The 72089-nt window shown below is 39.7% G+C and overlaps 2 protein-coding genes and 1 long non-coding RNA gene across 5 annotated transcripts; 2 read left to right on the forward strand and 1 right to left on the reverse strand.

The window, feature by feature from the left end:
• The first annotated feature begins 11431 nt into the window (after positions 1–11431).
• On the forward strand, positions 11432–28923 carry LOC121194344. Of its 2 annotated transcripts, XR_005895371.1 has the most exons (5): positions 11432–11550; positions 11712–11827; positions 13774–13995; positions 26645–26726; positions 28854–28923. It is a non-coding gene; the product is annotated as an uncharacterized LOC121194344 (long non-coding RNA). The 2 variants fall into 2 exon arrangements; XR_005895370.1 differs by lacking the exon at positions 28854–28923 and having other exon boundaries at positions 26645–27932.
• gdap2 (ganglioside induced differentiation associated protein 2) lies at positions 13815–41166 on the reverse strand. 2 transcript variants are annotated; one of them, XM_041057180.1, is made up of 14 exons: positions 40934–41166; positions 39471–39689; positions 35762–35901; positions 35086–35239; positions 33712–33800; positions 33184–33260; positions 32572–32731; positions 29599–29749; positions 29063–29139; positions 26435–26511; positions 25828–25967; positions 19554–19608; positions 18319–18462; positions 13815–13964 (listed from the first exon to the last, which is right to left on the reverse strand). In XM_041057180.1, the coding sequence occupies exons 1-14, from the start codon at positions 40993–40995 to the stop codon at positions 13923–13925; spliced, it is 1587 nt and encodes a 528-aa protein (XP_040913114.1). In that variant the 5' UTR covers positions 40996–41166; the 3' UTR covers positions 13815–13922. The 2 variants fall into 2 exon arrangements, with proteins under 2 accessions (XP_040913114.1, XP_040913115.1); XM_041057181.1 differs by having other exon boundaries at positions 39471–39697.
• Positions 41167–42203: 1037 nt separating this feature from the next.
• On the forward strand, positions 42204–51879 carry wdr3 (WD repeat domain 3). Its single transcript, XM_041058077.1, has 27 exons — positions 42204–42251; positions 43292–43496; positions 43648–43857; positions 43986–44104; positions 44512–44590; positions 45027–45122; positions 45426–45527; positions 45833–45934; positions 46780–46880; positions 47020–47124; positions 47320–47550; positions 47668–47761; positions 47900–48001; positions 48119–48201; positions 48305–48443; positions 48569–48625; positions 48891–48991; positions 49551–49662; positions 49798–49932; positions 50028–50078; positions 50240–50305; positions 50451–50543; positions 50829–50879; positions 50967–51010; positions 51105–51233; positions 51317–51410; positions 51540–51879. The coding sequence occupies exons 2-27, from the start codon at positions 43323–43325 to the stop codon at positions 51693–51695; spliced, it is 2826 nt and encodes a 941-aa protein (XP_040914011.1). The 5' UTR covers positions 42204–42251; positions 43292–43322; the 3' UTR covers positions 51696–51879.
• Positions 51880–72089: the final 20210 nt, after the last annotated feature.

The raw sequence follows: 72089 nt of genomic DNA on the forward strand, positions 1-72089 counted from the left end.
ACAAAAAAAGTCAAAATTTCTTTTGACCTCAAAATGTCATAAAAAACGTCATAGTATAGTAAGGCGTTTTTTTCGGACAAAAAAAGTCAAAATTTTTTTGACCTCAAAATTTCATAAAAAACGTCATAGTATAGTAAGGCGTTTTTTTCGGACAAAAAAAGTCAAAAATTTTTTTGACCTCAAAATGTCATAAAAAACGTCATAGTATAGTAAGGCGTCAAAATCGGACCAAAAAAGTCAAAATTTCTTTTGACCTCAAAATGTCATAAAAAACGTCATAGTATAGTAAGGCGTTTTTTTCGGACAAAAAAAGTCAAAATTTTTTTGACCTCAAAATTTCATAAAAAACGTCATAGTATAGTAAGGCGTTTTTTTCGGACAAAAAAAGTCAAAAATTTTTTTGACCTCAAAAAGTCATAAAAAACGTCATAGTATAGTAAGGCGTCAAAATCGGACCAAAAAAGTCAAAATTTCTTTTGACCTCAAAATGTCATAAAAAACGTCATAGTATAGTAAGGCGTTTTTTTCGGACAAAAAAAGTCAAAATTTTTTTGACCTCAAAATGTCATAAAAAACGTCATAGTATAGTAAGGCGTTTTTTTCGGACAAAAAAAGTCAAAAATTTTTTTGACCTCAAAAAGTCATAAAAAACGTCATAGTATAGTAAGGCGTTTTTTTCGGACAAAAAAAGTCAAAAATTTTTTTGACCTCAAAAAGTCATAAAAAACGTCATAGTATAGTAAGGCGTTTTTTTCGGACAAAAAAAGGCAAAAATTTTTTTGACCTCAAAATGTCATAAAAAATGTCATAGTATAGTAAGGCGTTTTTTTTCAGACAAAAAAAGTCAAAAAAATTTTTTGACCTCAAAATGTCATAAAAAACGTCATAGTATAGTAAGGCGTCAAAATCGGACAAAAAAAGTCAAAATTTTTTTTGACCTCAAAAAGTCATAAAAAACGTCATAGTATAGTAAGGCGTTTTTTTCGGACAAAAAAAGTCCAAATTTTTTTTGACCTCAAAAAGTCATAAAAAACGTCATAGTATAGTAAGGCGTTTTTTTCGGACAAAAAAAGTCAAAAATTTTTTTGACCTCAAAAAGTCATAAAAAACGTCATAGTATAGTAAGGCGTTTTTTTCGGACAAAAAAAGTCAAAAATTTTTTTGACCTCAAAATGTCATAAAAAATGTCATAGTATAGTAAGGCGTTTTTTTCGGACAAAAAAAGTCAAAAAAATTTTTTGACCTCAAAATGTCATAAAAACGTCATAGTATAGTAAGGCGTCAAAATTGGACAAAAAAAGTCAAAATTTTTTTTGACCTCAAAAAGTCATAAAAAACGTCATAGTATAGTAAGGCGTCAAAATCGGACAAAAAAAGTCAAAATTTTTTTTGACCTCAAAATGTCATAAAAAACATCATAGTATAGTAAGGCGTTTTTTTCGGACAAAAAAAGTCAAAACATTTTTTTGACCTCAAAAAGTCATAAAAAACGTCATAGTATAGTAAGGCGTCAAAATCGGACATAAAAAGTCAAAAATTTTTTTGACCTCAAAATGTCATAAAAAACGTCATAGTATAGTAAGGCGTCAAAATCGGACAAAAAAAGTCAAAAATTTTTTGACCTCAAAAAGTCATAAAAAACGTCATAGTATAGTAAGGCGTCAAAATCGGACAAAAAAAGTCAAAATTTTTTTTGACCTCAAAAAGTCATAAAAAACGTCATAGTATAGTAAGGCGTCAAAATCGGACAAAAAAAGTCAAAAAATTTTTTGACCTCAAAAAGTCATAAAAAATGTCATAGTATAGTAAGGCGTTTTTTTCGGACAAAAAAAGTCAAAAATTTTTTTGACCTCAAAAAGTCATAAAAAACGTCATAGTATAGTAAGGCGTCAAAATCGGACAAAAAAAGTCAAAAATTTTTTTGACCTCAAAAAGTCATAAAAAACGTCATAGTATAGTAAGGCGTTTTTTTCGGACAAAAAAAGTCAAAAATTTTTTTGACCTCAAAATGTCATAAAAAACGTCATAGTATAGTAAGGCGTCAAAATCGGACAAAAGATGTCAAAATTTTTTTTGACCTCAAAATGTCATAAAAAACGTCATAGTATAGTAAGGCGTTTTTTTCGGACAAAAAAAGTCAAAAAATTTTTTTGACCTCAAAATGTCATAAAAAACGTCATAGTATAGTAAGGCGTCAAAATCGGACAAAAAAAGTCAAAATTTTTTTTGACCTCAAAAAGTCATAAAAAACGTCATAGTATAGTAAGGCGTCAAAATCGGACAAAAAAAGTCAAAAAATTTTTTGACCTCAAAAAGTCATAAAAAACGTCATAGTATAGTAAGGCGTCAAAATCGGACAAAAAAAGTCAAAAATTTTTTTGACCTCAAAAAGTCATAAAAAACGTCATAGTATAGTAAGGCGTCAAAATCGGACAAAAAAAGTCAAAATTTTTTTTTACCTCAAAAAGTCATAAAAAACGTCATAGTATAGTAAGATTCAAGATTCAAGATTCAAGATTCAAAGATTCAAAGGGTTTATTGTCATTTGCACAGTAAGGAAACAGGTTTCCCTGTACAATGAAATTCTTACTTTGCTCTTCACCCAGAATGCCATACAAAACGTTGTAAGTAAATAAAATAGATAATAGTATTTACAAAATATTAATAAGAGCATAAGTGGAAAAAAAAGTTACACAAAATATAAACTGTACTGATATATACAAATCAGCTGTTGTGCAAATTCAGCTGAGAGTGAAGACTGTGCAAAAGAACTGTTATGTGAACAGTGCAGTATGTGTGCAGTTATTAAGGTGCAGAACAGTAATAAATAATAACAGTATGTGCAAAAGTTGCAGCCTGTTGTTACAGACTCCTGTCAGCTGTTGAGGAGTCTGATGGCAGATGGGAAGAAAGAGTTTTTAAGTCTGGTGGTCCTGCACTTCACACTCCTGTACCTCCGGCCTGAAGGGAGGAGAGTGAACAGACCTTGTTGTGGGTGGGTGGGGTCCTTGATGATGGAGGCAGCTCTCCTGTAGACTCTGCGCTGGTAGATGCTCTGCAGAGAGGGCAGAGGAGTCCTGGTGATCTTAGACGCAGTCTTCACCACTCTCTGCAGGCGTTTGCGGTCCATGGCAGTGGAGCTGCCGTACCACACAGTGATGCAGCTGGTCAAGATGGACTCAACAACGCAGCTGTAGAAGTTCCTGAGGATCTTTGGTGACATGCTGAGGATCTTTGGTGACATTAAGGCGTTTTTTTCGGACAAAAAAAGTCAAAAAATTTTTTGACCTCAAAAAGTCATAAAAAACGTCATAGTATAGTAAGGCGTTTTTTTCGGACAAAAAAAGTCAAAAAATTTTTTGACCTCAAAATGTCATAAAAAATGTCATAGTATAGTAAGGCGTTTTTTTCGGACAAAAAAAGTCAAAAAAATTTTTTGACCTCAAAATGTCATAAAAAACGTCATAGTATAGTAAGGCGTCAAAATCGGACAAAAAAAGTCAAAATTTTTTTTGACCTCAAAAAGTCATAAAAAACGTCATAGTATAGTAAGGCGTTTTTTTCGGACAAAATAAGTCAAAAAATTTTTTGACCTCAAAAAGTCATAAAAAACGTCATAGTATAGTAAGGCGTTTTTTTCGGACAAAAAAAGTCAAAAAATTTTTTGACCTCAAAAAGTCATAAAAAACGTCATAGTATAGTAAGGCGTTTTTTTCGGACAAAAAAAGTCAAAAATTTTTTTGACCTCAAAAAGTCATAAAAAACGTCATAGTATAGTAAGGCGTTTTTTTCGGACAAAAAAAGTCAAAAAATTTTTTGACCTCAAAAAGTCATAAAAAACGTCATAGTATAGTAAGGCGTCAAAATCGGACAAAAAAAGTCAAAATTTTTTTTGACCTCAAAAAGTCATAAAAAACGTCATAGTATAGTAAGGCGTTTTTTTCGGACAAAAAAAGTCAAAAAATTTTTTGACCTCAAAAAGTCATAAAAAATGTCATAGTATAGTAAGACGTCAAAATCGGACAAAAAAAGTCAAAATTTTTTTTGACCTCAAAATGTCATAAAAAACGTCATAGTATAGTAAGGCGTTTTTTTCGGACAAAAAAAGTCAAAAAATTTTTTTGACCTCAAAATGTCATAAAAAACTTCATAGTATAGTAAGGCGTCAAAATCGGACAAAAAAAGTCAAAATTTTTTTTGACCTCAAAAAGTCATAAAAAACGTCATAGTATAGTAAGGCGTCAAAATCGGACAAAAAAAGTCAAAATTTTTTTTGACCTCAAAAAGTCATAAAAAACATCATAGTATAGTAAGGCGTCAAAATCGGACAAAAAAAGTCAAAATTTTTTTTGACCTCAAAAAGTCATAAAAAACGTCATAGTATAGTAAGGCGTCAAAATCGGACAAAAAAAGTCAAAAAATTTTTTGACCTCAAAAAGTCATAAAAAACGTCATAGTATAGTAAGGCGTCAAAATCGGACAAAAAAAGTCAAAATTTTTTTTGACCTCAAAAAGTCATAAAAAACGTCATAGTATAGTAAGGCGTTTTTTTCGGACAAAAAAAGTCAAAAAATTTTTTGACCTCAAAAAGTCATAAAAAACGTCATAGTATAGTAAGGCGTTTTTTTCGGACAAAAAAAGTCAAAAATTTTTTGACCTCAAAAAGTCATAAAAAACGTCATAGTATAGTAAGGCGTTTTTTTCGGACAAAAAAAGTCAAAAAAATTTTTGACCTCAAAAAGTCATAAAAAACGTCATAGTATAGTAAGGCGTCAAAATCGAACAAAAAAAGTCAAAAATTTTTTTGACCTCAAAAAGTCATAAAAAACGTCATAGTATAGTAAGGCGTTTTTTTCGGAAAAAAAAAGTCAAAATTTTTTTTGACCTCAAAATGTCATAAAAAACGTCATAGTATAGTAAGGCGTCAAAATCGGACAAAAAAAGTCAAAAAATTTTTTGACCTCAAAAAGTCATAAAAAACGTCATAGTATAGTAAGGCGTTTTTTTCGGACAAAAAAAGTCAAAATTTTTTTTGACCTCAAAATGTCATAAAAAACGTCATAGTATAGTAAGGCGTTTTTTTCGGACAAAAAAAGTCAAAAATTTTTTTGACCTCAAAAAGTCATAAAAAACGTCATAGTATAGTAAGGCGTTTTTTTCGGACAAAAAAAGTCAAAAATTTTTTTGACCTCAAAAAGTCATAAAAAACGTCATAGTATAGTAAGGCGTTTTTTTCGGACAAAAAAAGTCAAAAATTTTTTTGACCTCAAAATGTCATAAAAAACGTCATAGTATAGTAAGGCGTCAAAATCGGACAAAAAAATTCAAAATTTTTTTTGACCTCAAAAAGTCATAAAAAACGTCATAGTATAGTAAGGCGTCAAAATCGGACAAAAAAAGTCAAAAATTTTTTTGACCTCAAAAAGTCATAAAAAACGTCATAGTATAGTAAGGCGTCAAAATCGGACAAAAAAAGTCAAAAAATTTTTTGACCTCAAAAAGTCATAAAAAACGTCATAGTATAGTAAGGCGTCAAAATCGGACAAAAAAAGGCAAAATTTTTTTTGACCTCAAAATGTCATAAAAAACGTCATAGTATAGTAAGGCGTTTTTTTCGGACAAAAAAAGTCAAAATTTTTTTGACCTCAAAATGTCATAAAAAACGTCATAGTATAGTAAGGCGTTTTTTTCGGACAAAAAAAGTCAAAAATTTTTTTGACCTCAAAAAGTCATAAAAAACGTCATAGTATAGTAAGGCGTTTTTTTCGGAAAAAAAAAGTCAAAATTTTTTTTGACCTCAAAAAGTCATAAAAAACGTCATAGTATAGTAAGGCGTTTTTTTCGGACAAAAAAAGTCCAAATTTTTTTTGACCTCAAAAAGTCATAAAAAACGTCATAGTATAGTAAGGCGTCAAAATCGGACAAAAAAAGTCAAAAATTTTTTTGACCTCAAAAAGTCATAAAAAACGTCATAGTATAGTAAGGCGTTTTTTTCGGACAAAAAAAGTCAAAAAATTTTTTGACCTCAAAAAGTCATAAAAAACGTCATAGTATAGTAAGGCGTCAAAATCGGACAAAAAAAGTCAAAATTTTTTTTGACCTCAAAAAGTCATAAAAAACGTCATAGTATAGTAAGGCGTTTTTTTCGGACAAAAAAAGTCAAAAAATTTTTTGACCTCAAAAAGTCATAAAAAATGTCATAGTATAGTAAGGCGTCAAAATCGGACAAAAAAAGTCAAAATTTTTTTTGACCTCAAAATGTCATAAAAAACGTCATAGTATAGTAAGGCGTTTTTTTCGGACAAAAAAAGTCAAAAAATTTTTTTGACCTCAAAATGTCATAAAAAACTTCATAGTATAGTAAGGCGTCAAAATCGGACAAAAAAAGTCAAAATTTTTTTTGACCTCAAAAAGTCATAAAAAACGTCATAGTATAGTAAGGCGTCAAAATCGGACAAAAAAAGTCAAAATTTTTTTTGACCTCAAAAAGTCATAAAAAACGTCATAGTATAGTAAGGCGTCAAAATCGGACAAAAAAAGTCAAAATTTTTTTTGACCTCAAAAAGTCATAAAAAACGTCATAGTATAGTAAGGCGTCAAAATCGGACAAAAAAAGTCAAAAAATTTTTTGACCTCAAAAAGTCATAAAAAACGTCATAGTATAGTAAGGCGTCAAAATCGGACAAAAAAAGTCCAAATTTTTTTTGACCTCAAAAAGTCATAAAAAACGTCATAGTATAGTAAGGCGTTTTTTTCGGACAAAAAAAGTCAAAAAATTTTTTGACCTCAAAAAGTCATAAAAAACGTCATAGTATAGTAAGACGTCAAAATCGGACAAAAAAAGTCAAAATTTTTTTTTACCTCAAAAAGTCATAAAAAACGTCATAGTATAGTAAGGCGTTTTTTTCGGACAAAAAAAAGTCAAAAAATTTTTTGACCTCAAAAAGTCATAAAAAACTTCATAGTATAGTAAGGCGTCAAAATCGGACAAAAAAAGTCCAAATTTTTTTTGACCTCAAAAAGTCATAAAAAACGTCATAGTATAGTAAGGCGTCAAAATCGGACAAAAAAAGTCAAAAAATTTTTTGACCTCAAAAAGTCATAAAAAACGTCATAGTATAGTAAGGCGTCAAAATCGGACAAAAAAAGTCCAAATTTTTTTTGACCTCAAAAAGTCATAAAAAACGTCATAGTATAGTAAGGCGTTTTTTTCGGACAAAAAAAGTCAAAAAATTTTTTGACCTCAAAAAGTCATAAAAAACGTCATAGTATAGTAAGGCGTCAAAATCGGACAAAAAAAGTCAAAATTTTTTTTGACCTCAAAAAGTCATAAAAAACGTCATAGTATAGTAAGGCGTTTTTTTCGGACAAAAAAAGTCAAAAAATTTTTTGACCTCAAAAAGTCATAAAAAATGTCATAGTATAGTAAGGCGTCAAAATCGGACAAAAAAAGTCAAAAATTTTTTTGACCTCAAAAAGTCATAAAAAACGTCATAGTATAGTAAGGCGTCAAAATCGGACAAAAAAAGTCAAAAATTTTTTTGACCTCAAAAAGTCATAAAAAACGTCATAGTATAGTAAGGCGTCAAAATCGGACAAAAAAAGGCAAAATTTTTTTTGACCTCAAAATGTCATAAAAAACGTCATAGTATAGTAAGGCGTTTTTTTCGGACAAAAAAAGTCAAAATTTTTTTGACCTCAAAATGTCATAAAAAACGTCATAGTATAGTAAGGCGTTTTTTTCGGACAAAAAAAGTCAAAAAATTTTTTGACCTCAAAAAGTCATAAAAAATGTCATAGTATAGTAAGGCGTCAAAATCGGACAAAAAAAGTCAAAAATTTTTTTGACCTCAAAAAGTCATAAAAAACGTCATAGTATAGTAAGGCGTCAAAATCGGACAAAAAAAGTCAAAAATTTTTTTGACCTCAAAAAGTCATAAAAAACGTCATAGTATAGTAAGGCGTCAAAATCGGACAAAAAAAGGCAAAATTTTTTTTGACCTCAAAATGTCATAAAAAACGTCATAGTATAGTAAGGCGTTTTTTTCGGACAAAAAAAGTCAAAATTTTTTTGACCTCAAAATGTCATAAAAAACGTCATAGTATAGTAAGGCGTTTTTTTTCGGACAAAAAAAGTCAAAAATTTTTTTGACCTCAAAAAGTCATAAAAAACGTCATAGTATAGTAAGGCGTTTTTTTCGGAAAAAAAAAGTCAAAATTTTTTTTGACCTCAAAAAGTCATAAAAAACGTCATAGTATAGTAAGGCGTTTTTTTCGGACAAAAAAAGTCCAAATTTTTTTTGACCTCAAAAAGTCATAAAAAACGTCATAGTATAGTAAGGCGTCAAAATCGGACAAAAAAAGTCAAAAATTTTTTTGACCTCAAAAAGTCATAAAAAACGTCATAGTATAGTAAGGCGTTTTTTTCGGACAAAAAAAGTCAAAAAATTTTTTGACCTCAAAAAGTCATAAAAAACGTCATAGTATAGTAAGGCGTCAAAATCGGACAAAAAAAGTCAAAATTTTTTTTGACCTCAAAAAGTCATAAAAAACGTCATAGTATAGTAAGGCGTTTTTTTCGGACAAAAAAAGTCAAAAAATTTTTTGACCTCAAAAAGTCATAAAAAATGTCATAGTATAGTAAGGCGTCAAAATCGGACAAAAAAAGTCAAAATTTTTTTTGACCTCAAAATGTCATAAAAAACGTCATAGTATAGTAAGGCGTTTTTTTCGGACAAAAAAAGTCAAAAAATTTTTTTGACCTCAAAATGTCATAAAAAACTTCATAGTATAGTAAGGCGTCAAAATCGGACAAAAAAAGTCAAAAATTTTTTTGACCTCAAAAAGTCATAAAAAACGTCATAGTATAGTAAGGCGTCAAAATCGGACAAAAAAAGTCAAAATTTTTTTTGACCTCAAAAAGTCATAAAAAACGTCATAGTATAGTAAGGCGTCAAAATCGGACAAAAAAAGTCAAAATTTTTTTTGACCTCAAAAAGTCATAAAAAACGTCATAGTATAGTAAGGCGTCAAAATCGGACAAAAAAAGTCAAAAAATTTTTTGACCTCAAAAAGTCATAAAAAACGTCATAGTATAGTAAGGCGTCAAAATCGGACAAAAAAAGTCCAAATTTTTTTTGACCTCAAAAAGTCATAAAAAACGTCATAGTATAGTAAGGCGTTTTTTTCGGACAAAAAAAGTCAAAAAATTTTTTGACCTCAAAAAGTCATAAAAAACGTCATAGTATAGTAAGACGTCAAAATCGGACAAAAAAAGTCAAAATTTTTTTTTACCTCAAAAAGTCATAAAAAACGTCATAGTATAGTAAGGCGTTTTTTTCGGACAAAAAAAAGTAAAAAAATTTTTTGACCTCAAAAAGTCATAAAAAACGTCATAGTATAGTAAGGCGTTTTTTTCGGACAAAAAAAGTCAAAAAATTTTTTGACCTCAAAAAGTCATAAAAAACGTCATAGTATAGTAAGGCGTTTTTTTCGGACAAAAAAAGTCAAAAATTTTTTGACCTCAAAAAGTCATAAAAAATGTCATAGTATAGTAAGGCGTTTTTTTCGGACAAAAAAAGTCAAAAAAATTTTTTGACCTCAAAAAGTCATAAAAAACGTCATAGTATAGTAAGGCGTTTTTTTCGGACAAAAAAAGTCAAAAAATTTTTTGACCTCAAAAAGTCATAAAAAACGTCATAGTGTATAGTAAGGCGTTTTTTTCGGACAAAAAAAGTCAAAAAAATTTTTGACCTCAAAAAGTCATAAAAAACGTCATAGTATAGTAAGGCGTCAAAATCGAACAAAAAAAGTCAAAAATTTTTTTGACCTCAAAAAGTCATAAAAAACGTCATAGTATAGTAAGGCGTTTTTTTCGGACAAAAAAAGTCAAAAAATTTTTTGACCTCAAAAAGTCATAAAAAACGTCATAGTGTATAGTAAGGCGTTTTTTTCGGACAAAAAAAGTCAAAAAAATTTTTGACCTCAAAAAGTCATAAAAAACGTCATAGTATAGTAAGGCGTCAAAATCGAACAAAAAAAGTCAAAAATTTTTTTGACCTCAAAAAGTCATAAAAAACGTCATAGTATAGTAAGGCGTTTTTTTCGGACAAAAAAAGTCCAAATTTTTTTTGACCTCAAAATGTCATAAAAAACGTCATAGTATAGTAAGGCGTCAAAATCGGACAAAAAAAGTCAAAAAATTTTTTGACCTCAAAAAGTCATAAAAAACGTCATAGTATAGTAAGGCGTTTTTTTCGGACAAAAAAAGTCAAAATTTTTTTTGACCTCAAAATGTCATAAAAAACGTCATAGTATAGTAAGGCGTTTTTTTCGGACAAAAAAAGTCAAAAATTTTTTTGACCTCAAAAAGTCATAAAAAACGTCATAGTATAGTAAGGCGTTTTTTTCGGACAAAAAAAGTCAAAAATTTTTTTGACCTCAAAATGTCATAAAAAATGTCATACTATCGTAAAGCGTCAAAATGGGCCAAAAAAAAAGTCATACTTTAGTATGACTTCAAAATAAATAATGTGAACATGTATCATAACGTTAAAATCTAATTGAACGTTTTGTGAATAAGGATGCTTGTGGACTTTTTTTATTCAACAAAATAAGTGTTTCTAACGTCTTGAAATTGAGTCTGTTACGCTTTCCTACATAGACATAATTTTATGACTTCTCATTTGTCTTAGTATTCTCTCTGCTAGGAATTCACCTTTTTCCCATCGCAGTTGCAAACATCACTTCGAATGACCTTCGAAATGGAGCAACATTTAGTGAATATACACTTTATTGTCTTAGTATTTATCTTCAATTTTTGACCATAAATTTGCGACATCGACCTTTTCGGCAGCACATCCAAGTCTTTAGACAATCAGAGCTTTATGTCATCAAACAGGAACTGAAAAGCACTTGTACAAAATCATTTTAATCAAAGTTTAAAAAAAAAAAACAACAAAAAAAAAAAACCCAGCAGTACAGGACATGTGAACACCAGTGAAGTAATTTCCTGTGAATCGTTTGCAATCATCACTTTGAAATCATTAAAAAAAAAAGGAAATCAAAATTTGGCTCATCATTTACATACATTCTGACATAATCACAGTTCTGACGTGACGTTTATCTTAACGACATCACTGATCTGACGCCGTTTCCTGGGTGTTTTTTCATAATGGAGGCAACTGAACGGTGACAGCAGATTTACTCAAAATCTCCACAGTTACATTTATAACGTTCAGTTTTTAAATCTTTACAGAGCATGAGGAGCATTTTGTCCATGGAGGTAAGAAAATTCAACATTTTTCAGCGCAGTTCTACTTGGAATAAATCTCCGTCCACCTCATTTATTTTTAGAAAAATAACATTTAAAGACATTTAACAGTTGATTAAAGTTCCTCTACCTATGTTTGACTGTCTGTATTTTCTTAATAGAGTGATGAACTGTATATTGATTTAAAACGGAGCACAACAGTTACCAAAATGTCCTGGAGCGACTGACATGGCACACCCCCCCGGGTCGCTGGACAAGTCTACGAAATCTAACAACAGGTAAGCTACAGTTTTCAAGCTGGACTCTATATGATAGTGTCACATGACTGTTCTGACCATGCAGACACATGCTTCTGGACTGTTTTTTTGGTTGTTTTTGTTTATCATCTGTTAGTGAGTACCTCTGAGGAGAAGAGCTTTACGAGTTTGTTTCTTGCCAGCAGATCTGAAGTCACTTAAACATGCCGATGGAGATTTCTGACGTCTCGGCGGTGTGTGGAAATCGCGACAGGACAGGACTCGGTGAAGACGGAACAACACACAAGAAGGCAAGAAGGTGAAATCAGTCCCAACAATGACAGATGTTAATCAAACTGAATCTACATTCATGGTGATAGTGTTACCTCTTGGGGTACCAGACAGATGGTGCTCGCTACATAATGACTGCTGGAAAGTTCAGTACATTTGATTTGCAATTGCCCTGATAAAGTAAACCCACCAGTCTGGTAGTCCAAGTTAAATCAACGTGTGGATTGTGAAAACACCAAGTAAAGCAGAGCTAACTGTGCACATAGAGAGAAATTAGTGAGTGAGGAACATACAGACAGACAGGCACAGAAGACTTCAAGCTCCATTAGCAATGGCAAGGATCTACCTTCATCATGTGAGAGTGAGAGTGGCTATAAAACAGAAATTTTCGTCTGTAAGACAATTTGGAAGCAAATACATGAAACGATTAGCTGGTGTAGTAAGAGAGGACTGCTGCTAGTCCCCTAGGTCGCCTCCTGACCACCAGGTTGTGAACTGACAGCAAGAACCTTCAGCTTGATTAGTAGACGGATTTAACAAAGACTAGTTACTGCATCTTTACACAGGCACCACTATAGAAGAAGTTTCTGACACACACGCCTTGTAATTTTTTGTTTTATCTATAAGGTTTCAAGAAATAGTGAAAATTGCCCAGAGCCTAAAAGTGAGGTCCTAAATTCATAACAATATAAACCAGAAAAAGAGCAGCAACTGCTAACAACTGAGAAACTGGAACCAGTGAATGTTTGGCATTTTTCTGCTTAATGAATAACAATTAATCATTTATTTAAAAAAAAACAAAACAAAAACAAACTGTTAATCAATTATCTGTCGATTTACTGATAAGTTGTTTCAGAGCTATGTTTAACAAGGATAGTGAGCTGTGGGTAGAAGCACATTTATGTCCTGCGGCCTTACAGACACACCATAGAGTGAGGAATCCAAACTTCCTGGTAAGAAAATACAAGAGAAAAGCCAGTGGAGTTTGGTCCAAAGTGGGAATTTGAGAAGGTTTTTGTGACGCAGATATCAGCAGGTCTTTTCTTATATGCTCTCCTGTCTTTAGATGAGAAGTAGGATAACACTCTCACTTCTGTGCAGTAAATATGAAGCTAAAAGTAGTCTGACTCTGCTCAAAGCTAAAAAAAAAAAAAAAAAAAAAAAAACGCCAGCACCTTTAAAGCTCATAAACTAACACAGTATATTTTGTTTGTGTAATCCGTACTAAAACTGAAGTGTAAAAACGATAGGTTGTGGAGTTAGCTGTTTCCCCTTGCTTTCAGTCTTCATGCTAAATGTACCTGCAGCTTCATATTTAATGCACAGGTATGAAAGTGGCGTCCCTCTTCTCGTCTAACTCGCAGCAAGAAATCAAATAAGCCTATTTCACAAAGTGTCAAACTGTTCCTTTAAGCTGCTAAATGGAAAAACATAACTCTGTTATGTAAATTTAATGTTCTAAGCTACGTAAATCTCCCAGGCGTAAGTGTCTCTCCCCTGTCTGGGGTTTTCCGAGCGCCGCCCGCAGGAGCACACAGAGGTTGTTATTACACCATCGTACCGGGTGGGAATTTCCAGCTTCCGACTGAGTGAAACGCGGCATTAGTCTTTACTTCATCCAGAGCTTTTGCAGTCCAGGGTGGCACGGCACAGAATGAAACAGGGAGGAAATCCAGACAGACGTCATCCTCTACGGTCCAGCGTTCGAAAAGTCTGACAGTATTCTGAGACATGGGCGAGGACACATGATACGACCGCACGATGGAAAAGACTCTGAGCAACTGTCAGGCTTGACATGACACTTCATATTTAGGGATGTTTGAGGAAACTGCTGATTAAGATCTCTTGGTGTAAGTCATAATCCAAAAGCCATACCAGATCCACAAATAGTCTGTGGCGAGTGCGAATGACTGCTCACCGGGCCAGAAGCTGCTGAATGTGGACTGTGACTGTTAATTTTGTCCTTTTTGGCAGGGACAGAACAAAAGGAGAGTTTCCCCGACCACGCTTCTGAGCTTTAAAGAGGAGGTTAGGAGGTCAGACCACACGGGCAACACGATGTCCATAAATGGCTTCCATTCGTCCGGCCGTCACCCTGGCAGAGAGGTCTGATTGGTTGCCCGTCACAGACTGGAGGACTGGGCGGGATGGTAGGGTCCATTCACCTGAGTTGGAGAAGACAGAAATCATCACGTGGTCAGTTTCAAACTAAATAATTAAACAACAGACTAGACATTGTGAAATATTATGAAATTCCAAATAATTGGGGCTTTGCCAGCATGAACAAAGGTCAGCTGTTAAAAACATTGCACACTTTAATGTACATCTCTACAGTTTAATTTCCATCATCACAACAACAGGCCTATGACATAGTCACCAATTTTCTGCTTTGGGTCTGTTTTTATTCACCAATTCAAATCATTTCTGCTCTCGTTTTTATTCCCCGAGCAGAGTGATTTAATTATTGTCAGTACAATTGAGTTTTTCTTGCAAATGTGCTGGAAAGGTTTGAATGTGAAACGGCGATGCCGGAGGAGTTTCAGTGACTGGAAATTCATTCGAAAATATGGCAAAATGGACACAACTGGCATCAATTACGTGAGAAAACAAAACAAAACAGTATTTTGGTTAGAGAAAGAAATAGCAGCAGAGTGGACGCTATGACATGACACTACTTTGCTGTGCTGAGAATTAGCGCTGTTCAAACAAAAGGTTAAAACGTTTGACGAACAGAAAACAGCATCTACAACAAACTCAAGCTGAACCATCTCACTAAAGCTGTAATTATAAACAAGGCAAATTAAAAATAAAGGCCTGTCTCAGTTTATTAGGTGTAACTAGCTTCATGAAGGTTATAATGATAGAGGTACTGATTCAGCTTTCATCAGCAAAAACCGAACATCATAACCTTCATGAAGGGAAGATTTATTGCAGGACTGTTGTATTAGACTGCAAAAGTTTTATTTTGGTCTGGCTAATAAACTGGCAACTGAACATGAAAGCCTGTTATCAATAACATCCTGGCACTCAGTACCTGTGTTGAATAAAGGCCACTATAAGGCGAATTTACTGCATCAATCAACAGCAAACATGTTGTCCCCCCCCCTTGGTCCTGCGTCCCCCTCTGGGCCAATCAGAATCAAAAATGTCACAGCAGTGACATCATTCATTTCCCATGGGTTGATAATTTATTTGTGGCGGTCGACCCTGAGAAAGGCGAGGGGCTCGGCATTGTGAATCGACTGCACTTAATTTCCAAGTCAGCCCAGGACTGGACATGAATCCATCGTTCTGGCAGACGTGTAACTATATTTCCACACAGCTTTTTGGATGAAGAAATAATAAATACAAAAAAACCAAAAAACATTTGTTTGGATAGGAGAGTGTCTGGGTGGGCTGAGTCAAACATGAGAAACACTTCTCCCTGCTCTGGCTCACACTTACAGTTATAATAGTAACTGGTCCCCTGTGAGGCGAAGAGGTGTGCTTTGACAAACGCCTCATTGCAGTGTCAGGTGGAGCCAGTGATTTTATCTCTTCAGTGCACTTTCCAGGAAAGCTACAATTAGCTGAACTCATGAGAGGTAACTCAAGCTCACCTGTTACTTTCTCACACAGTGTTATAGGTGATGTATTATATCATAGGGATATATGGGACAGAGGCGGGGCTGGTGTAAGCTCTGGAACTTTCAAGCCCTAAACATACAGTTTACCCTTTTTCGCCTTAAGAAGCTTAAAACCTGCAACAACTAATTTTTTTTTGGCCACTTGGGGACAGTAGAAACAAACTTTGAACACAACACTGGCCTAATCTTTTAAGCTGATGTGGAAAAACTTATTAGAAGACAGTTCTTTATGTAAACATCCAGCAGTTACAGAGCAACAATATCAATATGTGGCCACCTGGTGAATCTAAGTCCAAGTCAATCTTCTCTCGCTATTTTAGCTCTGTTGTTGGTCTCCACCACTTCCTGAGTTAAATATCTGGCTCTTCAATTGCAAAATGTTCCTGTTCCTGCTTTTCGGTGCTTAACAGACAGAATTTTAGAGCTTAAACTGACGCTATGAGAGCAGTAAGACTGAACCAAAACAATAATGTTGGGGCCTGGACGACTAAACAATGAACTGAAACTCAACATGAAGCTTTGTAAAGCTGAGGGGAGCTGCAGATTCAGGTAATAATTCACTGTAGGTTCATCACTATAAGAAATGCCTCTAACTTAAAAACTGTTCAGTCACTAATGCATCCATGATGACACAAGCTCTAACAGACAATGTCAAAAAAAAAATCAGTTGGACTGATGCACAGTTCAAGCCAAACCCCCCCCCTCAAACATTTTTTCCTCTGGTGCTCTTTCGAAAGCCACAAACGATTTTAGGGCAACACGTATTGCCATCGTAGAAAACCTGCAGGTCTACCTTCGCCCTGAGGCTAGCTCACAATGCCAACAATAAAATGGATCCAATATGGGGATTTGCACATTGGTATTCAAAAATATTGTTTCCATTTGCTCGCGTGCAGTCCAAAGGACTAAACCTGATTCATTTCAAGAGGCTGGTACAGGACTGTGGTACGAGGTTTTTCCTGTATGAATAAACTGCAACAGACAACTAAAGCCCAACTTCCTTGATGGTGTATTTAGTTCCAGCAGTGTAGCTTTCACTACTTTTGACATCTTAATTCATGCATTCATGTGTCACTTCGGAGCGAAATTATGTTAAAGTCATTTCACGGAACCTCGTATGAATCCAAACTGAAGAATCCAAAACAAGCTAAAGCTTACTGCTCAGCTGGGCCGAATACCTTACAATCTTCCAACATTCAACGAAGGAAAAAACATATTTATACCTTTTTATCAGCCAACGCAAACTACAAACCACCACAAAGTGAAAATACAGTCACATGGCAGCCAATCGCAGATCACGAAGAACCCAAACAAGATCACTGGATCTTTTTTATGCATCTAAGGAGGAGGACACGAAAAGCAGCGTTTCTGATGTCTCACTTTGACACATTTCTTTTTTAAAAAGCTGGATTACACTCAGAACAGTCACAGGCCCACATCTGGTGGTCTAAACAGTCCCTTTTCATCTGAAGGAACCTGCAACACTTTCTCACAGGTGAGTGCACACGAATAAAGCTGGTAGAGTCTGCATTAACATCAATGGCTGGATGAAAGCCGCTGATAGCCATAACTCAGATCCCAAATTTCAAAGAGAAATCAACACAGAACCTCCTGAACACTGTCATTTTAATTGACTTTGTAGGCTAACTGATTAATTGATGTCATTTCTATAAATGCACACTCACATACACACAACAAACAAGTCATTAGCTGATTGTTACCCTTTCTCTGGTTTACATCACTAAAACAAGAAACATCAAATGGAAATAAATAGACTTAGTGATTTCTCTCATTTCATCTCCGCTCTGCTTTTCCTCTTTCAAAATGAGCTGGGGAACAGGGCTCAGAATAAAACACAAGAGTGTAAACACATTTAAGTGTTTATATTTGGCATGTGAGGAAACAGAGAGATCAGCGGGAGGTTAGGATTCCATTAAAACACAATAAGCCAGAAAGCAGATGTGAAGCTATACAGTATGTAACTCGAAGTGAAGGCTTCTCTCTCTCTCTCTGTGTCTCACCACCGTAAATAATAAGAAGGGGAGGTGCAGACACATACTGACTGTAAGTTTTAGAATTCAGAGCTCGTCAAAAAGACGGTGTGCATCTTTTTTTAAGTTAAAAACGTGTGGTAACTTGGATCGTTTGTCTCAAATTTCAGATGTTCTTCAGACATCAGTGGAATATTTTGGCAAGGCAAACCAGAACCTGAGCTAAACCTTATGCTTCACCACCTGTTGTATGGAGAAAGGCCCTGACCAACACCCTGAAAGTGGGACCCACGTTCAGGTGCCTAAGTGAGAATTTCCAGAACCATTTATAGATAAAAAGTCAAGGGTCAACTGAGCTTATCAACTCTTTTTATCTATGCCAGCATGTTTTTCTGACGGTTGCACATTGCACAACAGTGACGCCAAACTCAAACGTCTCCGCTGGTTGTAGTTTAAAGAAAGGGTGGAAACACCAGCAATATGCTGAAACCTCTCTCTAGGCAAATATGGGCTTAGATTCCAGTGTAAATACTCTCATTTCATCCTTTTCCTCTCTGTTTCTTCACGTTCAGACTCAGAGATAATATAACAGCTTATCAACTCCCATCCCTACAGATCTGCTTGTTTTAGTAAATCAGCCACACCTAAAAACCACCTTAGATTCGCCCTACTGATCACAGAAGCATGTAAGCTCTGAAGGTGAGAGAAAAACCAAAACGAGGAAATGTAAAGAGGCTGGAGAGTTAAACCACCTTCCAGGTAACGTGATACCAGTACATTGCTGCTGTCACGTCAGCAGCTTGCCTAACCAAAATGAAAACTTGGATTTCAGGAATCACTTGATGGGGTTTTGAAGTCATAGATCACGTGCCAGCGGCACCTCTGTGTGTGATGGTGCTTACCCGTCCGTCATACTCCAGGACAAACGGAGGGATGTCGATCTGTTCGGGTTTGATGCAGGTGAAGAGCTGCTGCAGGCTGTCCAGGTAGCGGACTTTGTCCTTCATCCCCGACACACTGAAGGTGGTGAAGAACCACGTGGAGACCTGGATCGGGTTGTGAATAATGAAGAGCGAGAGAGCTTCATCAGTTATAGATGGTTTTTGATCTTCACTTTATGTTAACAAGATATTAATCTTGCCATAACCAACAAAGGCAAAACTGAACACAACTTTCTAAAGCAACAGAAACAAGATTATGTCTAATGGAAGTTTAATGATCCCCAAGGGGAAGTTTGGCCATTGCAGCAAAAAGTACTAAACAATAAAGAAACAGATATAAACCAGAAAGCACTTAGAGAGTGCATATCACCGCCAAGGCTGCACAGTTCTCTAGATTTGTTATTTTCATAACAGAGAAATATTTAGAAGTTTTGATTTTGCGTCTGGATCAGGATTAGCATCTAAATACACAACGTGATGGACAATCATTCTGATTTCTGGATAATACCTCATCCTGGGAAGGTTAGGCCTTCGTCCAAGGACAGGATTGTTCAAAATTCCAAGCGAGTGAGACTCATGATTACGGTGCCATTTAAAATGACAATGTTGCTGCAGCAGGCGAATTGTGCAGGGCTGGTGTGTGTGTGTGTGTGAATTAAATTTTGCTGCAATTGCACAATGTATTTTGAGAGTCATGGCAGGCTGTGTGAAGTCAGACACAGTTCGAAAAAATTGCCAGGCAAGTATAATAAAACAGTACGAGATCTAAAAAAAAAAAAGATATTTGCAAATATTTGCAAGTTTTTCAGGAAGTTTCTCAGAAGTCTTTTTGAAATGGTGAGAGATCTCTCAGTGGAAATCAGTGTGGCCTACACTAAGAGATTTGTGTTTAGCCCAGAAGTCTATGATATTAATTTTGCTTTTATGTCTCAAACTGCAGGAGTTATGAGCCAAAACATACCGTGACAAATTCAGTAGAAAGGGTTGAATACAAATACGCAATCAACCAGTAAATAAACAATAACCCTTCTAAAACTAACTACAACTAACACTTCTACAACAGTAATTACAATTCAAATTGCTAGTATTTGTTAAGAGAAATGTACACACTGATATGATCCTTTAAACCTGGTTATACACTGGGCTCTGAGGACACTGCAAATATCAGTTTAGTACATGACAGGACATGACCTTACCTTGGAGCGAAATGTCGGATGTACGAAGTAGAAGGCCTTTAAATTCTTTTTAAATCTGCAACACATAAAACAGAAGACTTCAGCAAGAAGCACTTACAGCTAGGTTATGACAATGACTCACGATTTCTTAAACACAACAGAGAAGAAAAACAGATGTGCGAAAACGAGGACTACGACAAAGATAAAGTGAAAGGGATTAATCCTCTGAAACAGATGACAGTGTGTGTGTGTGTGCGTGCGTGCGTGTGTGTGTGTGTGTGTGCGTGTGTGTGTGAAGTCACTGCAGTTGTGTTTCCAAAGGTGCGAGGTGCTGTCCCAAAACACACAGACAATCAGCTGCAGCTCCTCCATCAGAATGGAAACATTTACCACACAGACACACACACACACAAACATCCTACCCCCCCCCTGCCCTCCCAACTTACTCATGCAACATGCCAACCTTTGCACACGTGCAGTGTGTGGAAACTGCTAAAGGCCAATGTACTTATCAATCAACTCACAACTGTCTTTGCACAGTGGATCCTTGTTTAATAGCCTGAAGAATGTTTACACAGACAGGCATAGATAGCAAGAGGAGTTTAGTATGATGTCTAGTATGTCAGTTCCACTGAAAACACCAACACCAACAATGAACTGATCCTTGACGGGTTTTGTAGCCAAACCCTAATACAGAGCATCTTATTCCTCTGTGACACAGAGCTTCATTTTTGTCCAAAAACTACTAAGAAAACATTTGTGTTACTATGAACCTGGGAACTTCTTAGTCAATCCCATGTACACTGTCCCCGCTGCACTAAATAGGCACTGGAACAACAAATGTAGATTAATCGGCAGCTGAAAATAGTTCCCCCAAAATGCACTACTTCCATGCTCAGCTGTTTTAGGAAATTATTTAGCTTTATAACAGGATTGAATCCCCAGGTGCTGCTCTGTAGCTGAGAGAAAGAAAAAAGATTTGGATTCAAACATCACTTATTACTGGATTTGATCAAAAAGTTCATTCTGCCTATGTTCAGTTATTAAACAGGAAAACTCTGCACTTGGGGATCTAATGCAACACGTCAGTGTATCCAACAATTACTTCACAGTGCGATTATTCATCTCCCAGTAGATCACTCTGTTAACTGGACAGGCTATTTTTAACAGTGCACTTTGGGATGGGACAATGTCTTTGGTCTGTTTGTGGTTTTATCCAGTTCAGAGTTAAAAATCTCGGGAAGAATTAAATGGACTGCCATGAAAATTGTTTACGAAATGAATGGTGCCCAGATGATTTGCACTAATCGTGTGAGGTTTTCCTCGTGTGACTTTTCCTCCAGTGCCACCATGACGTCACGACTGCCAGCATTTGTCCAACATTTTAGTTCTTGACAAGACACCGTAAGCGGTACGTGACAGCAGGACTTCCTCCAACAGCACCCACCGGTCATATTGTCAATTATGTGCACAAGATATCTTAAAATATCAACTATTCAGTTCAGCTGGGGACCTGAACCTGTCCCTAATGAGACAGCCTGCAAAGGAAACTCATTCTTGTCACTTGTCTCCATGATCTCATACCCTGAGCTCTGGACCAGAGGTGAAAATTGGAGTCTACTTGTAAATTGAGAGCTGCCCCTTCAGACAAATCGCCTCTCACCGTGTGTGGCTCAGTGTAGCCGAAATCACAGAGGGTGCTTCCGTCTGTCAGTGTCATGACTTGTTCACTTGTGGCCGCAACTCAGTCCCACCCAGCAGGTCACAGTCCAATGAGGCAATAAAACCATATCATTGGCAAAAAAGCACAGATGCAATCCTGAGGTCCCCAAACCAGTATAAACTAGTTAAGCTGATGATTCCACAATAACTGGAGAAAACCCTCCGCCCCTCTGTTCTGAAGATAACATGCACCGACCCTTTCTGACTCTCGACAGCCCAGCACACTCCCTGATTTCTGTGGGTGCAGTGAGCCTGTGGGTGAATCTCTGACACCAGCAAACCTGAAGTAACCTAAGCTGCAAATACAAACTACAAATACCAGCAGTTATATTCAGATTTCAGTGTCTGAATAGCACTTAAGACAAACTAACTCAGAGGGGAGTCAGGGGTACCAAGCCATGACGTGAGACTTCTGTTCTGGTCCAGCGCTGGGCCCAGAGGGGGCAAAAGATAATAATCAGCCTCACTCAAAGCTCAACTGTCTCCTGGTGAAAGTAATCAATCTCCCTACGCAGCCAAACAGTTTTGGAAACTTTTTGCGTTCATGTTTGGCTTTAGTCTGCCGGTTAACTTGTCTGGAGCCAAAATGCATCTGCAGCCAATCAATGACTCGATGGGTTGAACACGCTGGACATGCCAGGCTAGGGTTAGTGGTTCCATTGCCTGTGTAGATCAACAGTGCCTCGCTAAACCAAAAGACCAGCAACGGCTAGAGAAGTGCTTGAGAAGTGAACCTGAGAGAAAATGCTTCACAATTAATCACACATCCTGACAAAAGAGCTGGGGCATAAATAGAAAGTGTAAGGCCTGAATAACATTTACAGATGAAAGTTGTGTTTATGTGAAATGTAATCCCTAAACATGAAACACAGAAGCAGAAGTGTGGGCTGCTTGCTTTGCACAGTAGAATAAGCAAGAACAGCAAGTACCAGAAAAAAGGTCTTGATTCTCACTGGGGGGGGGGTGCTCTCCCCATGATAATGCACCACTATACTTAACTGTATATAACCATAGACTGTAAAACCTAATAAACTAGAATTATCGACTTGCGGATGTGTGATTCCCCAATCCAGTTAAGTTGCAGTTTACATCCATGTCTGTCCAAACTCATACAATATATGAAGTGAAGACTCTGAGGGAATTTCTTGCTCTGCTGTTTGTCTACTTTAATAGTTCATAAGTTCATTGAGAGAGAGACAAAAAACAGAGTCAAACTCCTTGTATGTGTTCACATGCTTAGCCAATAAAGCTGATGCTGATAGAACAGAAAGTTGTAGACAGTGCGTCAAATATGGATGTCGCTGTAAAGAAGCTGCAAATTCTAAAACGTAGACGCTTCACATACATCTTCAATCAGGTAGCACAGAGGATCTATACAGTTATAACAGTTTCAAAGTGGGCGTCTAAGATTAGTGTCACCAATTCGGTATCCAAATATGGTGACAGTCGCCCCTGACCTTTTGGATATAAAATGTCATCACTTATTAATTTTATCCTATCTTTGGCCACCAACATCTAACAATCCAGCACAGAGGCATAAAAATGTATCAGGGACTAAAGAAAGAAAGATGACTGCTCACCAGAATGAGAGCTACAAATCTTAGGTCACTGCTAAATGACAAACCTGTTAGAACAAACCGGTTCTGTGTTTTGCCAAGTCAAACTTCCTGACAGGATGCGAAAGTGCAACATATAAGTCAGAAGTGGTACAAATGAAAAAAAAACCCCATCTTTAAAAGATTAAAATGAGCTGGCTGGTGACTGTCAAACCAGTTCCAAACTGCACACTAACCCGTCCATCCTCTCATTTTAAGGATTAATCAGGCAGAACTAAAACTCTGCAGTGAGTTTGAGGAACTTTAAATAACCTTGACATTTTAAGGTAATTTGCATTACGCCCTGAGTTGCAAGTCTCCGTGATGAATCAGCAAAGTGTACTGAGGCAGTCACAGTTGTGTTCATGACTTAATGGGGTTTCCCTATTTCTTTCCTGTGAAGGAGGAAGCTGAATGACGGCGTCCTCATTCATGTTTGAAGCTGACTCTGTGCATGGGGTATTTCTGATTACTGAGTTTTTTGAACTTCTGAATTTTCCAGACAGAACAAGGTGAGGAAACGTATTGTGAAACCAACTGAATGACAAGTCACAGAGAGTAATGAACAGAGTAAAGTTTACCCACTGACACAGGAAGTTTGTTTTCTTGTGGTTACTAAACAGAGACAAGAACTTGAAAAGTAGAGTCTCTCTCTAAGAATGATTTCTTCCAGAGTTACAGCAATATTTTATGTCTTTTGCCTTTGTGTTTATGTTGACGGGTGCCATACAATAATCTTAACTTACTTCAATTGCTTTATTAAAGTTATAGTGTATTATGCTTGAAGCAAATTAAACACTAAAGGATATTTCCTAATAATAATAATTGTTTATTACTACTTGGATTCAATTTTCGTACTTTTGGCCAATTTTCAGATAGATCAGCGACCAGTCAGCTTATAAACAAAACAACAGTTGAACCAGATTATCTAAAAATAACTGTATTTGAAGGTGAAACAGAAAGTGAGGGAAGCTAAAATTTTTACAATGTCTCATTCCACAGGGAAACTGTGTGAACTGTGCATACGTCAAAGTTGAACAAGGAGGTCAGTATGTAAACTCTGATGGATGTTCACGACAGATTGTTTGGGCTGTAACTCACTCTGGTTTTCTCCTCTAAATAACTCTAACCTGCGGGTTTGTTTAAACCAGCCTGATCATCTGACCACTTGTGTTTCTTTTGACATCCTCTAAAACCTAAGATGCCATTTTTCCATGACTGCACCCTTTCATAATTCAAACCACAACACTGAAACTGTCCTACAGCTCATTTTTGACATTGACATTTTTATTTTAGGTCCTAAACTACAATTTAAAGTAGGTTCAAACAATGCTTGGCTGCATGCAGCGTTAAAACAACAGAACCATCAGTGGAGTCTGTCGGTTGAAGAGCGCAAGTATCACTTTAGATAATACAGAACTGTAATGACCGGGTGGAACTGTAAACAACGCTGCTTTTCATTTGGAGGACATGGCTCCTATTTAGCTTGATGAAAAAAATTCATCCGTGGCGAACCTCTGAGCAGACTGTAAACAAAGAAATGCAATGTTAGGCTAGTATTGATCCCGGATACAACATCTGTCTCCATGTGTAGAGCATTTGATGTGATAATGCTGTGTATGTGATAACAGACATCCTCCAGCGTATTCGGAATCTTGAACAAAAAAAAAAAAGGACATCTTTCAAGTTTCACTGATTTAGATCCAGGTCTGACGTCTGGGCTGCATCTGTCGGGTGGTCCGCGACAAATTATCATCCACATGCTGATCTCATAGAGTGGTAGCAATATTTCTAGTTTGTCTTTAATTACATGACAGTGGCTCTGTCCTGTCTTTAACTTAAACACTTTCACTAGTATAACATCTACCAATAGTTTCTAAGTGGTTCCTATGTAAGGCCTAACCAGAGCTAGTTCACAACAAGGATCTGCTTTCAAAACTTTAAACCCTCTGATTAAGGATGAGTCACAGCCAATACATCACCCTGAGAACTCGCTCCAAGTTTGGGTTTCCTGTTCCAAATATGGCCTCCAGATTTCCAAAACCCACAACGAAACAAAAGCGTTTCACAGCTCGTTTTGCTTTTTCCAAAAGTCTAAACACTGTAACCTTGGCTCTGTCACACTCTAGCATGCACGGTGCATCTGAACTTCCGTGCGCTTGCAGAAGTCAGCATGGTCTGAGCGGTATGAAGGGAGAGCCAAGTGAAGGCCAGGCAAGGGTCAAATGGCAGCCAAGCCTCAAAGAAGATGCTTCTAGCTGTACATTTCACACAAGGGAGGCAAGAGGGAATTCTCATTTTGCTCTTTTTCATTTGATTAAAATGCTGCACCTGGCTAGATGTTATGTCTTATTACTATAAACAGAGAAACAGCAAAAAATATCAGGGAGCTGTCAAAGCCTGTCAGGCAGACCCTTGTTCCATTTGGAGGAATTCCCTAAAACCTTTCTGAGCCATCTCTTAGAAGAAAAACCCTCACGCGCTATGTTCGATAATTCTGGCCATTAAAGACCAGAGATGTGGCAGCGGAGTTAGCCAAATGACGTTAATTCTTCTGCAAAACCCAGAACATACAGCACAGAACATTAAAGTCAGTGCCGTTGAGTGGGTGGGAGGTTAAAGCAATAACAGCTCCAGAGTCAATCACTGTGTGTGGCAGAGGGATGAGACAAAGCGGAAAGGCGAAAGACTGAAACAAAGGAAACTGAGCTAATATCTAAGCTAATTAGCCTTCTATTTGACCTCAGAGTAAATACACTGAACACACACGAGATGCTTTGATCCAAAAACCAGGAGTCCAACAACTGGGAAATGTGAAATTATTATTACAAAATGTTGCACATCTGTGAAATGCAACATATCCCAGCATGCATTTGGTGTAAGGTTTAGATTATGTTCATTTGAGTTTATAACCCAGCGAAGCACCCCCCCAAGTTACTGGCTCTGTTTTACAAGTGAGTGCAAAATGTCAGACTGACTTGATGTCGACGATGTCGTAGAGGTTTTTGAGGAAGTCGGAGTCCAGGTGGTTGTGGTCGCCTGTCAGCGTGTGGAAGTAAACCATCACGTACTCCTTCACTGTGATGTGGTCCATCACATGGATAAAGTATAGCAGAGCCTGCACACGCAAACACAGACAAAGTCAGCTTGCATACACATTTACAGCCGTGGATTCTGCACAGTTTTCCATTTATTCTACAAGTTTTACATTTTTATTTGAACTTCAGTTCCCTGTGAATTGATTTTAATAGAAGTCACTTTTTGGTCACCCGTGTTAACACACATTAAGTTTTATTTCGGTTCAAGTTTTAGTATTTTTGGTTCGGGGAGTTAAATTTTAAGGTACAATAACAGGAGTTCTGAACAGGTCTACAGTATTTATGAACAACAGCCACTGAGGAATAAAAACATAATAAATTCTTGTTAATTACTGAAGCTGTGTGTTAAACGTATTTACTCAGATTAATATCTCAGATTAAAATAAATATGAACATGTGCTCTCAGACGCACAGATGATGTCAGGTCTGACCGGCTGTCACATCGTTTGAAGTCTTTTATTTTGAAAGAATCCTTTTATTTTGTTACCTTTTCAATGTCAATAAGGGTCACTGGGATGTTTCGTCCAACTATTACCATCACTGTCCTGCCACACATGTCCACACCTGGGGGGGACAGAGACAATAACAAAGGTCAAACACACTGGTCCAGTCTTAAAACAGAAGGATGAACTGTGACTGATGATCAGCTTGGTAAGTGCCGAGCTTCTCAACAAGCCTTTCTGCTTCTGTGTTTCAGCACTAAAATCCCCTAAGATCATCTGTCAGCTCAGCACAGAGGGTGCGACATCGACATCACTGGAATTCCTGTCTGACTTTCTGTAAGTGTGGCTCTTTTCTTTTCCTGCTCAGCCATGGAGATGCTTATCACTGCTTCCTGTAACCATGTTGTATTATGTCTTCACAAATTTATGTGTTAACTGGTAAATATTTTTCCAAGAAAAGGCCGAGCCATGCTTCAGTGGTGAAATAGTCAGTGAGTCCGAAATTTTGATAATCGTCCATTTAAATCATTTATAAAGGACAAATGCCAAACATTCACTGGTTACTGCTTCTCAGTGGTGAAGGTTTGTTGCTTCTCACCATTTTGTTTGTTTGTCTGTAAATCGTATGTCTTTGAGTTTTGGTCTGTTGGTGAGACAGAAGAAATTTCAACATTTCCTCCTACTTTCTGACATTTTATAGACTAAAGGAATTACCGATTGATCGTAAAAATAACTGACAGTTAAATAGCTGATACTGAAAAGTGGCTGCGTGTTTAGACCAGCAGATGGAAACTCTGATTAATGGAGGTCAAATCCCTGATGTGTTATGGCAAAAATGTTATTTATTATTATTTATCTGAGGATGATGTAAGTGTAAGCTGACTGCATCTGCAACACTGGTCACGTTGCTATGATATAATGACAGAATCACGCAATCTCTCAAATATCACTTTGGCGCATGCCAAAATATTAGCTATGTATTCCAAATTATTAGTAATAGCTGTGCAAACTTAACAACCCTCAAAATTCCTGTGAGGGATTTTATGTGAGAAGCTCTACAACATGACTTCTTGGTTCTGCGGTAAATGAGAAGTTACTGTTTTCTATTCCTTATTCATCCTTTACTCCTGTCATTCCTGTAGCACGACCATGAGAAACAAACCTTTTGGCTGTATATGAAAAAAAAAAAAAAACATGAAAAAATTATTATTGTATTCAGGTCTTCCTGCACCCTTTATATTTAACGTCTTTGTCTTGATGCTTTTACATGTTTTGTTAAACAAGTTCTGCTTTCACCTGCATCTGGCTTGAACTACACAAAAAGTACTAAACCGATTGGCACTAAACCCGGTGGAGGGATGGGGCATGGGCCAAGGGAGAACCCATTAAATTTTGGTAGTGAATCCGGCTAATTCCTGAGGAAATAATGTCTGGATCCTGATGTAAAAACTCAGACATATTTATGGTGTTAAGATCTATGAGTTTGTTCGATTTGGTGTAGAACATGATAAAAACCTGGATCTGGTGGAAGAAAATGCTGAGTCCACATTACACACAAGAGTTGTACTTACTGAGTTTTATGACAAATAAATCATTTATGTTATCAGACTACTTCCTTTTTCCTTTTATTTTTCGATTGTAAGAGCCAGACACACACGTAGGATTGTCTGGCCTTGATGGAGGAATGTGCTCTACTGAGTGCCATTCTAGTTGTCAGTTTTTTTTACTCTGGTTCTAAAGACACATTATTTCATTTCAACTGTTTTTCTTACATTTGAAATAACAGTTAAGCTGAACCTTGAAATCTTCTCCAGACACACATGCTGGTTCAACCAAAAAAATATTTATCATCTCTTATTGCCTGATAGAAGTAGAAAACAAATCATCTGTCCTGTGATGTGGGTTGCTGAAATAAATATTCATAAATTGATTTATTTGTTAAGTGAGGATACAGTGATATACTGGTAAATAAACACTTTGGTCAGCTAAGGCCTCCAGTCATGATCATCATCATAAGACAACCATATGCAAACCATATGCAAAGTAACCATAAGAGGAAACATAAATCAGTTTTCAGGAAAGCACTAATTTCCTTGTGGAAAGCCCCTTTCCTCACACATTAAATACATCGGTTTTATGCTACAGAGTTTAATTTCAAATAAATGTCTTTCAAAGTGAGATCAGATAAGAATGGGATCAGCAAGTTCAGAAGGGTTTACACATTTCCCTGGTCTGAAAAAGCAGGTTGAATGGAGTCATGGAAGTTTTGAAATGCCATTTTAAAAAGGTCAGTAGGTTCAGATAACAACGGGGCTAAACTGAATAACAACGCTGCCTCCTACTGGTCATGAGATTCAACTGCACCTTACAACAGCTGAAAGAGGAGAGAGAGAGAGAGAGAGAGAGAGAAAGAGAGAGAGATGTTGTATTTCTTTTTCTTTTTTTTTTTTAATCCAACCACAGACTGGGAAAGATGGATGACTGTACTCTATCACTGCTGTGTTTAGTGAGAGGAAAGAAAAAAAATCCTCACACACACACACTTCTGTAAGTACCCTTTTGTTTTTTTGTTTTGTTTCACATTTATATTACAGAGGTGAATCACTTATACTGAAAAATACAAGGATTTGATATATGACTTCCCTCTGTCCCTCTCACACACAGACACTTACCAGTTTGATATAAGGCTTTCAGTGCAGCGATGTCTGACAGATCCTCCGCTCTCGCTCGACACAGCCAGCGATTATAACTGCAGGGGAGAAATGCACAGTCTTTTTCATGGTCACATGAAAAAAAGTTCATGGTCACATGGATTCACAGCAAACAGCATATAATAGACTGGACGTGCTTCGGAACTATTATAACTGTTTCCTCAAAAGAAACTTCATTACAGCTTAATTGTCAAGTGACAACGTAAACAAATTTATTTGGCAAAATGTTTTTGTTGGTCAATTTTGTATGTGTGTATGATCACAATACATTCAATGTTTCTAAAAATTCACATTTAGCTGAATACTGTTTTAAAACATATTGTACTTTTTTTTCCATAGCTACTGTTTTGCTAATGCTAATGTTGGTAATGCTAATATATCATCTGACACGGCTCAGCTGACCATAACTGAAAACTGTTACGACGCATTATATCATATAATATTTCACATTTCTAATAATATGTTCCAGTTATTTCAGAGTTGGGGTGAACTCTTACTTCCTCTGGTGTTGTTTCTGCATGGCTGCCTCCGACATCTGGCCCTGCAGGATCAGTTTCCGTTGTTTGTCCACATCACCCTCCATCCGGGCGAAAGCGTGATTCCCCACCTGATCCAGATCTGACTCCAGACTCTCCTCATCATTATCATCTACACAAACAAACAAGAACAGCCGCTGATGACTGGTTATCTACTTTTAATCTCCGTTACTCGACAGACATAGGGAAGACATTGCAGCATATTCAGCTTTGTGGCACATTCATTGAAACACATTAATGTATTAAGCAAACACATGCAAATGAGACCCTGAACACACTCCTTACAGAATGACAATACTAAATAATCCAGGGTCCTGGCTTCATTCTGTTCTTTGAAATGATGATTTTTTTCCCCTACAGTTTTTAAAGTTTTTAAGTCCTAAGTCTGTTAATTAAACATTTGCATGCATGTGCTTTCTTGCCTGCATTTCTTTCACAGATCTGAATTCATCTGCAAGCATGACATTATTTGCATGTGTGTTTGTGAAAAATCTGTGACTGAGGTCATAAACTCAGTCGACAGAATTCGGGCTCAGGTTCAAGTCTGTTTCTCTGCTTCTCTGTTTTTCCACGTGTACTGTCGTATGCATGTCCACACATTTTATCCACGTCCAAATGGGCATGTGTGTCTGTCAGTGTGTGTGTACATCAGGCTATTGTTACTGGGTTTCACTCGCAGGCGGCCTGCTTGCTTTGGATCAACACCCCAAAGCCACATTGCGTCTCTTTGAAGCGTCTCTTTGAAGCGTCACAGACGGGAGGTCAACGGAGTCAACAGGCTCAACACAGAAACCACAAACACTGGCTAACACATGTGCTGGTGTTACTTTCACAATCCTCTTAACCAAAAACTAACATTTAGACAAAGTGCAAGCTGAAGTTTAGGTTGGTAAACGAGAGGTCGCACATGATGTAGTTTATCTGATGGTTTATGGCCTGAAACGGAGTTTGAACTGAAGCTGCCAGTGTTGCTCATTTACTTGCCTGATTTACTTTACATGTAACAGAGCCAGCTATTGTACATACAGTCATGAGTGTTGGGCCTTTTTATAGGCCTTGTTATAGATTATACGAGTCACTGTAACTTTATTTATTTTAATTATTTTTTTAGAGGGTTTAAGTTTTAAGGTGCCGACTGTAACATCTCTGGTTTGCATCTACTGGGGATGTTTTGTTGCATCACTCAGTCCCCTAATCTCCTGTCAGATCTCTACTGTATTACTGTATACTAATTAAAGGGGGAAAAAATGGCAGTAATAAAGTCTGTTATTCAGAGCATCAAGGGAGAGACAAGTGGAGTGATTTTAGAGTCCATAGTAGAGGAATAAATGAGTGACCCCTCCCTAAATCGAACAGAGACTTGATGTGAAGTCTGGGCAGTCTAGCCAAGTTGGCAGCTTTAAAAAAAAAATAAAAACAACAAAACAAAAAAAACAAACAAACAAACGCAACAGTTGCCAGCGCCAATAAAATACTGATTAAAAAGGGTGTCGCCAAGTGCTCTAAAGTAACCTTACATCAGTGGACCACTCAGCACTATTTAACTCTCAGACTGAAAGTCCTTCTTCCCGCCTGATGCGAGACTACAAGTCATCACTGAAACCAGACCAGAGAAATTCTTTTTTTTCATCTTTAGATGGCAGGATAAAGCAGGTTTCACTACACGTTTTACATAATAGTTCCCATAAAACAACACCACATCACAAAAGGAAGCCCTATACATCAGCAACAACAAAGGTCCTATCTTCATCCTGTCACATGAGGAGTGGATGAATAAAAATAACAGTTGACTCTCGATTGATGTCCTTCTAATATAATTACTGCATTGATTCTTATCTTTTAACAAGTACACTGCAAATGAAACTTTCTTCATATGACTTGGCTTAGATGGGAATGACTTCTCTCGTGTCTAAAAACACCATTTAGTCTTTTTTTATGAAACTTATAAAGCACCTTGTGACAAGTCCTTGAACTTAAATTGAACTAATTACACAAATTTCTAGGATATTCCAGGAAAAACTGGAATTTCATTTGGAGACAAATATAAATATGATGTCCTCAAACAACCTGTGAGTTCAGAACAACAACAAGAAAAAAAACAAAAAACAACCCAAACACCTGCTCTGTGTTAGACAGGCCTGCCGGCCACCAGCTGAAGCTCTTTGTAATATGCAGATGATATTCAGTGGAAAATATGACGCCCTCCGAGAAAGACACGGCTCTCTGAGTGAGTGATTGCGTGTGCAAGTACGTGTGCGTGTGTGTGTGTGTGAAGGTACAAGTGTGGGCTGGAGGATCCAGATGCAGATGTTCCACTGACACGGTTACAGAATATTCTGCTAACCCTGCTCGTCCATGTCCACCGACTGACTCACTGACCTGAACACACTGTCCTCATTAAAGTTTAATCTGTGTCCAGACTTTCATCTCTAGGCTACATTTGATGTTTTAGCTGACATTTTGAGTTGCTGAGCGGTTGACTAATTGACTGTGACTCTGGCTGGCTGTGTGTTTTGCTGACTGACATACTGGTCAATCGACAGGCTGTCTGACTAGGGGCTGAATAGGTTGTTATTTTAAAAAAAAAAGTTATTAAAAAAATAATTAGAGGAAGAAAAAACAACAAAGTGTTCCCTTTCCTTAGTGAGAGAGGAGTGAGGATAGAAATGTTGAGCAATAAAATATTAAACTGTGCCTGTGTGTGTTTATTTTGCTGACTTTTACAGCGATAAAGGCACATCAGTTGATCTTGGACTATTTATTACTGACACAAGAAGAGAGTCGGATTCCAAAATAAAATATAAACCACTTGAAAAAATACGATTCCTACACTTACAAGCACATTACTTACACAAAAGTGAAGCACATTACAGAATAATGCTGGGAAACATTTCATCACATCATACAAACAAGATTTGTGTGGAAGTTGTGTACCTTCCAGGCTGCCTGGTTTCTCTGCAATGCGGATCTGTCTCTCTGGGACAACGGGTTCACCCTCAGAGTTGCCAATGTCAGCTGGGAGGAGAGGCAGGCAGGCTTTCTCCTCTTCCTCAGAGCGAGGGTAGTACAGAGGCAGTAACTTCTTGTACACCGGCTGGAAGAACACACAAAAATATTGATATTCATATTAATGCCCCAAAATATATGTACAGGAAGCCCAGTCTTGAATAAGAGGAAGATGTGGGTTTGGTCTTTTCGTGGCACCCAGCGTCTAACTTTCTGAATTGTCCTTGAGCGAGACACTAAATGTGTCAGCTGAAGTACTCGTTGGATGTTCGAACAGTATCTCAAATCTCTCCTGCCACAATTTTTCTGTAACTCAAAAGCGAAAGTCTGACAAGCACGCATTCTTCATAAAGCGACTGGCCACTGTCACTTCTCGTGTGCTCCTGCTCATTCCTCCCGCATCCATCACACTACGTACTACACTTACTGTCTAATATATCCCAGGCCCTGACCTGTGCCGTTGTTATTCATCATCAGTGTTATTCACTTCATGTGTGAGTGGTCAGAATGTTTTGGCTCATTGATGTACACAGTACAGACCTCCTCTGTGTCTGACACTGCGAACACCACCGCCTCGATGCTGTTTCCATGATTCTCCAGGAACCTGCGCACTGTTCCTATAAACACATGAACACACACACACACACACGTTACCTTGCATATTAAGACATGCAATAAACCTAACAAGTGAAGGAACTAGGAAGTCTGAGAACTTTTTGGGGAAGCAGCTCCTACACGTGCAGTGAAAACAGTTTATGTGGTCGATAGATCAGCTTCAGAGGTGGTTTAGGTCACTGGATCTGTGAGGTGTTTGCAGTTGTGCAGTTGAGACATGGATGTTTTTTCGCTGTTTCCGTTATGAAATTATGATCTTATCGCGCGCGCGCGCGCGCGTGTGTGTGTGTGTGTGTATGTACCTACCGAAAAAAGAAAGCGTGAGATCTGACATGATAAGGGGCTACCACTGTGCATTGCATTTTACCACAAGTTGTGTATGTCTGTACCTCATCGATCATCTGTGGGTGTGTCTTTCTTAATGACAACTGTGTGAGTGTGTGTGAGTCTTACTGAAAGCGATGTGTGTAGCGTCCTCCAGTGGGTATCCTCTTTTGGTCGTGCTCACCACACAGAGGCCAACTGATGCCAATGACTGCTCTCTGTGACAACAAGAAAAAAGAAAATCACACATACTTTACACATTTATACTACACATGAGATGGTTTCCTCACACACACACACACACACACACACACACACACACACACACACACACACACACACACACACACACACACACACACACACACAAATTGCAAATGATAAGTACTTTAGTACTTTATTAATTAAGTATTTTAAAAGTAAATAGTTAATTCTGGAACACTATAAGAACTTTGTATATTTTCATATCAATATGTTTCACAGTACATTAGTCTTTGTTTATATTTTCAATTTTATTTTACATGTAAGATTATAAAGTTATTAAACATAACATTTCACATTTATCTATATTTCCTACTTTTACTTTTTCACTCCGGAATTACTGACACTGTAAAACGTGACTAGTTTATTTTTCTGCTTTTTTTTCTACCTTCAACTTAAAACTGGGACATCGTAAAGTCAACGCAGCCAGAAAGGAAATATTGTTCTACAATGTCTTTCATCAACGTCAAAGTGAAAGTGTATCGGATATTTAGAGTAAAACGGTTTTATTATAATAATGTATTTAACTGATTATCCCAATATCTTCTACAGACGTTTGTGTTTAGTTGTTTTTTAGTTATTTAGTTTTACATGCATGAGAACAGATGTATTAAAAGTGGGTTGATTCAGGGCTGCAGTAAGAAACACACAAAGACATGATGTCACAGAAACTTCCACCCCGTCGAGCAAATATCTCTATCACAAGAGAAGCTTTTATGTTGTGGTCTGAGGCAGACGCTGTAAAGTTTAGATTTTTTTCACAGCTGCTTGTTACAACGTAAATGACTTAATATATCTAACTAGATTTCAGGTTTTACTATCAACCCCAAAAACAGATGCAGCTTTTCTCCAAACAGTGTTCTTGAGATGTTTATTCCTGCATTCTTTCTGATGTTTTTTTTTTTTTTTTTCCCCAGAAGAGATGGAGAGCTGTGAGCGGCTTTCATCAAATCACTGATTATTTCCACCTGTCAGGCGCAAATACTGTTTATCAAACAAAATCATATCTGAGGGGAAAATATTAAAGCCTGAAATCTGAACATTTTTGTAACGACAGCTCGGCTCTTCAAGAAATTAATGGGCTTGCTTGTGTAACGTGTCGCTTTGTCAGATGGACACAACATTAGAAGCAGTGAGTGCTGCGTGTTTATACAAGTGATACAAGCTGCTTACATTAAAACTGCCCAGTTCTAGATTGACTGATGGGCTAACTGACTGAATAGTTGATTTGATGGTTCTTACGCGACCAGCTGCATGACGTTCCTGTAGCAGCTGTAGAGTGAGCTCTCAGCCGCCGTCCTGTACTTGGTTTTGTACTTTGGTCCCACTGTGTGGATGATGAACCTCGATGCCAGGCTGAAGCCTTTGGTCAGCTTCGCCTCCCCCGTCCGACATCCTGAACACAAACATGCAAATAAAAGTGATTTACCGTTTAGTATGAAACTCACTGAGGAAAAACATCTTACAATTACAAAATGGTTGTGAATTCAAACTGCACTCATCTCTTCTGTACTTCAGGTGGCTGCAGAAACCTCAGAAACAGACACCTTGGCGAAACAAACCAAGGCTCTATGGAGCCTTTAAAAGGATTTGATTCCTGGATTCCTTTGGTTTGATTTACACTCCTCCACACACCATATGAACGGCTCATGTTTTACTGAACTTGTTTTGGAGATTTCTTTTTTTTTTCCCCCAGAGATTGCTCAAGCTGTGGAACCTTTCTAAAAGATAATTTACTGTATATTACAGTTGCGATGCCAGCTGAGACCCTTTTTATTAAATTCAGCTGAGCATCATGCGCCTGGTCATGTCGATGTAAAACCACCAGTGAATACACGCCCACAGCATCCCTGAGCAGGCAAGCCTGAATCAGACTCTTCATCAGGGCTGCACTCCAACTTTTCCACTTCAGCTCTACCTTTGAGTTTGAGAAGCTCGTCTCGCAGCTCCGGCCCTGCCAATTGATGGATGCTGTCTGACACCGGGTTCTTGTCGTTTAGCGACTCGTTGCTTGTGTTCACAATGGCGGTGCAGTTCAGCAGGGCGATGTCCCCGGTGCTGTCGTGGAAAGAAATAAGAGTTATGTATGTTAAAATTTCAGTATAGGCACGAACATATTTGTTGTGTACATGTTATCTGGCTACGTATAACAACTTCTGATTTTGTTTCACTCAAATCTCAAATTTTTTTTTTTTTGTCATACCACTGAATTTTGTATACGTTCAAAACTATACAATTCACCGTCAGAAACTCTCCATTTGATATATACATATTAATATTTGCAGTATTTACTGCAGTGAATCCCCAGCCAAAGGGTTATTCAAGCTTTATACTACCTCCAAACGGTGAGTGAAACAGTGTGACCACACACATACTCATTAATCAACACATTTATCAAACAACCTTGAAGATACAGCATTTATCTTATTTTACTACTTCAGTAATTTCTTCACTCTGAAGCCCTTCAGTGTTTGTTTGGAAGGAACAATGAGGAACTATTCGACCATGTGTTGAAAACATTTGGTCACAAGACAGGTTCAGCCTCCAGCAACAAGAGGGAAGAGTTTTTTTTTTTTAACATCACTCCTCTTAGTCTAATAAAAGAAGAGTTACAATCCAAAGCCAACCAGTCTAAGTGAGAAACAAACCACACGCCAGCCTCTCAGATCCTGTTTTACTGAGGCTTATATACACCTGTATAAATCCTTAGACTGAAAATATACTTTGCGAAGCAAAATGGCAATGAGTATGTACTTGCCCTGACAAGCAGCTTTATAAACTAGGTTATGTCACAAAAAATATCTACTACTATTGAATTGTTCATTATAATGGTAGCATCCTTTTTAATGTGATAAATTGAGACATGTTGACCTATTTATGTTACGACTACAGCAGCAACAGGGCTTGTCTGAAAGTGAAAGAAACACTGGTGCCAGCTCTGCTGAGAAAGAGCTGGTTCCAGCTCTGGTTTTCCTGTAAAAGGTCAGGATCCAGTTCTTCATTCGTGAAGTTACCCAGATGAGACTGCTGACGGTTTGACACAAGCTCCGATTTCTGTTGGTTCTTCAGAGCTGATTTAAAATTCACCTGGAACTGTTGTGAGAGCAAAAGTTTCTAAAACCCAAACCTGCAAAAGTCCATCTTATTGACAGTCTGCTGGATCAACTGGTGAACTGATTTTCAAATACAAACGGCTCGCTTTCTTAGAGACAGACGGTTGAAATAATTACGATATTAGATGAAAACTGTTACTGAGAAATCCCTGTGATCTGATGGTGCAATTATCACAATTTAATTTTCACAATTAAGAGTTATCAATACCCGCTGTATACATAAGCAATAAGAAGATGTAGGAAACATAACAGCATTCGTTTTCCTTAATTTTCTTAGTTTTTTTCTTACGGGAAAGACTGGATAGTTATATCTCTTCTAAAAATGACTCAAACACAACAATCTGATAAGATTCAAAGGGAAATATACACTTATACACTTGGGACGTTTCATCACTCATGGATCTCTAACAACCTCTAAGAAGAAGAACTTTTATTCATTTGAAGAGGTCACAAGCTGAAAGGCACCACCACTCGAGGGTCCATTCTTCCTGGTCATGTTAGTGCAGCAGGAATGTGCTTGCTCCTGATGACTGAACAGACGAGGGCCGCTACACAACAACAAAGCTTTCTCAGAGAAACTGCTGCAAAGCTGGGCTCCGGACGGTCATGTGTTACTCTGCAAAGAGGATTTATGAGGTGACCTGGACTCCGGACTGATCTGAGTGAGCACGTGGAGAAACATAGACAGCATTTACACTACAGACCCAAAGCTGCTAGTGATGAGAAGGGAGCACGTGTAGAAAAAAAACAACACTGTCACAACCATTTCTGTGTTAATGCTTCTCCTGCTTGTGTCCTTGTCTTCGCCACTCGGGTACTGCAGTGTGAACGGTGCCCGAAGAGTGCGAGGTGCACTGAAAGTGTATAGCGATCTAATCAAATGTGATGTTTGAGTCTAAGAACTGAAACATTAATGCCCGGAGTAAATACAAGAATCTCCTGAAACCATAAACCACTATTTCAGTGACAGAGATCCTGACTCTAAATGGTCTAAAAAGATTTTTGTAATTTAATTAAGTACAGACACACTGAAAAAAACATGAGCAATGCAGCATTGACTTTAAGGCTGTAATAAAAAGAACTTCTGAAAACCTAATGTATTTGTATTTCTGCCTTAAACTCAAAACTACTATGTAACTACCCATAAAACTGGATGAATGAGAATATTCACGTACACGCTGGGCTCTTCAGTATGTGGAAAATCTAATTCTTGACTCAGTATGAAAAGAGGATTTATGGTTTCATCAAAGCAGGACTTTAGCTCAAGGAAAAGATCCCACATCACTGAAACACCATGCTTCGGTCACCACAAGTTCTACAGGCCGCTTTGATCCACAGCAGCTTCCACAATGTATTAAGGCACAATAACCTACAATTACTGTTGTGATGAAGAGTTAGAGCCACAGATTCTTGGGTTTTCCATGAAATTTTAACAAATTAACAAATAAAAACTCTTCTTCACATTCTGTTCAAAAACTGCAAAGCTCTCTGGTCTCGGTGACCGGCCGTGTGGTGAGTGTACATCGATTTTTCCAGTGACTGGGATGTGTGATTAGCTCACTCAAACATTGAATAAATAAAGGGTAAATAAATAAAGGATGGATAATCATCAGCATGGGTTTAACTCTGGTCATATCACTGAAAGGCTTAAGTGCAAACAGGACCACAGTCAGCTGAAGTTTCTTTGAATCATTACACATGATGGAGGGACGGTTTAAACGAAAACATCAGCATGTGGACACAAATGCAACACAACAAATTGAATTACCGATATTTATAATCTCTAAAGTTGGAACAATTATGATAACAAAGGAAAGTACTGGGCAAAAGTCTGAAACAGCATTTAAATTTCAATGCACACAGAAACTTTCCATAAAAGCTCAGAACAATGAAATTCAGTTTTGGTTTGCAGCTTTTCCAGCGGAGTAACCCACCACAGAAGAACTGTGGCAAACATGAGGCCTTTTATTGAAAACATACTTTCATGGTTAAATACATTTATAAAATATGAAAAGAACACTGTTTTCCATAGTTGTGCAGAGGAAAGAATGTCATCATATTAGAGATCTCAAAATTATATTTTTTTAAAAATTAACGCTTCCCATGTTTTGACTTGGTGACATTTCAGCCAAACTAGAACTGAAGAGAGTAGATTAAGATTAAGATAAATAATAAGATAAAATTATTTAGTCTAATCATTTATTAGTCGATCAAAAAACTCTTATTTTCTATTAGTATTTTGATAATTAGTTAATAATTTTAGTCACTTTTTAAGCAAAAATGCCAAACATTCTTTGGTTTAAGCTTCTCAAGTGTGATGATTTGCTTATTTCCTTTGCCATATATAACAGTAAACCACATATGTTTATGTTCTATGGGAGGCAAACTCAAAAAAGCAAGTGAGTAAAAGTAAAACTGACACTGGAATTCCGAACTCATCAGAAGCTGACAATTTGCAGACAAGAGATGAGAAATATGTGAAGAAATATGTGAAGAAATACATGAGTGACTCACAAGAGGATGATCTTGCGGTTGATGTCCGGTCTGAAGGGGAAGGGCGAAGGGAAGGCCTGCTGGCTGAGCAGGCTGTCGCTCTGATCCCGCAGTGTCTTCTCACCATCCTCACCCAGCTGCTGCTGCCACGTGGGGAGAGTCTGGACATCTATAAACTGGGAGCGAGCACCCAGAGGATCCATCCCCTCTGACACTACAGGCTGACACCAGATCTCCAAGCTGCCTCCCTGCAAGCAGAGCAAACAGAGAAATTTGATTATACAGTAACATCAGATATCAAGTCAATTTTATTTATAAAGCCTAAAATCCATCTTGCACGTATTTAAGTCGGGATTTTTTCCAGGGCTGCAACCATTGATTACTGCAACTACTGGCTATCTTCATTATCAATGAATGTATAGGAATTGTTATTATTTGATTAATCACGTTCCAATGATTAACTGATTATCAAAACAGTTCCAGATTAATTTTCTGCCAATTGTCTCCAGAATCATCTGAGGAAACACTGAATACTTATCATTGTGTGCACAAAACACTTAACAACTTCAGTGTGATAAACCTGGAAACATCAGTATCGCCAGTCTTACAAAAAAAAAAAAAAAAAAAAAAAAAAAAAAACCCCAACCAACCTCTGATTTAACTACTGATGTCTATCATCCGTCTAACTGCAGCCACATAAACCAGCCTGTACTGATTTCAAGTGGCAAACTTACAAAAAGCCCTGTGTGTAATAACATTTCGGGCAGATCAGAGAAGATCAGCTCTGTGCTTTATTAAATACAACAACCTCTCTGTCCAGAAATGTGGTGACAGCCTGACCTAAACTCGAGACACCAACCTTTTCATGAGGAGAGCTAATGAATCCGTTATGTGTGTCAGTGCTCACACATTCATTTGATTTATAGAGCATTACCCATGACCAATTTTGATTTTGATTAAGTCAGTCATGAAGCAAAAATGAGAGAATTTGACAGAACGTTTCTATCTATCATTGTAAGTGTAAAAACTAGTCCTGAAACAATTAGAGGACTAATCAATTAGTCAATGAACAGAAAATCAATCAAATATCAATCATAACTTATATTCATGACTTTATTTCAAAGATTACACGATGCTTTCCTGAGAATACATATCTGATTCCGGATTTTACTGGTTGCTAAATGGCAACCACGACATTATAATGATTAACTTACCACCGTATCAATGCTACAACTAAGCTCGGTAACAGCTGCACATCATTAAATAAACCAAAACACAGGACGGTAGCGAGAAAGTAAGAGGCGGGACCGGTATTAAGAAACACTCTGTCAAAACCTGAATTTCCACCTCACGAATTTAACTCATTTATCTTCTTAAACATGTTTAAGACAGTCCCCAGGAGTAGTATTTCCTTTAAAAACGGATGAAGACTGTACTTTGCCCGGCCAGTGTCTCTCCAAACCACAAAATCAGCAGTTACCTACCTAACTAGCCAGATGTATTTCGTCCAGGCAGAGGTGATGTTCACGCCAAGAAAAAAGGTCATAAAAAATAATCAGTAAATCCTGACACGACGTGTATAGACTCAGGATGTGTTGTCGTTCCTCTGAGTTCTCATCTTAGCGGTCTAAGTAAATGCAAACAGACAAGAATTGAGTTTAAAAGGGTCAATTAGGCAGGTTTGCACAGGTTTAGCCTACATGCTAGCTCCTCACTACTTACACTTCAAGGTACCAAGAACATCCAACAACATCCGGTTATGAATTTCAAAATAAAACGACTATCGCGGTATCGAGTTTTTTTTTTTAGACAATTACTCAAGAGCACATTGTAGAAATATTGCAAACACATAGATTTGCACAGAAACTTTTTAGAAAAAAAACATTTGTTAGAAAACGACATGAGGCAACTCAAGTGCTTGTTATCTTCCCGAGTTGTTATTACAGGTATGTTTAATATGCCCCCCCCCCCACGTACCACAGCTTTCCCCGCTGTGGTACGTTTGAAAGCACCTCCCGACTCGCTTTTATTTTGTATTCATTTTTCGGTACTGTTCTTGTTGTTTCTATTTAACTTGATTTAACTCCTCAGTTCCTAATCAGCTGACTAATAAACGAAACACACTTCCGCTGAGGTCGTTTAGGGATCTGTGAGAAGTCACTGCATTTTTTTTTATCATAACTCTACTAATAAACAGGGGTGTTCAACACAATATAAGGACGTCCTCGTCAAAGTGCAGTAAAATAAAAGCTTTTTGGTTTATCAAGTGTTTGTGCTTTTTCTGGGGCCGCAGGCAAAAACAACAGAGAGAGAGCGATCGAGCAAAAACACATTCACAGTCTGTTTTGGTGGAAAAAGCACTCAAATCATTAGTTATCATTAGTAAAAGTACTAATACCACTGTCAGAAGATGAGGCGTTAATTTGTAACCAGCTCATTTCTAACTGCCGGATAGAGATCTACAAGTGATGATCATTTTCAAAATGGATTAACCTCCACTCTTTTCTTAATTCAAAAATAGTGCGAAATGCCCATCACATTTACCTTCACAATGTTTGTCCAATAAATAATCCAATTGTCCAAAATTATATAAATTTTTAAAAGCAAAAGCAGCAAATTGCCACAGTTTTGAAACTGGAATGAGGACACACAATTGTGTGGCAAGAAGTTGACTCTATTACTGTACTTTATTTTAATGTTTTTTTTTTTTTTTTGTTTATGTTTTTCTTCGATGTGGGATCAATTGGTTGGGTCTGAAGCAGCAGGAAACAGCACAGGGTGGCTAGCAGCCGTCTTTCTGAGGTAAGGGGAGAAGCTGGACTAATACAAAATGCGCTGCATTAAAGATTGAAATGTGAATTTTGTTTCTAACATTTACAGAAGTAAATCTTCGTTATATCTGACTTTATGGATAACATGTAACCCAGCAGCTTCACCACGTGGGTTCAGGGACAACCGGTGTGTCGTGGTTATGTGTACTCGATTTGTTTTACATTGGTGTCTGGGCGGGCGGGGTTTACAGCATACTGCGTTGATTCATCGGTCTAAAGCGCTAAACTCCGACCACGTGGGCACGGGCATTGTAACAAAACGAACGCTCCTCTGACTATGGCGACTATCGTGTTCTATTTAACACATTTAACAAAAAGTTTGCTTGTTTAAACGATGAATATACAAAAATTAACTACATAAAACTGGCAACACACCTTCTGTAATATTAAAGTGATCCACCACAGAGGAACATAGCACGCAACACTAAACTCACTGTGGGCCTTCAGAGACACACACGTCGCTGTAATGTGTGTATTATGACACTTTAACGCAGTAATAATGCACACTAATGTCATAAATACAAGCTTTAGGGCTCTGTGTTTGTATACTGTGAGATGATTGATTATTTGTTCCAGTCAATCACTGTTCTCTACAAACGTGTTACAGTCTAATTACATTATGGAAATAATATGAGACATCAGTTCATGGTATTAATTATCAGTTTAGATGTCTAAGGTTAGATCACACAGACACAATCCACAGTCAGTTGACAGAAAATTAGTTAGTGACTATTTTGTTGTTGACCTTTTTTAATGAAATAATGCCAATCGTGCTTTTTCCTTTTACTTTTCAAATGTGAAGATTTGCTTGTTTTCTTTATCATGTATACATTGTTTAAGGTATGTTTTTTAAATTTATGATATTCATATTTCTATAATTACTATATGCACTTTTTACCCAATGGTATGTGGATACCTTGGTACCCTTTTTTCCATGAACAGTCTGACTAATCAAAACTGCTTTAGTGCCATAATAAGTGCTGCCATCCGCCATCATTCCTTTTGAAATAGGAGGAATAGCATCACCTTGAGCCTGCTGGTCATGGGGTTGACCAAGCAGTACCTGCGCTACGTTGCCAGTGCAGTGTTTGGAGTAATCGGAAGCCAGAAAGCCAACATTGCATACGTGACCCTCAGAGGAGGAGAGAGAGGGCGATATGTCGCCGTGGCTGCATGTGAACATGTCTTCATCTGGGATGTCCGAAAAGGAGAGAAGGTGAGATTATGACAGCAGTGGAGAACAGGTCCAGGTCCAGGTCCACTGCAAAAGCATCTGTTTGTAGCAACTTTAGAAAAATTCACCAACCACCCAACTCAGATTGTCTCCAGATTTCATCCAGCATCTCTGTCTCTGTCTGTTTGTCAAGGTCCTCATCCTGCAGGGCCAGAAACACGAGGTGACCTTCCTGTGCCCTTCACCGGATGGCATGCATATTGCTGTGGGTTACGAGGACGGCGCTGTGCGAATCTTCAGCCTGCTGAACGGCGAGAGCAACGTCTCCTTCAACGGCCACAAGTCTGCTGTCACCAGTATACAGTATGACGCATTGGGAGCACGGCTCGTCACTGGTTCCAAGGTAAGTACAATTCTAAAATTGTACATGGGGATCGAGCGTTGAGGAGACAGCTACCTCTGAGTTCAGGATGATAATGTAATTTGTAAGAAACTGTGGTAAGGATTTATTACCTTTATCTCCTCCTTCAGGACACAGATGTGATTGTGTGGGACATCATCAACGAGTGTGGTCTGTACAGGCTTAGAGGCCATAAGGACGTCATCACACAGGCCTTGTTTCTCAGAGACAAGAACCTGCTGGTCACCAGGTAACACGCCTTTCACTTCATGACTTGGGTGATGAAGAGGGTCATATTCACAGAAAGAAATAAAAGCTTTAGGGCACTTACCCAGCAGAGTTTCTGAACTATAACTTTTACACTATCTGCCTTTTCCATTTTAGTTTGAAACAATTTGTAGAATAAAGAAATTTCCATTTGTTAAGACACAACAAATATGTTGAGCTATTTGTATGTATAGTAGACAGTGTGGTGGTTGTGAGTTTAAGCTGCACGACATGACATGTATTTCACTCATAATCTTAAACATAATCTGATGTTATTTTTTAACATTGATTCTAAGCAGATAAACTTTTAAAACATTAAAAACAGCCTGAAAAGCCTGAAAATAAGAACTGCGGTGTTATGAATACAGTATGTCCATCTCTGCTACACAGCTCCAAGGACAGCTTTGTGAAGTGGTGGGACCTGGAGACACAGCACTGCTTCAAAACCATGGTGGGCCACCGCAGTGAGGTGAGGGGCTTCTTACCCTGTAATCATTAACATAATCAAAGAGATGCACTGGCTGAGGAAAGGTTCACTTCTCACTGTCCTTGAGAGCTAATGTAGTTTCAGTCTCCTGAGTTTCCTCTGAAAAGGTAATTTGATTGTGTTACATCTGTTGTTGACATTAGGTAAAGGAAACAGTGCTGATTCATTTACTTGGATGAAGGCTGATGATTAGATCACTGTGACTGCTCTTTGAGAAACAGTACTCTCAGTCCATGTCAGGAACCTTGTACTCTGCCTCAAAACTTCAGTTAAGAACCTGTAATTGACTTTTCACCTGAGCGAGTAGAAGTAGTAGTTTACATTACATTTTTAACATGATATATTGTCCTGCATGTATGAATGGGATTAATCAGTGTGATGGTATTTATTTGTCTATATGTGTGTATGTGTGTGCTAGGTGTGGGGCATGGTGCTGCTGAACCAGGAGAACAGGCTGTTAACAGGCTCAGCAGACAGTGAACTTCGAGCCTGGGACATCAACTACCTGCAGGAGGTGAGGGAGGCTGCAGCTGGACCGACTTTGTCCGAGTCTTTCTGACTGAAGAAGTGGAAGTTAACCTGAGCACTGATAGTCACCATGGCCGAATAAAGAAAAGAGCTCCACCTAAGGAAACACTGTCAAAAGAGAATCAAGCAGACAGAAAAAATTGAATTGCTTCATAACATAAAAAATGTCAGTCTGAGACATTAATTGTCTCAGTATAGTTTTGTGTACACAATAAAATGTCATATCCACGATGTACCATCAACTGTTGTAACGGCTCCGTCTCCGTCTGTGTGCTTGCACCCTGCTCAGGAAAAAGCTGAGGGCGAGCCCAAGGTGAAGAAGGGGAAAACTCTGCTGGATGATGACGATGACGAAGACAACGAGGAGGGTGTGGACGAAAGTCTGCAGGAGGTACAAGAGTTCTCATTAATGTAATACTGTGATAAAATGATGAAGAGTACATACTGTGAAAACCTGAATCACATATATACATTCCAGTATTTAATATCTGTTAACATTCAGACAACAGGAGCAGTAAAACAGATGTTAGTCTTTCAGAACAGCCGCAGTCTGTTCTTGTTGATGGTAAGATTATTTAAGCCTCAGAAAAAAAATCAACTTTACAACAGCTTCAGTCCATCAGCTCGACCTCAGATAAATCCCTCCTGCTTATACTTGGCTTTAAACTTTGTCTTGTGACTCTCTTTGTCCCTCAGCGGATCCTGAGTTGTAAGAAAGCAGGCTCCATCCTGAGAGAGGCCAGAGACAGAGTTGTCTCGCTGACAACAGACACGAAGGCCAGAGTTGTCGCCTGCCATGTGAGTGTCAAAGCGTTTTCCAGTTCCCTCTCAAAGATCGTAAAGTGTGTCTGGAACACATGATGCAGAATTTCAGGGTTCCTGAACTCGTGAATCCTAAGAAATCAGAGAATTTAAGGAAGATTTTCTGTCAACAATATCAGCATACGGAGACACAGCGAATATTTTTAGTGTATTGGCTCTATTAGGCCCTCATCAGTGGCTGTTTGGCTGATTTAGCACATTGGTTCTGAACTGAATTCAGTCTTGTGGCTGTTTAGCCCAGTGTAGTAGTGACTTTGGACATTTAGTGTGGTTTCTACTTATTTTTAAGGTTTCCCTTCATCCACAAGCATAAGACCACAGCCTGACAACAGTATTACAAATCCAAGACAAGCTTCACAGGCCCAGTTGAAAATTTGTGTCCTATTATCACTTTGTATTCTGACCACACAGCAAGACTGTTTAATGTGATTCACAATTCCCGTGAAAACTGTTTGATGCCTAGTTAATTTTGTTTGTTTTTCCCTAATGTCTTTTGGATTCTGAACACTGTTTACTGACAAGTTATTTCCTTTCATGCAGGCACAGGCACAACGAGTGTGCTTGTCGGTGTTCAGCTGCCTGTCAGCTGTAGTTTCTGCAGCGTGTTCCATTAGCATGAGGCGATCTGAGGCAGCAGTTGGTTATTTATGAAGCTGGCCTGATGAATTACAGAGAGATTTTTACATTCTTGTTAAGTAGTTTTACACGCAGTCAGCACACTTTGTGTTCAGAATGTGTGACTTTAAAAATACATAATTTATACTGATAGTTTATATATACGCAATTAATGCCATACATCTCTCTTCTTCGCCGTCCATCAGGGCAACGATTCAGTCCTGGAGCTGTTCACTGTGCTATCAGAGGAGGAAGTGCAGAAGAAAATGACAAAGAAGTTGAAGAAAGCAAAAAAGAAGGCGGCTAAGTAAGCACAGCACATATCATTCTTTCTGTTTAGGTCCTTTGAAAGCTTTACATGCTCGCTGTTACTGCACTGCTGCCACTAATGCGGAGTTTTAAGTTCAGCATGCTGAAGCTTGTTGTGTGGCTGCCCTCTGCTGCAGAGCTCAAGAAGATGCAGGAGAGGAGACAGCTGAGCCGCTGGTGGAGAAGATGCTGAAAGACGAGATCATCAGACTAACAAACATCAAAGCCTCCGCCAAGATCAGGTCAGTGTAGAGTCAGACACAACAGGAGCTTAGGGGCTAGAACGCTGAGCTTGTGACCAACAACAGATAGTCAAGGAACAACACAAAAGTAGGCACAATCATTCACCCAGACTCGACTCCCAAACACTAACATAAGCCACTAACTGTGCATGAATTCCCTAACTCCTCACACACATCTCCTCCGCCTCCTCCCAGATGGGTGGACTGCCTGTCATGTGCGGGTGGTGAGCTGAAGGTGGCGCTGCTGCTGCAGAACAACACCATTGAAACCTACAGCCTGAAGACCTCTGAGAAGACCCCCACAGCCAATAAGACCGCTCGCCTCACACTCGGCGGACACCGCACCGATGTCCGCACCCTGGCCTTCAGCTCGGACAACCTGGCCATCCTCTCCGCCTCTGGAGACACAGTCAAAGTGTGGAACAGGTGGTGAAACTGCTTCAGTCTCAGCAAGCCCTGCAAATGTGTCCTACAATTAGTTTTTGTCACATTCAGGAGCTTAGTGATTGGTCTTCTAACTGGATGTCCCATCACCCGCCACAGGTCAACCCTACAGGTGATTCGCACCATGTCTTGTGAATATGCCCTCTGCTCCCTCTTTGTGCCTGGAGACAGACAGATCATCCTGGGAACTAAGGTATTCAAATGCAAACCAGCTCGGCCAGACACTTAACAATATGATTATGGTACAAGTCCATCAGGTTTACAAGAACTAGAAAAAATCTTCTGTAGTTCATGCTTTGTGTTCACTGAGTGTTGTCTTTTTTCCTGACAGAGTGGTAAGCTGCAGATCTTTGAGTTGGCCTCAGGAAGCCTCTTGGAGACAGTAGATGCCCACGATGGAGCCCTGTGGTCCCTGTGTCTGGCCCCTGACCAGGTAAACCTCTGTCTGTCTGCAGACACACCAGGTCTACTATATTTACTGACCTTCCCATGTGTGTATGTGTGTTTTTAACTTGTTTATGTGTGTGATGTGTTTTTCTGTTCCTCAAAGAGGGGGATTGTAACAGGAAGTGCAGACAAGACAGTGAAGTTCTGGGAGTTTGAGCTGATCAAAGACCAGGGGACCGGCCAGAAGTAAGTCACCACCTTGTTCCATGTTCAGGAATCAACACATTGTCTCCTGTAACTGTGGTAGAAAGTATCCCTGCTAACGGTTGGTGAACTCGTTGTGATATAGGAGGCTGACAGTGAAGCACACACGCACCCTGCAGTTGGAGGAAGACGTTCTGTGTGTGAAGTTTTCTCCAGATCACAGACTGTTGGCCGTCTCTTTGTTGGACTGCACCGTCAAGATCTTCTACACAGACACGCTGAAGGTACAACCCACATACACAATATTACACAACACTAGGACTGCATGTATTTGACTAAAAATAAAAAGCATATAGTGTTTAAGATTCTGTTTGACGTAACTGAACATTCCTCTGTGTCCCTGCTTCAGTTCTTCTTGTCTCTCTATGGACACAAGCTGCCTGTACTTTGTCTGGACATCTCACATGTGAGTACTGTCCAGCTGCCAAAATGTAAATTTAACATTGATGAGACACTTTTTTTTTTCTTTTTGCAATATAATCACAGTTTAACAAATTCAACTTCTAACTTACATGTTACACAACTCTAACACAATCAGTCATTGGTCACAGGAATATTCTTCTCTCTCACTTGGTGTATGAATGTCCCTGCATCAGCTTGTGGAATCAGTGTGGACTCGAGTAAGGTCACCTTGACCCACAGACACTGACCTTTGTGTTTCCGTTAACCAGGACAACACTCTCATCGCCACCGGATCCGCCGACAGAAACGTGAAGATCTGGGGTTTGGACTTTGGCGACTGTCACCGCTCCATGTTTGCTCATGATGACAGGTAACGCCCAGCAACACAGACACAAACCAAAAAAATCACAGGTTTGCTGGGGCAGCTTTTATCAAATGTGTGGCGATGAAATCAGTTTCTGGGCTGTTGCATTTCCAGCTCTGACTTCATCTGTTGTGTTCAGGGACTCTGATCCGTGTCCTGTTAACTCGGACTGCCCTGTGACTTCACACCAGCTGCTCTTTCATCTCAACGCTCATCTGCTCTGTCATGGATCATCTCACTTTCTGTCCTTGCTGCTTTGCCTTTATTTAATTTTCTTTGGTTAATTTTGAACTTTTCTGTGTTTATTTTTCTTTTGGTTTCTTTCTTGATCTCTGCACGTCCCTCTTTTGATCTTTTGACTCATATTTAGCTGTTTCTCGCTTGTTAACTTTTTTTCCCATCTGTCTCTCTGTCTTTTCCTGCCATATTCTTCCCTGCTTTTCTTTGTTTACTCTTTTTTCGTGCTTTTGCGTTTCATGTTTCCTGCTTTCTATCTTTTGAATAATTTCGTATTTGCTTCTCTGACTTCCTCTCTCTTCCTTCACTCTGTTCTTTTTCTCCACAGCGTCATGTTCCTCCAGTTTGTCCCCAAGACTCATCTGTTCTTCACAGCAGGGAAGGACAAGAAGATCAAACAGTGGGATGCTGACAAATTTGAGCACATCCAGACACTAGAGGTGACGCTCTTTCTCCATGCTCTTGATATTTAGAGTCAGGTGGCGTAGCCCAAGGGCCCTCTGGCAGGATTCCTCAACACCTCAGATGCTGAAGTCCTTCCAGGCTAACATGTGACTGTTCTCTCTGCCTTATAGGGCCACCATCGGGAGGTTTGGTGTCTGACCATCAGCCCCAGTGGCGACCATATTGTGTCGTCATCCCACGACAAGTCCCTGCGCCTGTGGGAGAGAACCAGAGAGCCCATCATCCTGGAGGAGGAACGGGAGATGGTGAGACAGAGGATGGGGGTTAATGGGTTTTAACACTCAAAGACAAGACACAGTTTCGTGGTATCTCTGAGTTAAACTATTTTTTGTTTTTGCAGGAACGAGAAGCAGAGTTTGAGGAGAGCATGGCCAAAGGAGATGTGCCCGTGGTGAGCGTTTCCAAACTTCATCAAAATCTTTACACATTTTCACCAGACATTACCTTCATTTGAGCGACATAGCTTCACAGTGGCCTATTTCAAATCAGGATGGAGACTTCACATAAATAAGGATGGATGTACGTGATGCACTGATGTGTTTTAATCTACAGGTACCTGGAGAGACTCAAGGAGAGGCAGCACCAGCCGGCAAGAAGACTGTTGAGACAGTCAAAGCTGTGAGTTGACTTCACCTCTTCCAGCAACAATATCCTTCTCATTCCTATTTAGCACTTTGAACATGAATTTGAAAATTCCAGAAATGTTAAAAGCTATTTATCTGTTAATGTTTTTTGTTCTTGCTGTCATGTGATTTCTTTGTAGGCAGAGCGAATAATGGAGGCTTTGGAGCTTTACAAAGGGGAAAGCAGGAAAATGGAAGAGCATAAATATGCTTGTGAGAATGCAGGCAAAGAGGTAGAGACATCATTCAGTAATCCTACTTCTGTGCTATACATCTACACTGCTGTTCCCCATCTTTGAGGCACAGGATGTGGAGCATAAAACATCCTGTTTAAAAAAATGCTGGCCAGATGCTGCACGGGGCTGAACAACTGCACCAACAGAACTTCACAGATAAATGATTAGATTAAAAAGAACATTTTCTTTCAGGTTCTTTATGGACTTGTTTTGTGTATTTTTATGATTTCAGTATTATTATTTATGAAATAAATTTGACAAACAGCTGATGTTGTTTTGCAGCTTCCGCCACCAAAACCCAATCCTATCCTTGTGGCCTTTGGAAATGTTTCAGTAAGTATTCAATATTATAAATAAAAGTATTGTCATTAGGTTGTTTTCAGCTGTGGGTAACTAAGTCTGTGCTTGTCCCTCTTTCAGCCGTCCCGCTATGTTTTAGATGTCATAAAGAAGGTCAGGTCCAGGTAAGAACAAGACCAAACCCACCTGATATTTCACTCTGACACATCACCTTCTGAAGTTCTCTGTGCTTATAACTGTTTGTGTTGTGATCGCCAGTGAGCTGGAGGTTTCTCTGCTGGTGTTACCGTTTCCTTACGTCCCCGAGCTGCTGAAGCTCTTCAACAGCTACATCCAGCAGGGCCTGGAGGTGGAGCTGGTCTGCCGCTGCCTTTTCTTCCTGCTCAAGTAAGTGATATGATGCTCTGATAATCTTTATCAAACAGCAACGATGTAGGAGAGAGCTGACTTTGTTGTCCATTTCTTTCCAGGATCCATTTTGGCCAGATCTCCAGTAACCAGATGTTGTTGTCCGTCATAGATGAGCTACGCACGAACACTCTCTCAAAAGTGCGCGAAATCAGAGTAAGTAACATCAGGGAGGAAAAAAAATAGAATTCGGCCACAAAGAAAGTTTCTTGTCATCATCGTCGCCACACAGACTGTCGTCTTCATCGCGCCTTTCCTTTTCCACCTCTTTTTTGCGTGTTTCAGGACGTGATGGGCTTCAACAGCGCGGCCCTCCAGTTCCTCCAGCGGGAGCTCGAGGCCAAAGAGGACGTGATGTTCTTTGCTGATGCCACAGGCCAGCTGGAGGAGAAGAAGAAGAAGAGGAGGAAGAGGGAGCGAGCCATCCTCACCATAGCTTGAATCGTAATGGACATTTTTGACTGTTTGTATAAACATCCATTCCCATCTCCTCCCAGCTGGACTCCAGGGGTGGACCAGGAGGATTATGCTGTTGGTTTTTTGTATGTCACGAAATCCTGATAGGATTTAACACAATGTTCTTCAGTGGCTTTCTCCATTTCCCAAATAAACTGTCTGAATTTTTCTCACCGTACTTCTGGTTTTGTTGGGGGGGGCTTTCAAAACAAATAAATCCTCCGTGGCACAGAGACATGTAGTGTGAATACTCAGCAGTTCCCTCTGCAGCTTTCAGTCTCTTTATAAAATACATCCATGTACTGTTAAGTCTTAATAGACACATTTCATGTTTAAAGCAGTACTTGTACTCCTTCCATGATCACCACACACAGAGGGCAGGAATGATTTAAGCTGGTTTTTGCTCCCACAGGCCTAAAGGGAGCAATTCAGGCCTGGGGCCAAACCAGGCTGAAGATGGTTTGGACAGGGCAGGGGTTTGGAATCCTGTCAGGGACTACCTGAGCTCCGGACCACCTGGTTGTGACCACGCTGTCCCACAGTGCAAGACTCTAGCTGGCAGCTGAGAAAAAATTCCCTTGGTCCCCATTGGCCTCACTGCAGCCATCCACCACTGGAATCGGGGAGATGTGGCTTGACTTTACAGCCCTTGTAACTTTGCCTGAATTTATAGTCCCGAGGCCTGGTAAATGTGGTAAACATATTTCACAGCGGGGGAGAAAATCTCGGTTCTCAGTTTTCAGCTCCATGTTTGCTCATACATGAATGTGAATGTGAGCATGCATTTTCGGGTGTCCGGCCCTCTAATCCTGTGACCTTTAGCAAAGTTTCACACCCACATCAGACACTTAATTTTCCATAACTGTGTTTATTTCCTGACTGTGGGGCCCTTAAAGGGAGCCTTTTAAAACACCTCTCACTTATTGTTCATGTTTTAATCTCGGGGCGGACAAAAAACAAATTAACTCTGTATTTACAGGGCTGTAAAAAAAAAAAGGGGGCCAGCAGCTCTTTATGGGGCTGGATTTGGTCTCCAGGCTGTAAATGTCACACCTACCAAAATTAAAAATTCTTCAGCAAAATCCCAGACCGCACTCTCACAGACTCATACAACACTGACACCGTTTTAGCAGCCTACAGCACTTTAAATTAATCATCACAAACTGTGTTTGAAAGGGCAAAAAGGCAATATTAAAGCGAGGTCCTTGAATCTACATGTGTGTTTTCCACGCTTCATTTGTGCCCAGAATGTAAATAAGTATTATATGACATTTAACTGAACTCGTACTGAGGTTAAAGAACGAGACAAAGTTCAGTATTTTTACATGTCACACGCAGTTTTTGAAAATGAAATCCCACAGCAAGATTATCTGGGTGTGTTGAGCTCAGCAACAGAACCACTGACCACATTTCTCCCACAACTCTCAACTGTGCAAACGTTCCTGCAAACAAGACACCAGCAAACGTGTTATAGCACAGCTCCACTTCCATCAGTCAGACATGCTTCAGCCCTGATTCTGTTACAGAGATATTCAGTCAGTAAAACAACCACATAAGCTACAGTCTTATATGCAGCATACACAGAGTCATGACAAATTACTTCAAATCTGAAATATCACAGAAAAAAATCAGATTAATCCAAGGTGTCAAGTATTTTTTTTTTTGGTCGTGAACACATAAAAATGAGGTCCATATGATCCAGTTGTGTGGAGCGTATTGAGCAGGTACACAAGTCTTTCATGGGACATGTCATGGACATAAGTCAAGAATTTGGTCTGGGTTTTGGCTAAGTCATTTGAAAACCCTAGAATTCCCTTAAATAATGGCTCAGTGGGGAAGATACCAAGAAAAGGAAACACCACATCAGGACACTGAACAGGACGTCTACCTCCGAATCACTAGATGGCAGTCTTGCCTTATCTTAAACTGGCTCAAGATAATCCACTTTGGGATGTGGGCTCGTAGCCTGCTCCATGTTCGGAGCTTACACGCCTCCTACCACCTGCTGCAGTGCTCAGCCCATAATGGTTGAGAGGTGGACGCAGTCCAGAACTGGTTGCTGGCCACAAATCAGAGATACTGAGGGCAGGAGTGGTCACCTCGGCACTGATACCCACACAGGGCATCACCGGCACTTTTAGTGCTGATCAGCACTGAGTCAGAGGCCACATTTACCTACAGCCCACAGGAAAACACACCTTCAAGAAAATCTGCATTTTACTTTGATTTTCCTTCTCTGAGTTTGGGTCATGAGTCTAGTGTTTTTTTTAGGTGATGTCCTCAGCCACAACAGCTATTAATGCTCATGATAATTATCTAGTTCTTTTACTGTTTAGACCAAACAAATGGGACATGTTAAACACGTCACATCACTTGCAACAGATGACTGTTCCCTGGAAGCAGCTACCAGGCAGAGACTGTTAGTGCCTAGAATGTGCAGCGCCTCCACCACACAGTATAATGTGTTATTTTACAGCCGGTATTTGCATTACATCTTGATGGACAGGAGATAGTGTTACTTTATGTGGTCTCCACTGTTATAGTCTGTCATCATATGGTCGGCATGACATTATATACTGCAGGATATGATCAACTCATAGCTGCTGACTTGATTTGGTGGTGTCTATAGCCGGCGAATGTGATATGAGCTATAAATGTGTATGACCCATTCTTGAGATAGATGTTGTTGGCAGTGACAGGCGTCCGGTTACAGCAGCGCTATTCCTCTGTTGAACAGTTTGCACAGCAACTCTTAAACAGCCTGACTGGAGTGGAGTAATATAACAACATAGAAGCGTGTGGAACTTATGGATCTGTCCATCTTATACTAATACATGGAATTTTATTTCCTTATACTTTTAATATGGAATAAATCTAGTAAAATGGGTTTCTAATATTGTATTTTTAATTATAACTAATTTTAGGGTATGCCATGTTAGAATACAGTGTGTAAATGAATTTTAAAATCTTACTTTACTTTTAAAATACTGCAGCACCAAAGATGTATTCACCTGCACCTGAAAATAGAAACCAACAAAAGCCCCATATTCTCCTGTTTCAGTAGCGTTTCCTAAACACCTACAGTGCCTCTCTGTTTTAGGAAATTACTGAGCCTTTTTTAAAAAAAGGAAATTAAGATATGCATTTGTGATCCATTTTAAAGTTTTACATCACTGATAGAATTGGAAGCCACAGACATGGTGGGTAGAAAGTGTTTAGAGATGCATCAAACACATTGTTTTTGTACAATGTACAAGTTTGAACCGATTGTCTTCTAATTAATGTAATTCTGGAAATTTATAACAACCAAAGGTAATTACAAATTCATCTGTAAAATGTCCAGTTTCTGCAGCCACTGAGCAGTGGCAGTTCAAGTTCAAGTAAATATTTTTCCTTCCTTGGTCAGTTAACTATCTGATCTCATGGACTTATGAAGCCCTGTCAAAACCACAATGAGGAAATCTTTAAAGAACAACACTCTTCTTTTTCCCCACTATGCTGCACAAGGTTATTTCTTGAAAATGTGCTTTACCACAGTTGCCAGTGTAATTTCCAGGCTCCATTTATTTGCTTGTAACTTATGCAAATTAAATTTCCAGCTCTGCCTTGAAATAAGTTGGGATTTGACTGAAGCTGTGTGAAGACCTTGCAGCTCCAAAATGTGATGTAATTTAATATTTCATGTTTTCACTTTATCTCACGTAATGCATCTTCCTATATGGCAGCAACAATGTGTTTCTCCTGACATTAACTGGCCAACTAGCTCATCAAAAAGGCTTCTCATGTCCAGGAATATTTCAGAGCAGCACATTTTGGTTCATCTGCCTGCGATGACCTCAGCACCGTCAAAAAGGCGTCCAGTCAGACAGCAGAACAGCTTCGACCGACAGCCAGGCCGTCCATCAGCCTGCCAGGCAACCAGTCATCCCACCGACGGCCCTCGTGTTAAAACTGTGTCCAGCACTCATGAATGAACCCATACCTGCGCTGAGATATGAGGTGGCGACTCGTTCTGATGAGACGCGGTAGTTATGTGGCTGCCTCAGCGGCAGCAGCAGCAGCAGGGCGGAGGCTGCCGGGCGTCCGGGCAGGCCAGTGAGTGATGAGGTGATGGCGCATGCAGAGGCAGCCAGCAGGACTGACTGGCCACTAACTGAACTTAGCTGAACTGTATAGCTGCTCACACACAGCCATGAATGTTTCCTTTCTCTGCATTCAGGCTCTGCTTTTTCCCCCCATCTTTCAGCTGTCCTCGGACTTTTCACACTTCATTCCTTCATGTTTGTTTGCATGATCACTCTTCTCTTGCAGCTGATTTCTTCATTTATTGGTTTGTAGTTTAGTTTTTTTCTTGAAGTCTTAGTTGGTTAGGTGAGAAACTCTCTATTACATCCCTGAGGTGCAGTCAGTCCAACAGCAAATCTATCAGTTTAATCAATTAAATGATTTTATCTATTCCTGTATAACTGCTACTTTCCATGTCAGGATTTTAATGGTGCTGCTGGCTAAAAGAGTCGTCACAGCACGCGCTGAGAGGGTCAGCCCCTCGCCTCCTCTCATCTCAGCGGAAGAGAGAAACATGTTTTAATAACCAGGGTCTGCAGAGATCAGGGGAGAGGAAACCATTTTTTTCCTCCCGCCCTGCACCGAGGTCAGCCCTCTGTGGGCTGTTACAAGCCACACACACACACACACACACACACACACACACACACACACACACACACACACACACAAGCTTATAATTCTGCAGCGTGCACAGGTAGAGAGTTAAGACCGAGCAAATGGACTTAAACTTTTAGGAAAGTGTAAAACAGACCAAAATATTCACTTAGGCACGAAACAGCCAAAGGGGCACAAACACACACACACACACACACACACACACACACACGCTTACAGCCACCAATGCCCTCTTTAAGAGCTCTCCCCAGAAATCCACATAGCTGATGTAATTAGTGATTTTTGAGCTCTGCACTTCATATTACAAGTCATAAACAGACATTCAATACTGGGCTTTGAGAGAGCTGTTTATTCTGGAGTTTTATAGTCCACGCAGGACCCTTCTGTGTTTATTCTCCCAGAACAATAATGCCACTATGCTCCTGGGCTGGAATGCTATTCATTTGTCCAATTAAACACAGAAAATAAATACAAAAACGAGCCGTCTTGTTCTGCCTCGGTTTTGCTCCAGAAACACTTTAACAACGGCACTCGGCTGGGGGATTTACAGGGTGGTGTTGGCTTGATGAAATTATATGGAACAGAATGTTTGCTGAAGACTTAATCTGTGTTATTATCTTAATATACCGTGGCATAGATGTGGATTAGCAAAGCAAAACACAGACTGTGGAAAATCCTGGAGGAGATGAAGTCTCTTATTAAACTATAAGTTTTTTTTTTTTTTTTTTTAACAATGGGACGGTAAGACCAATAAATGTTCTTGCATTAAGTACAAAGTCCAATGGGAATCTGAAATGTCCAATTCACAGGAGATCATTAAAGAAAAAAAAAAGGGAGGACATTTGCAGAAATTAGTTTGGGGAGTTTTTAAATCAAATGTGGCACAATTCGCTGAAAAATAACCGTTTGTATAACAACAAATTAAAGGGAGCGGAGCGATTTTATGTAACATGAAGTTACTGCGTGGTCACTGTTAGAGCCATGATTTATGAGCAAGACACTGACCCACAATCCTCCTGACAGACATGCAATTTCCTGTGTGAGAAAACACTAACTTAATCCATACAGCAAAGAAAGCCACGGACAGAAACTATTTGTAAATGAATAATAGTCAAACCACTTGCAGAGAATGCCAGACGAGAGACTGTTAGACTGTCACTGCTTTGAGAGTTTAAACTCACATTTTCCTATGAAAAGCTCTGACTATTTACTTTTACGGTATTTCCTGTGAAAATCCATAAACACCGACGGCACAACTGGCCCGCAAAGTTTACTTATTTTATGTAATTCCACAAATCTGGACGCACACGTCATAAATATTCTGTGCACACATCAGAACACACCACCACTTTTGTGTCTGAAACTGAGTCAAATGTTTCATCCAAGCACTGACGTTATCATAAATCTTCCAGCAAATTATTAAAAAAAAAAAACAAAAAAAGCTTGGAGTGTGGTTAAAATGCATGAGTCAAGACAGAAGCACGCTAGTTTGGATCATTAGTTTTTCACATGATCACAACGGTGCTTTATGTGAAAAGAAATATGGGCAAAAGAGTTGTCTTTACTGGGACAAACTGCCAATTAAATCCTTCTTTAAAAAAAAAAAAAAAAAACTCTTATATCTCAGCAGTGTCATGTGTTACACAAACGCATATGAGTTCAGCTCTGGTGAACTGGTGAGCACCAAATGCAAATCAGTAGATGGTCACCAAAACGAGGCGCTGCAAATCTCGCTCACACTAAACGTCTAGTTTTATGGGAAACTTGAAGCTATAATTATTGTTAAAAAGTTTAAGATTGATTTAGTTAAAGAAAACTAAATTAAACTAATTAAAAAAGAGAAAATGAAAAGAAAATGAACGGCAGGCATGAAAGCGTCACCCTCATTCTTGCCTTTGTTTGCAAAAAGACTTTAAACACTTTAAACACACCTGTTTTCAAAAATCAGCCTGTCTACAAAGATCAGACACCCACACTGTTTGTCCCTCTGAAGACTGAGCCAAGTGTTGTAGTTCCTCGGTGGTTCAGCAGGAACCCAAACACAGCCAATTACCAAGTTCCATTCACTCTGTTGACCCAAACATCCTCCAGGGCATTGAGACAGACATGATCAGTGGTCCGTCCCTGCAGTCATGTCCAAAGCTCTGTGTTTGGTCTAGCATTGGATCAAGGTGTCAAAACTACTGTGGACTCAGGGAGAGGAAACAAGGAATAATCAGACAAAATGAGAAACAATCTGAAGAATGCCTGTGAAGTCTGCCTGGTGGTAAAGTCCTACATCTGGATGAGGTATGACACCAAGAGGGTAAAAGGTCAATGGCTGTTTTAAGCCTTTAGCAAGGATATGGTTATTATCCGGGGGCAGGAAACAAGTTTGTGACGGTTGCCAGTTAAAACCCAAGATAGAGTTAGAAAACATGGAAGGAGAAAGTTTGACCCTCTCGTTTCTCAGCAGCTACAATCAATGTGAACGTGTGTAACTGTTAAGGTTCATATGCAACACACCAGTGAGACAGAGCACAAGAGCACTTACTTTGTTAGAACAACTGAAACTGGAAGTACAGTTGACAAGGCTGATTTATATGCTGGGTGCTGATTGGGGGATTGGGAACAGGTGTGCAGGTGTGTGGAAATGAGAATCAGGTAATGGCTTAGGCCTGGAAACACTGAGGACTCCAGCAGGGCGGGGAAAAGGGGTGAAAACAACTGTGCTGGTGAAAAAGCACGCTTTCTGCAGGTCTTCACTCAGATATTCACAGACACTGCATCAATCATGGATCCCAAATGATCAGGGAACTAAAACTGAACATTGAATTGTTCCATGAAACTTGTTACAAACTCAGATGAACATGAAACTTAAACAATATTAGAGTCTTCAGCGACTTCAATGACTGAACGGTTCTGTTTTTTTTTTGCAGATTCATGTGTAACTCCAGAGCGAACCATGCTGAACTCCGTCACGATATCCCAAGTGGGGAAAGGGTCTGAAATCTTTTATGAGAGCAGAGTGTCTCTTAAAGTGAGCTTTGCTAGAATCTGTGTCTAACATGTCTGATTCACCTTTGGGGCTGAGGAGTAGACACATGACGTGAGTCATGTGGCTATTCCCTTTAAAGATTTTTTTTTTTTTTTTGTGGGGAAAAACGAGGGATGAAAAATAGCTGAGAGGGTAACATAGACCCTGTCAACCCCCTCGCCAGCGCTACCAGCACCACCACCACCACCACCACCCGGAGACCACCCAGAAAGAATAGTGAGCTGTCAATCATTTCATTTAGGGGATAAACACTGCAGTATTTTGTTTCTTAGTAAGGTATTGCTCTATATTTCTCTCTAAGTCACATAAGGGATACTGATATATTGCTGTGGTGTTCACAGATTCTTTTATATGTCTGTGAGTGCAGGGCTTTACTCTTTGTGGCTGTCAAAAAAATTTTTTTCTAAAGATCTTTTTAAAAGAACATTAAAGTTAATACATTTTTAACCAAGTTAAATTCATTAAGACAGCTTGAGTCCCACATACTTTTAAACAGCTCTTCTTGTTTACAGATTAAATTCCGTAAACATTAGATAGCAGTTTCTCCTGATATTTTTTTCATCATACAGACGAGGCTTTGATTCCTCATGCAGCTTTGATAAACACCCCTCTCTGCATTTGTAAATTTACCGGCAAATTCCATAGTTCACATCTCCAGTGTGACGAGGCAGCTTTATTAGGTACTGTCATCAAATTACACAGGTTTTCTGAGGATAGGGGGTTTATTGATCAGTTTGATAAAGACAGCCCTGAAGCACGGCCCAATCATCACTGTGATAAACACACACACACATCGGGGTCAGGCGAGGGCACAGGCGGAGTGTGTCTCCAGAGTGTGTGTTGACTCTCAGGGGTAAGTTGTCTGTCAGCACAGAGGCTTGAACCCCCGAGCTCGCCGTAATCCCTCTGTCAATGACTGGACCTCCTGCCAGTAACACACACACACACACACACATCAACTACTGACCAACCAATCAACCGACCAACCCAGACTTTTAACATCAGTCCAAACATAACCTGCAGCCTCAGTCCAGACCACCACACAGCCTTCTGGCATCTGACTAATCTAGGGAGATTTAGGAGAAGTCGATGTAAACGGCGTTGCTCCCATGTAATGACAGACAAAGTGATATACGATTACATATTGCAAAGCACTGAGGACCACTCATGACTGAGCTGTGAGACAGGCACTATGTGATGCTGATGGCAGCTATTGTGGCTTTAAGTGGCAGCGGATGTTGAAATCCCAACATGATGTATCTATGCTGAAGGGTTTTTCTGAGCAAGGCGTGGAGCAACTGTGCCGCAAACAAACCGATATGTTCCTTCACATATAAGGAAGTGGTGAGTGAAAGTGGTCTGCAGAAAGAGAGAGTATAGCTGAGTAGTAGTAGATGGGACCTTCCTGAGAAAACATTACCCTTCTACTGCTAAATACAACGCATCCAAGATCAACCAGTGTCAAGTAAATACCAAGTGGCTTTCTGCTTTTTAACTTAGCATCGCTGCCATTTATCGGCAGTGTATCACAGTCTTCACAATATTGATTTCCATACTCTGCAGACATGAACCTAAACCAGCGGCAGCTTGGAAGGAAGGGAAAACATGCATTGTGCATTTGAATTCAGACAATGAGTTGGAAAAAAAAAACAAAAACATCCCACAGTTAGTTTTTCAGTGCTACATTATTTGGCCAAAAGTATGCGGTCATTTCAACACTACATTCCTGTGATTATTGAAAGTCTCATTCCAAAACTATGGGCATTGAAGTGCTGTTATATCAGCCCACACTCTTTCAGACTTTCCACAGTTTTGGGACATGGCTGCAGGGATTTATTCCTGTTCAGATATAACAGTATTAGTGAGGCCCAGCACTGACGATGGGTGATAAGGCCTGGCTTGAAGTCGACACTTCCCAGTTCATCCCAAAGGTGTTGGATGTGGTTAAGGTCAGGGGCTCAACTAGGGAAAGTATTTCTTCATGGCCCTGGCTTTGTGCGCGGGGGCACTGTCATATTGAAACAGGAAAAGGCCTTCCCCAGACTGTTGCCGCAAAATTGGCGGGCACAGATTTTTACACATCAAAGCCTATTTACAGGTGTTGGGGAGCACTACTGCACATGTGAAAAAAGTTGTGTAAAGCCTTTTGTGGCTCCAGAGGGAGCTGTGCAAAATATGATAAATTGACAGTGGTTGGGGCTGAAGACTACAGGTCTGCAAATGAAAAACATCTGGGTGTGTGGAGTTAGGAAGACGCGAGGTTACCAGACTGCTCCTCATCTCTGCTGAAGGCAGGGCTAGGCTACGCTACTCTCTTGACATGTCCACATATTTTTGGACATGTAGTGTTCAAAAAAGAATCAAAGTGTGTGCAGTCATCCCTCTAAAATATTGTAAAATATTCCAATGAATTAAATTGTTCCCCATGCTTGAATGCATTTTTAAAAAGGCTTTAAAAACATACAAAGTTTTCTTGATTTAAGCTACACACACACACACACACACACACACACACACACACACACAACCCTGTGGCCTCTGAATAATCCTATCACACTAATGCTATCAAAACACACTGCAAGCACACACACACTAATCTTTCTATCCTCATCTAATAACACCTTTGACTTGGCCAGTATTGGAGACTCTGGGGGGGGGGGGGGGGGGGGTACCAAGCTCACAAACTTCCCTGTCAAAGACTACACCTCCAGCCAGACATACACACAGTTCACACACACACATGAAAGCCCCCATAGAAAAAGGGGAGAGGCACTGACTGCTTCATATTAGTGTTTAATTAAGTTAAAAGACCTCTCTCCACCTCTCTCGCTCCACAGTCCAATAACTCAATTGAAGTCGTCTATTCTTTCATGGCTCTGAGCTGGCGCTCCTGCAGCCTGGGATCACAGGCCATAAAAAGCAGATTGTGGCATCACCGCTGCCGCCCTGACAGCTGCCTCTGGCCATTGCTGATGTCTCATTCATGTGATTAACTCAATAAGACTATTACACAGTCCTCCCTCTGTCCACAAACCCCTCTCTTGCTTTGTCTCTGGTACCCCCTCCTTTTGTTTTCTTTTCATACTACCTGCTCTCTCTCATCTCCGACCAGCCTTCTCCTCTCTGACAGTGTCCAACCTTTACTTTCTGAGGTTCAAGTTTTAGCCTCCAGCCAAAAGTTCAGGCTCGCTGCAGCCAAGACAAGCAGGTTGAACCCTTTTATCTGTATGACCTTCCTAAATGTTGGAAGGAGCCTGCAGCCGCAAGATCTGTGTTGTTTTTCAAATCTGATCTTCAAGGCTGACTGTCAAAATGGTAATTTACAGAACAATATACAGTCGAACTTCTGGTGGTAATTTTATATACCATAGCCATGTTCAGTGTTCCAGGAGCCAGCTAAAAAAAAAAATCAACAATATAGAGGCAAAGTGAGGTTGTATGAACTTTTTTGTCCAAGGTACTCAAGACAGGACCCATTCCAATATGTCAATTTATTTTCATTATGTGTTCATGACTTAAAACAGTGGATGGCATATCATCTGTCCAGGCAGGGCTACTGTGGCTCTCCATCTCTTTATACATTTGAAGAAAAAAATAACACTGCAGGTGATTTAACACAACAAAATATGTTGAGACAAACTGCGCATGGAACAAAATGACTTTTCTTTAGCAGAGATGTCCCGAGCCGATCCTACAGGTTGGTATCAGACAGATCAAGGCATAGTTTAATGAAGTTTTTTCCATCTCTGCCTGCAGGTGTTGCAACACTGTTCTCCTTTAAGCCACTGATATATTTGCTTTTAACTATGTGTTTGCATAACTATCATGGCTACCTCGTGTGTCCTGTGTTTCTTGGAAACTTTGGTTGTGCATGTCCTCAGAAATCAGTTCAGCACATGACCGGAGGGGGCATTATTAGAAAGTAGTATGAACAGCAGTTTTAGATCATGTCAATAATAGAAGACAGGGTCAGGAGCAGTGTTACGTCATGTATTTGGATTTTTTTTTTTTCTAATAATCATTTGAAAATGTTACACTGTTGATCACATTCAAAACCCAAAGAGAGGTAACAGAAAAGAGAAATGTGTCAGGTCAGTTTCATCTTTTCACTCCTCCACTCCCACCTCCTCCTCCTCAAACGCTTCCTGTCTTTTTCACCACCTCTCTGCTCCTTTTTTGCACCATTGCTCCCTCCCTCTTCCTCCCACTCACATACAATCTACGCTCCCGATCATCGGCTCTTTCCTCCCCATCCTCCTGCACAATGACAGATCTCTGCTTAGCACCTTCATACATTGCCGATAACCTTTTTTAGCGCCGAGTAAACTGGTCCGGGCCTCGTCTCCGGAGGCTGCCGCTGCGGTTCCGATCGGATGTCAGGGAGGGATAGAAAAACAGATGAAATCTCTTTGAAAAATCCTCTCCCTTCCACACTTGTTTTATCAGCCGCGAGAAGAGAGAGGAGAAGGCTTTTCAGCTGCTGCAGAGATAAGATAAGCTGCATGTGTGAGAGATCAGTAGATACGAAGACTAAAGGTTTCTTGTGGTTCCGTGTTTTCTTTTCACCTTAATTTTTCCCTTTCTCTGTCATATTATACCTCTTTATCTGTCAACATCTTTCACTCTATCTCACCCTCTGTTTCTCTGAATATTGTGTTCATTTTTAAACACCTACATCAGGGGTTTTAACTTCTCTCAAGTAACGTTTTATCTGGCTAATATGCTGCTGTACGGGCGATAAATCTTCCTTGTTGCTTACAGCGACTCCCACGATTTGATTACACTGCCTTGGCAGCACATTTTATTTTATATCCCCAAATTACGGTGTCAAAAAAAAAAAAAAAATCTATGAAGCTGTATAAATCCTTCATTCATCACACTACTGTTAAAGTCCAATGAAAGTCCATGTTGATGCAAGCCCTCAGTATTTCATCCCTGGCCTTAGCTGAAAAAGCAAAGAGTAGAAGATTTAACTGCTGCGTTGAGGGTTATGTTTAACCTCAGATAAATCAGAGCTTTAGAAATGAAATGATTTGAGATGAGGCTGTTCCTGAATACTGGCGGCATGGGGTGTTGAGAGGGTTAAGGACCGCTATCCGATGGTGGCTGAGGTGGTGGGGGTCTCCCGGGCAGAGTGCCATCGACTGGCGGGGGGCCTCGTACTGAAGCTGCCTCATTCCCTGCTTGAATAGAATATAAATTTACACCCGGGGAGATTAACCACCCATATCGCATGAGAGCGTCGTGTGTCCGAATTGTAAAAATAAAGTGCGTGTGACACCACCGCTGCTTTCACTTCCTCTCACTGCACACTTGTGGCACATTTTTGGTAGGCTGGGTAAGAGTATCTTGTTCAGCGCTCCAGAGATACCAGCAATGGATACATCTACTGGTTATACAGACGGGACAAGAGAAAGGGAAGGAAAGAGCAAGTCAGAAGGTGAGAGACGGGGATGTCCAATTCTAACGAGCGGCAGTAACTCAGGTCAGAGAGGAGAGTTGTGAGTTATGACCTTTTGAGCCATGGTGGGGTTGAATGTTTTCATTCCCAAACCAGCTGACATTCAACCTAGAGAGTGCGTAGACAGCTTGATGTGTCTACAGCACAATTTATGGCCATGATCATTGTCTTTGTTATTTTTGCCCTCTGAACTCCACATTACTGCATGCCCGCCTCCCAGCTCATGTCCAAACTGTGCATTTCTGTCTCGCTGGCCTGTAGCTTGATAGTCTCTGGTCTCCTTTCTGATGGCAGTCTAGACGTTTAGGTGGCAGGATGGGAGAAGACGGGCAAAGATGCCAGGGTGGGAACTGGAGTGACCCAGCTCTTGGCTGACATTTGGGATTTTAATTAGCCTAAGAATGACCCTTTGACACTTGAACCCTCATCTGAAGGAGTGGATTTCTCTTTGACGTAATGAACCACGGAGTTAGGTTGTTTTCGATTTGACTGATAACGCGCTCATGTGTTGCCTGTGAAGCTCTTTTTTCGTTTCCCTCATCCATCTCCGGCACAAACTACAGTTGGTCACATGCCCCTGGCGGAGCTTCAGCCATTTGCTTGAGCGACACTTTTTCCATGTGGCTCGACACTCAGTCGGAACATCCAACTTTCCACCGGGCTCTCCTACAGAATATTGATCTCATCACCAAGTTTATTTACTTGGTGATGGATGGTAGAGGTAATTTTTTCTGTTGCGTGGATCCACCACTTTGTGTGAATCCATCTCCCTTTGAAGGCACTATGTGGCGGCTGTCTGACAGAGTTGGGCAAAATACAACTTCAAGTCATTCAAATATGTAGGAAAAACATGAGGTTCGGATGATTTGCACTTATGTGGCAAGCAGTGTTTCCAGTAAATGGTGTGTGAGTGGCTGAGATCAGGGATGCAGTAGAGGGTAACTCAATTTACTGACCTTTTTATTAGTGGAATTTAATTTAGACAGTCGTAAATCACATACTAACATCAACAGATAAAATGTGTATTAAGGTGAATGGAAAATGTAGATAAAATATTTGAAAACAAAAGTTACATCTCACTAAGGTTTTCGTCTGTAATGATGATCCATGACCGACAGTCATACAGTTGTCTAACTACCAACATGCAGTATTTTCCACTGTATAAATGGCTTCATGAAACGGGTTTGTAACTCAAAAACGCATTGATTCCTGTTTTAGCAAACTGCAGATTCTCCCCAGTGAGGAAAACACTTTGCTTCATTCACACACACATTCACACAACCGTGACAGTAAATTGCCGTGCAAGGCCCCGGAGCAAAAAGGGGAACTGCTCAAGGACACTTTGACACGTGGACAAGAGGAGCTGGAAATCAGGCCGCTGGCCCTACCGGACAACCTGTTCTACCAGCTGAGAAGTAACATAGCCAAATGCTAACAAGGTAGCATTAGCAACACTTTCAAGCTCGCTGACTTGAATGATGGATGCAATCTGTCATTAGGTTTGTTAGATTTATATGAATTAAATCGCTAAAATCAATCAGATTTTTCAGTCCGATAGAAAACGAGACGCACAGGCGTTTTGTCTGGTCTCTCTCTTCAGGAAATCAAAGGACTTGTCGAACGTGTTAGTCACAGTGTGAATGCAATTCATCATCTTTCTTATCATTCTCTCCATCTCTCTCCACCAATCCATTCACTGCTTCTCTCTGCCCTCTCTCTCTTTCTATATGTCTTTCTCTGAATATCTCTCTACATCTCAGCAGGACAGCAGAGATGCTGAGTGCTGAGCTCATAAATTTTGCCCGGTGTGAAACGGAAGATGGCTTCCCAGGGCGGCCGGAAGGTTTTTCATCTCTGGAGTCTTTTTAGTGCTGTCCACTGCCGCCACCACATGTCACCAAACCCAGGCGAGGCTACGTGTTTATGTGTGTGTATTTGGGACTTGGAAGTCTAAATGCAGGGCAGCAGTGAACTGCAGATGAACAAAATGCCAGAAGGAAAGGACAGGATGACGAGGAGCGAAAAAGTAAAAGGAGGTTCATAAACTTGTCAACTGTTTGAGGTGGTTGTTTGAGAAAGGACAACAAAAACAAAATTGCAGGGCAATTTACTGACAAGATTAACATGCAGTTGATGGGAAGGTTTTCACGACAGGGTGCCAACAAATAAACACAATTCAGAGATGACACCTCCCCTGTGGAGTGGGCACGGCAGAGGGACAGCGCCATTCCCCAAATTCCACAGGGGTGATCTGGTGTCAGATGGTCCCAGCCATTCTGCCTTGGCCCCCAAGGGACGGAAAAGTTATCCCGTTCTGCGAGAAACACGAATATGGCGGCACGATAAGGTTCTCTGGGACAGCTGTGGCCTAATCGCAAATCCACACCAGCCGTTGCACAACACGGGCAGATCACAGTCAGTTATCTGATAGCAGTGTGAAAATGAGACAATTCCCTTTAAGATACATACAAATCAATTTTCTTGCACTGGTGGTGCCTGATTACATCTATCAAGCAATTTGAACAAACAACAGGAAGAACCTGCTGATGGAAATTTTCTATCTAACTAACCAGCTGTAAAATTAGGTAAATGCATGTTGTATGAGTTTTATACCATATTCTTCCCTTTCTTTTTATTGGATTCAAAATAGTATCATCATTCCTCTTACAAAATGAAAGCATAGGTTGCATTAAGAGCTCCATCTCTGCCACAGTGAACCCACATCAGTACTTTCATAGACCGAACCACTCCACTACTGATGCTGTCACCGCTGTCACACACCTGCCTCTGACCCACACCTGCCTCTGACCCACACCTGTCTCTGACCCATGTGAGGACACCTCAGACTTAACACCATGCTCTGCACACTGTGGGTATTAGATTTCCTCATCAACAGGCCCCAGACAGTCAGGATCCACATCCACTCCTCCTCCATGCTTCCAGCCGCGTTTGGATCGTGGTTAGTGGTTAGAGTCAGAGCAAACTTGACCCGCTGATGAAAACCGTGAGATAAGGCTAACATTTTTGGAAAAATCTGACAAGAAGACCTTTTGTCAAACTGCTGTATCCAAGGTCAATAATTAAGGCAGTGCTCACGTTACCATCTGTCAAATTCTGTCAATAAGTTGTACTTATTTCACAAATACTACGTATTGCCTTTTCACATATGGCGTATAAGATATTTAAAGCTTGGCAACTAAAAGCAACTGGAGGCACTAATTTGAGAAACAAGAGGAAGCAGAACTTGATGCAGTCCAAGCTATGATCCCTCCCCAGAGATATGAAGTGTCCCGCTTCATCAGCTTGTCCTGTCCCGCGCCAAGCTAAATCTTTACCCTCTCTCCCCTCGTCTCTTACCATCTCAGCATGCTCTAGGCTTACTTGGGGCCTGTGATCAAAATAACGTGCAAGAACAGATGGCGTTAGCGCCGGACACATGCTAAGAACCCTATAACAAATGGCTAAGAACCAACTAAGCAAATGTTGAAATCTTTCCCTGTATTTTTTTTACATCATGAATGAACTTTGGGAGAGACAAGCAGGTGGGCAATTCAGTCACTGGTCTCTCAAGTCCTTGAGAGACCCTCATCACTCTTCCCAATTCACGAAGACACTCAAACACCCACTTAACATTTGTGTACATGTGAGTAGGAGTCAAAGACAGACGGAGAGAGTGAGAGTGAGAGGAGACAGAGAGGGAGAAATGCAAACAGACAACTGGAGAACAGACAGAAGGGTCGATGGACAGAAACTAATGCCAGCCTGCCACCCCAGGGTGTCTGTGTATCTGTACACACCAAGTGATTTATGTAAGACTTGGGATGCAGACGGCAGCGGGCTAATATGGACTCCAGATCCCCGCTGGCCCTGAGGGGGACGAGTCCTTGAGTCCTTGAGACTTCCACTTCCACTTCCCGGGGCTTCCTACACATTTATGGTCAAATTCAGACTGAAATTCAAACTGTCATGACTTCTTTCATCAAGTCCAACTGCAAACGGGCTTTCATAGAATAACAGGTCTGATCCAGGAAGAAGCATCGATGTACTACAATCGCACATCCAGATGTGTTGCTACTCATGTTAACTGCTTTCAAACAAACTGTAGTACTGTCAGCGTTAATTATTACTGCTTTGACCAAAATAACTGAAGAAGCACTTAATAAATAACGTAAAAGAAGAGACTGAATAGTAAGTTGCATGATGCTTCACAGTGAGGCCTGTGTAGCCTTGTAAAGGCTGGTTGCTGAGTCCTCGTGGGTTGTGTAAATCTAGTCATTTGACCGCGGACTGTGCATGTGCTAGAAAAACAAACTGGAAGGGTTTTTTTGTATCGTATATTTGTACTACAGTCCACATCCTTGGTCCTGTTCTCATTCAGGTTCCTTGGCTGGTGATAAAATCAATCACAGTTTCCAGATGTTTATAACATGTTGGACTGTCGCTGTGATTTCCTCCAGGTGTATGTTTAAGGAGTGTAGGAGACTGTAGTTGTGTGGCTCCTCAGGCATCACTTCTAAACAGGATTGTCACATTAGTTTGTTATTAAAAGTATTCAGATTTAAGATGCTACACAACTGTGTTCAAGTGATAGAAATATGTGGATTTTATAGAAGAGGTAAGTAGAATGGAATTAAATCTTACTTCCTCTCTCTAATTCAGGCCTGTCAGACCTGAAAACCCAGCTGTGGTCTGACCCATTTACACGCCTGGTAAACATGAATTTTTCCTGTGTTTTTGTGTTGGTGTGAAGAGATATGATCTACCCTCATTTCAGAAGGGCCCAGATAGAGAAAGGATTATCATATACATACAGACACACAGGAATGCAGGCTGTGGCAGTGACAGCTCTACGACAGCACACCCAATCCTCAGATTTAAATTTATCCTGGAGGTTGAAGGTGTGGACGAGGCCTGAAGCTGTCCGAGTTGTCACCATCGTCCTTCCCTACACTCTCTGTCTCTTCTTCTTTCGTCTCTTAGCTCCTTCCCCTTGTCCAATCGTTCATCACTACCCGAGTGCCTCCTCCATCTCAACTTCATCTCCTCTTCGTCTGCTCGCATAGCGACGTCTCTTCCTCTCCCATGTGGTATTTGGTGGATACTTTTATCCCAAGTTCCTTTCAGTATCATGGCTGTGTGCATTTTTAGCATGGCGTTCCTCGGTAAGAAATGGACCGGCAGGAACCTGAGCGCGATGAAACCATCCAGCTAATTCCCAGCCAACCTCTAAGTCTTATAGTGTCTCACTCTACTTCATCCTCCTGAGATTTACATTAGCACAGACTTTATACCCTCAGCATGTCTCTCCTTGTTTCTTTCTAATCCAACATTTACTTTACAGTAAAACCCTGAAGAACAGAAAGGACACAAAAAAGCAAATAATGAATGAATTAAATGATCCCTGCCTTGGTAAATGGTTCGGTTCTCTATATTGTGATCAACTTATGTTTTTGTGCTGTGGGTGTCCCGTGTGACAGGTTGATGTTGACAGCTCGTCCTCATCAGGGCTTTTGCTGTGAGCAGCCAGCAACAGTGGCGCTTCCTGTGCCAAGAACACACTAAGCATGCTGGGAGATGTAAATGATCTGTCGCTCAATCTGTCCTCCCCGAGACCTGCACCGGTAACCCCCAGCAGGCCGACGCCGACCCCATAGCCTCAGCTATCGCTTACATACACGTGAACGCACACACTTTCATGCAGCAGTGAATAAAAGTTAATTCAAACTCACAAATATTAACACACAGGCAGGTGCACTGATGTGTGTATATAACATATACATGGGAGTTAACATACATACACACTCACAAACAGTAAAAGTCAGTAAAAGTCTCTCTCGTTCTCTCACTCTGTTTCTCTGTCTCTCTCTCTGTCTCTCTCACACACACACACACACACCTGCTAGTGTAGCAAACCGCTAACAGCCAAGGATCACAGAGTCCTTTTGTCAAACAGGGAAATTAGCGCCGGCTCTCACTCGTTAGAGACCCATTGTAGCATTAGCACATTGTCATGTCCGCTGAGCCTCTCCACTTTAGCACCGTGACGCTTCAGCTCAAACATTATTCCCTCTGGGGGAAACACATTTGCATATAAAATGTATTTAAGGTCTTCAAAAGATGAGGGCTACATCATTATTTTTTTTTTTCCTGACTGAATTTCAATGTTCTGTGAAGTAAGACTAAAGCTAAATATTTAGCATGGTGGAGGCTTGAAGTGCCACCTTCACAAAATGACAGGACCACCTTGCTCTGCATCTCTGGGAAGCGCAGTACATATGAGAGTTGAAGTCTGTCCTTGGTCGTCTATTTCACCCTCGACCAGTGTGTGTGTCTTTGTTTCATAACAACTGAGCAACAAAGACAAAAATTGAAAGACTACTGTTACTACACACGGGCACACTTCATAATGCTCCTCAGCACAATGCTACAGCACATTCAGGCGTACAACAGAACACACCCAACCACTTCTGAGGTCAGAAGAGCAATACCAACGAGCAGTGCAGTGGATAAGCTCTTTAATCTTCCCAGGACAATCCTCTGAGATCCTGAAAAACAGGTAAAATTTTCCTGTGTGAACTTTGAACTTCGAAACACCAGAGAACGTCTCAATTAGCCGGATTCTAAAAAAAATTACCTGAAAACGTAGCTGAACTGGGCTGTTTTGCTAATATAACTAGTTTAAAATCTGCACCTACACACACTGAATGCACGGTTTTGAACATGTGTTAGCAATGTAAAACCAGTAGACGGGTCAATTGCCTCTGGCTGAGAATATAAGTTCGCTAACTTTTGTGTATGTGTATATGTGCATGTGGGAAGGTGTTGAGTATAATGTTCAGCGTTAGTTTCAAGGTCACAAGCCTGGGTAACCCCCACCCATTCACCCAGTCTCACACACACACACACACACACACACACACACACAGGATGGTAATAGCGGCGCTGACAGACATGTGCGACCAGCTGAGCTGGAAGTCTCAGTGGCAGTTGAAAGCTGTGAAAAGGCCGTCCGGACACTTTTAAACATCAGCGAACTTTAAGCAGCAAAGAGAGAGACATCTGTAAACAAGAGCCGGGAACAGACGAGGGATTACTGGAAATGTCGAGGACTATCTGTCTGCCTGTCTATCTACATGACGAACAACCTGTTTATTAACTTCAGTATAAATGTTAAATATTAATTACCTTATAGAAGAAA

Source organism: Toxotes jaculatrix, chromosome 15, assembly GCF_017976425.1.
Source record: "Toxotes jaculatrix isolate fToxJac2 chromosome 15, fToxJac2.pri, whole genome shotgun sequence".
NCBI classification, from domain to species: domain Eukaryota; kingdom Metazoa; phylum Chordata; class Actinopteri; family Toxotidae; genus Toxotes; species Toxotes jaculatrix.

Bases quoted from the DNA above. Each gene is read 5' to 3' on its own strand.
- gdap2 (XM_041057180.1), bottom strand. From the start codon at position 40,995: ATGACCTTTTTTCTTGGCGTGAACATCACCTCTGCCTGGACGAAATAC. The intron at 32,732-33,183 runs GTCTGTACTGTG...GTGTTCTTCCAG, and splicing joins CAGTGTCAGACACAGAGGAG to CCGGTGTACAAGAAGTTACT. The intron at 29,140-29,598 runs GTAAGAGTTCAC...TCTCCCCTGCAG, and splicing joins CAGAAACAACACCAGAGGAA to TTATAATCGCTGGCTGTGTC.
- wdr3 (XM_041058077.1), top strand. From the start codon at position 43,323: ATGGGGTTGACCAAGCAGTACCTGCGCTACGTTGCCAGTGCAGTGTTT. The intron at 48,444-48,568 runs GTACAACCCACA...TCCCTGCTTCAG, and splicing joins TCTACACAGACACGCTGAAG to TTCTTCTTGTCTCTCTATGG. The intron at 50,544-50,828 runs GTAGAGACATCA...GTTGTTTTGCAG, and splicing joins GTGAGAATGCAGGCAAAGAG to CTTCCGCCACCAAAACCCAA.